At 42.8% G+C, this 61,967-nt stretch overlaps 2 protein-coding genes across 3 annotated transcripts; both read right to left on the bottom strand.

Annotated features, from left to right (window-relative positions):
* Positions 1-2,722: 2,722 nt before the first annotated feature.
* Positions 2,723-26,850, bottom strand: mkxa (mohawk homeobox a). Of its 2 annotated transcripts, XM_003977090.3 has the most exons (7): positions 26,114-26,844; positions 24,989-25,265; positions 23,074-23,233; positions 20,658-20,811; positions 17,530-17,877; positions 5,351-5,381; positions 2,723-5,004 (listed from the first exon to the last, which is right to left on the bottom strand). In XM_003977090.3, exons 2-7 carry the CDS (start codon positions 25,162-25,164, stop codon positions 4,797-4,799), a joined length of 1,077 nt encoding a protein of 358 aa, XP_003977139.1. In that variant the 5' UTR covers positions 25,165-25,265; positions 26,114-26,844; the 3' UTR covers positions 2,723-4,796. The 2 variants fall into 2 exon arrangements, with proteins under 2 accessions (XP_003977139.1, XP_029698549.1); XM_029842689.1 differs by lacking the exon at positions 24,989-25,265 and having other exon boundaries at positions 26,114-26,850.
* A 19,633-nt stretch (positions 26,851-46,483) lies between these two features.
* Positions 46,484-49,650, bottom strand: LOC101071404 (armadillo repeat-containing protein 4-like). The gene is made up of 5 exons (XM_029842690.1): positions 49,523-49,650; positions 48,268-48,405; positions 47,469-47,702; positions 47,245-47,350; positions 46,484-47,125 (listed from the first exon to the last, which is right to left on the bottom strand). Exons 2-4 carry the CDS (start codon positions 48,364-48,366, stop codon positions 47,258-47,260), a joined length of 426 nt encoding a protein of 141 aa, XP_029698550.1. The 5' UTR covers positions 48,367-48,405; positions 49,523-49,650; the 3' UTR covers positions 46,484-47,125; positions 47,245-47,257.
* Positions 49,651-61,967: the final 12,317 nt, after the last annotated feature.

Below are 61,967 nucleotides of genomic sequence, written 5' to 3'. Positions count from 1 at the left end.
AACTGCAGATGGGCCTTCGGGAAAATATGCTAATTAGCAAAAACGATAATGCTGACCGTCCGACCTTTTGTCTCAGGTGTGATTATTTGGGGATCATGGAGTGTCCGTGATTTGAGCAGCAGCCTCCTCCAGCATCCGTGAAAGTTCAAGCTGGTTCAAAACAGCTCCAGCCCGGAAACATCTGCCAGTTCAGACCGAGTTTTTAATCAGACTGCGCTTTCAGGAATCTAACAATTAGGCCCAGTTCATTTTCCCTCATATTTATTTCCAAGGACAGAAGTTAGCTAAAGACAAAGATCTGGCTCTAATAGACGGGGCCGTGGAGCATCCCTCTCAGCGAGGCTACTAATTGCTTCAGCATGCCACAGGAGTTATATTTCTTCATCAAATGGGAAATGATTTTCAGAAGGTCTTGCGTCCTTGGGTTTCATTCCGCGATGTTGCACCCGCTGTCGTCAAACTGGAGTTTCTGGCAGATTAAAAGGGCCATAGTAAGGCCTGAAGTCGCGAGCCCAAATCTCCACTTGTCTCCGGCACAGAGATAAGATCCATTTCTCCTCTTAAAATCTATCAGCAACAGCATAGAACGGAGGCACGGCCCAACCCCCCCCCCCCCCCCCAAAAAAAACAAGAATGAGAAGCTATAGGGAGCATGGAATATCGCTTAAATTTTTAGTGGAAAATGTGGCTCAGCAAAGGTGGGCGTTTGGATGCGCAGTACATCGAGGGACTACAGGTCATCTAATCTGATAGGATTATTTCAGGAAAGCCTCACTAAGGTCCATAGGAAAACTCACTGCTGTTCAAAAATGACAAGATATCTGGAGTGGAGGAGCTGCAATCCTGCACCGGTAGAAAGATGCCAAATAAAGCTCCCAACTCAGAGACACTTTTCTGATCCTGTTCCATCCTGCAGCCCGATGGTGTGTGGAGCTCAGTGGTTTAAATGTGGCATTTAATCATTTTCATGGCTGAAAATTACTAATGGAAACTTTGAACTGGACATTCTCTCCCGTTTAAGCTTCTAATAGCTGCCAAATGTTTAACACACTCACACATAGAAAAAAAGAATTATGTTTAAAATGTTTTGGGGTCTTTTAATTCAACTTTATGGCTCTTTGGTCATCTGTTGCATCACTTTCAGTCCAAATCTGATCACTGATAGTCTAATTTGATTGCTCGTAGTTTACTATCATCAGTATGCCTTGAGGGTCAGGGCCATAAAAAAGAAATAGAACATATTTCTGTCCATCTTTAGCGGTCTGGGCTGGCCAGTCCACACGCTGAGTCCACTCTGGGACCACAGAATGCAGGGCCATGCAACAGTGGCTGTGTCACAGTAGAACTATTAATATTTGGAAAAGAGAAGAGAAATAAAGGATGCACGCAGGAAGTTCAGCCTGCCCCTGGACTCCCTCAGATGCTTTCACACTCACGGTCCACAAAACCACAAGCGTTCAGATTCTACTCGATGTTGGGAAGGATCCACATGCTGTCAGCAGACATAAAAAGGCCATTCTTTTTTTCTGTTACAACTTTTGGGCCTTCTACTACCCTCTCAAACTTCAGGTTTGGATCAGTTATGCAACCAAACAGCCTTCTGAAGGTAGCAAAGCTATAGAGTAAACAGTAAACACCAAGGCCCAAACCGCTAATGGTCGCTGTGTGGTCGACGTACATCGCGGCTGTGTACTTTCTGCCCCTCTCACGGTTTATCGTGATTAGTCTGTTTAGCTGGGAGAAACCACTGCACCCTGCGGGACATAAACAAACATCTCCAGCATTGTTTTCAGGGTTGAGTCTTCATCCCGGTGACATCAACAAAGGGAAACCACAAGTGCCTGGTTCACATCCCAACTTATGTTTGGGATCTCTCGGAGGATTTGCCTTGACACTATTTCGGGATGGAGCTCACTGGGGTTCTAATAACCTTCACAGGTGCAGCAATGCACATTTGTGTGGGAAAACTAAATCCCTGAAGGCTTTGGCCAATTCGCCATCTACTAATGAGGGGTGCATTTGTTTTTAGGAGAGGCAATTATGATTGCAGCTCCGAGGGGAAAAGTTCTGAATTTTCACACGTTGAATTTATTACACGTTGAAATTATCGGATCCTATATGAGTAAACACTTAAATCTGTTTTTTTTTAAAGAACTTTCTGTACCACTCTAATCAATGTAAAATAACCACCCTTTCATACAAAAATTAAACGTTTCTGAGGGGTATTTGAGCAAACTCCAAATGCAAAGGTCCAACTTACTCTGTTGTTTTTGTCATGTATTTTTTACTTTCTAACCATTGTAACTTTGTGTTACTCTTCGAAACTTGGAACCCTTTATTGCTCTTCTCTTTTCTTGCTTTTCTATTCAGATTTCCCCTTATTTTTTTGGTAGAAACAGTTTGAAATTGGCCTTTTTGCCAGCTGTGATTCCTGGCAGGGAAGATTATTTTTGTAACTCAACGGGAGCTTCCTGGATATACAAAGAAATATGAAAACAGCCCTTGTAAAGAATTTAACAGCTTGGGTGTTTATCTGTGAGGAGCCAGTGTAAGAAAGCTAGAAATCGATATGTTTTCTTTAATCAGCCGAGGACAAGTCCAGTCCTACTCTGTTGTGCAGGCGCTGGCATTTACGGGCCGCACCGATATGGTGTTTACAGCTTGCAGTTAAAGTGAGCGTGTGAGCCGGGTTAAACCGGTGAAAGACATCATGCTTCTCATCTCATTTCATTCAGATTTATTCACTGCTTTGACCAAGGAGGCAGCCGTTTCTAGAATTTTTTTTTTTACATGAGAGCAACAAGGAGATATGCATTTGGTCATTGGATTGGAAATCCAGTCTCTATCAAAAACAACAAACAAATCTTATATAACTTAATAAAAAAACAAAACTATGGTTGCCTTTTTTTTTTTTTTACAAAGTCCATACGAATAATTTACTGGCTTTAATACATACCTTTTTAAAAAAAATTTAAATCAGCGTGATTGTTGCTTGCAGGCCCGTGATGTGAAGGACCTGTACAGTACTGAAGTGTCTGACTGGTGAAACCCCTTTGTGTGTATTATTACTGGGATGTTCCGTGGTGAAGAACAACAAAGGCTGTTCTGTTTTCTCTGAAGCTGCATTTCAATCCCAGCGAGCGCCTTATCGTGTGAGACGTGAGGCTCGTCCCCGGCCTGTGATTAGAGCCGGCTCGGCACCCCACCGCAGCCAGGATCAGGTGTATAAAAAACATATGTGGGCACTCGGAGCCCTCCCAGCATGAGCAAAGAGCGTGGGGGGACTGGCTACTGTGATTGAGCTCAAGCCCTTCATTTAGAAAGGCTTTGATTGCAATCCCAAAGTGCAGTTTTGCTTTTTTTTCTCATAATGTACACATTCATGATGCATAAAAACGGTCAAATAGTCACTTTGTGCAGCATTTCTCCCTCTCGAAGTCCTCGGTTTAGGTTGTCCAAACCACAAAAACTGCAAAATTCATCACATCGTGTACATCTTGACATATACACAATATCTTGAAGATACACACATAAAAAAAGCCAGCTGCTTTCACAAGTCCAACTGGATTTCCCATATTCGAACCTCCATGGAACAAAGTCGATAACATACATAAGGAATTTCCACTGGATGACAAGAAGAAAATTTTATAAAACCTAACGGCCGTAATAAGCAAAATAAGCCGCACACATACTGACAGAAAGAGATGCATGAACACTTGCCTGGCTGAACACGAGATAATACTGGAATGTGTTTTTTTTCTTTGATACAAATAAAAGGGGAGAGAGGGAGAGATTTTCACCTTGTAAACAGAAATTAGAATTTAAACAGCTGAGAGGGCCAAAGTTCAAATAGCACGTGCGGCCGTCGCTGGCCTTTCTTCTTTGTTCAGTTCTCGCTATCATGTTCACGGCACAAACACGTGAAAAGGCAACACAGTCGTCAGAAAACACCGATAACGCAGCATGAAAAACATCCCTTTTAGGTCACCGCATTCTTCTGCTGGAAGCACAGATATGGGTGGATGCAGAGATGTGTGCCACTGAGGGATCAACATTAAGGTCCAAGTTGTGCGGCGGCGAAGCCCAGATAAGAGACGTTAATGAAATCCAAGGCCGAGATGTGAGAGCTGGCTGCTTATCGATCCACTCACAAGAGGACAGCTTATCTGTAACATAATGTTGGCCTGTAAGCAACCAGAGGCTGGCTGAGACTAAACATGGTTCCGTTTTCAGTCAAAATGAAGACTCTAGAGGGAACAACAACGATGTCTTCCAGCAACTCCTGCGGGGGAAGGGGAGATGGTTGTTTCTCTTTATGTGTAGGTGCTCCTTCAGTCTCTAAGGCACAGGCACTTATAAGACACTTCATCAATCCTAAAATGAACACTCAATCGTGACTGATGGCGGCCACATATGGATCCCCTGTAGCATCTTTGCATTAACCACAGTCAACAAGCTATTTGTCGTAACAAAGGCACTTTGGCAAAAAGTACAGTTTTGTAGCATTAAAAAAAAAAAGAGGAGTCAGTCGTAAAAATAAGTTAATATTACAAAAGTGTCTTTTTTTCTTTAGGAAATACTGCAGTGAAACTGTTGTCAAACAGTCTTTGACCTAGCACAATAACTCATGGTCAAGGCCTCCAATCACCGAATAGCAGTGGATTTCTCTTTGTAACCTCCTCTTCCTTCTCCTCGCTCGAAACAACAGTCCTCTTTTTTCTCAGTGGTGTGTGTCTGGGGGCTTATCTGATTGTTTGCTGGTATGCATAGAGAGATTGGAGCCCTGACGTCAGGGCCTAATATTTCTGCATCAGAGGCACTTTAACAGTTTTGATCTCTGCTATATGGGAGGACTTCTGAATGATACAGCTGGTGGTTCCCGAGCTGCTGTCCTTGCTCTGCGCCAAGTTGGTCAGAGCCATGGCGGCGTTGATCTCCCGCCAGTACGTCTCATCTCTGCCCTTCATCTTCTCCTTCTGCACAACCCCAATGCCACCGCTGCCCCTGATGGAGATGAGCGTTCAGTGGGGAAGAGCAGAGAGGAGTTACTCAAGCCATCGACCTTACACTCTAAAACGTTATTACTGGATTAGTAAAAATTAAAGTCCATATCATGAATGAGTGGGATGGATATATTGTAAAATATATATAAATACTGACCATAACTAATAGATTATGAAAAAAAGCATGAATGGGGCTTTTATTATACATTATAGGATTATTATAATAATCATGTATGTAAGAAAATAGATTAACACATATTTCCTATGCAGTTATGGTTTGAAATAGTTTATGTAAGAGTTATAATGTTTGCACGGCGGGGAATAATCTATTAAAGGACATGACTCACTTGTATTGACCTGATCCCTGGTCTGTGGTTTCTGAAAATATAAAAAGAAGAAAACAAAAGTGTTAATTCTGCACATCACCGGAGACAATAAGGTATTATGGGGTGTAGCTGAACACGTGAAGGCTCGTATGCATCTAATGCAAAAACGTGTTGCTCTGTTTTCTCTCCTTGCCTGAGAAGTCATCGTACAAAACAAGGCGAGTAACGGGACAAAGTGAAAGATGTTTCTTATGACTCATGAACTCCATTCTATAATATTTTTTTGGGAAACAAAGGGGCCCCGGCCAGCGTAATTGGGTTGTCGGATGAGATCAGATTGAAAATAGCAGAGCGTAAAAAGATGTGAGCAGGGCCGAAAAGGCAGCAAAGTGAGAAAGGGATGGAAATCTGCTCTCTTCCACCCTAAAGAGAGCAACCTCTGCCACGTATGTAGAACATTAGTGAGGAATAGCGAAATCATTAAACAATGAAACTGAACTTCACTTCGGGGCAGCCAGTCTGTTTACTTCAGACCACTTGGGGAGAAAGACCATGTGCGCATGTGTGCCTATGCTTTAATTTGTGTGTTTGCGCCTGTCTCAGATGCAGCTGGAGGTAGTGCGAGTCTTGCCCAGCTGGAAATACGATGACATATGCTTTCGTGAAGCCTTGCTGTGCGTGTTTCCTGCAGCCACCGGGCACCTTCTTTAAGCCTCTTTAAACTGCCATAACAACATGAGCTCAAACCTTTATTTGTCTTCATTAGTAATGTCCTATTAATTCAGGTGACATTTCCAGAAAGTTCAGGGGGCAATGGGCTGTTAAAATCAAGTGCTTCCATTGATTACACCCATTTCAGCCTGTAAATGTCTTTATTTTGATTGATCCCTGCAGCGTTTGGAAATGTTGGAAACAAATCCCCGAGAACCAGAAGAGCTAATTGTAACATCTAAATGGTAAACTTAACTTTTAAGTCCATCTTCAATGCTGAAAATGCTCATAGAAGTTGCCAGAGGCTGGTTTCACTTTATCTGGATGTCATCTATTCTGGCTGTTTAACATTGCCTTTGTGAGACGCAGCAGTGGATTACAAAAACAGATGTTGACGGCATATTTCAGCCATGATATGCATCAAACTACATACAGCACACATAAGTGTTCCATTATGTTGGCAGTCGTGTTTATTACAATGGAATGACATGAATAAATGTGATTTCTGATGTTCAAATTCTCTCCTTAGTCATCACTTTTGTGTTGACAAACATGCTGTTTACAGGCTGTGATTCACCAGCTAAAGAAGGGGACTATTTTCTTACAGCAATGTTATTACTTTGGTTTGTTGGCCATAAAATATGTGTATTTTTAAAGTCTCATTTCTACCAACACAGTGGATCGGTAAGAACTACAGATGCATATTTGAGCTACTTTAAAGACTTTAAAATTTCATAAAAGGTATATTTGACCAAATTGGTCGTTATTTCAACACATTTTCTGCCTATTGTTAAAAAGCAAATGCAATCTAACCCAGAAAGTGCACAGTGTCCACAATTTTTATTTCTGTAAAGTGAAAAGGTTTTTTTTTTTTAGTTTAGATGCTGTTAACTATCACAACTCTGCCAGGGACAACCAGTTTCCTGCTCACCACACGGCCCATTTCCCAGCAAGGCCAGGACCATAACATCAGCAGTGGTTTTAACGAGTTCTTTGTTGCACTGCTGTCGCCGCACCACGGCAGCTGCCGAGCGTGCCCGAGTGCGCCCTGCACGTAATGAATGTCCACGCCCTGCTCCTTTGAAATATCAATCCCACAACTGTTGGATTAAGGTCTCATGAGGACAAAGGAGCTGGCTGTACAAACTATTATGATTCTGTTCTATACACACAAACGGAAACATTCATTTTGAATATACTGTACATTTACTATTAAATAATGACTTTTGTTATCAGAGCTACTAGCATCACTAGAACTATTATTATTAACTATGACTAGTTATTAAACAGAGATGGGGAAATCCAGTCAAGGGCTGGAGTCAAGCCAGGTTTAGTGTCCTGCCCGGCAGGAACTGCTTTCACCGAAGGAAGTGGAACCCCAGGTGGAGGTGTTGTCTACCTGTAGGACAGAAGACCCAGCTTGAGTCCAGGTCCAAGAGGACTGGAATTGCTAATCCCTGCCTCTAGGATAACAGGCCTTTTATCCTGATGTTCTCTACAGTTAACTGTTAGTGTTGTAATAGACATATTGTACAGAGTCGGACAGCATGTAGGTTTGTCTTCTTTTGACAGAAGACTGACCAGGAGCTCCAACATTCCTGCCTGGCCATGACCTTGTGCTGATCTGTTTAGCTCTCAGAGCTTGTCCCTTTCTCTACTGTTGATATTCTCCAGTCCATCATCATCTGTGGTCCCCAATTTTTTTTCCTGTTTTGCTTGCTCCAGGTACTGGAACCGGACCTTCGTCCTGGAGCTCAGCCAGGACAAATGCTATGTTCACATCAATGTTCTAATAGTTTACTCTGGGCAATGTCCTTTTCTGCTTTGTCAAAGCTGACACCGAAAAGCCTTGATATTATCTGCCTTCATTGCCAGTTTTTTGCTTGTATTTTTTGTTGCACTTTTCACTTGTGAAGACATCCTCTGCACTCCATCTACGTCTACTCGAGCGACCACTGCCAGAGCTTGAAAGCAAATTGGTCATGATTTAAAAATATGTGCTGTCCTGTGCAGCAGCACCGTAGTTAGGGGCCAATTATTTACTTTTCCTGTGTTATTTTAAGTAAATAAGTTCGATAGTTGCTGCTTGGTGTGGAGGTTGGACAGGGACAGCTGCAAAAAGACGAAACACGAAAGTAAGAAAAGCCGCTGAGTAAACGAGCAAACTGTGTTATATGAGGTGGACAAGGTGTTGGTGGGAACAGGCTTTTCTTGGGAACCTCGGGCCTGGAGATGTGGAAAGGCACCACTGCAGAAATACAAAAACTGGATTTCCAAAGCTGTGCCTAAAAAATCTAAAGTAAGATTTAAACAAAAAACAATGGCAGTGCCAGGACTCAATAAATCAGCTAAAATTCACCCAGGACCTTTTTTCTTCTTTTGCTCCAGTGCCTTTGCTTCTTTGCTACTGAACACAGTCTAATTTTCTGCTGCCTTTGGGCTTCTCTAATGGTGGGGTTTCACAGACTGCCAAGGGGGAAAGTTAAGAAGGCTGATGGTTTCTGGCGGCATGCTGCAGGTCCAAAAATACTCGCTCACTTAACATCCCGGCGGGGTGATGGAGTGAGGGAGAGCAGAGAGGGGGCAACCAATGATGCAGCAGCAGGGGAAAATGGGAGAACGCAGTTGAGCCAGGTGAAGGGGGCTGCACCTGTCGGGAACGAGCGGAGGGGTGAGGGCTATATCCTCATCATCAACATCTGGCGCTGTTGTTAGCAACATGCAACAATAAACAAGGTAGTGCCTGCTGCACCGAGCCACGGATGGCCCGAATTAGGCCAACAAATAAACACAAGTGCATTTCACTCACATTTACGATGATCCTGGGTTCTCGACCTATAGTTGGTGGTTTAACTCTAAGTGACTGAAGAACAGTCGATTTCAGGTTGTCAAAACCGGGTTAAAATAGCGTTTTTGGGTTTTCTTTGCATTTAAAGCCTAACAAATGTAAAAATACTTAACAGGTTCAAGGAAGGGTCATTTTCAGTGACAATGAAAGATTTGCAACTTCAAACATTGTCATTTCAGATGTTAATGAAACATTTACTGATACCTTCCACTGAGCCCTGTTACCTGTGATTTGCCCCCTCCGGATCGTCTGGTTGGTTTTCCAGCGCAAATGACACTTTTTCAACTCAACTTTACATCCATCTATGAAACTGCGATGATGTATGACATCCTGTCATACGTGAGCACGGGGAAAATAAACAGGCAGGCAAACAGACTCGCACACAACCTTAAGGCCTGCTTCAAGACCTCTGCACAAAAAAATCTGTTCCTAAGAAGAATGGAACAGATGACTGAAACTCTTCCTTGCAGTAGACGAGAAAATGCAGAACATAAAAATTACTGCAGGAATGCCATCTCTTTTACTGTTTTTGACATGATGTTATAAATGTCATGCAATGGTTTAAGTCATCTTTTAATAAACTTTTGCAAAAACTAAATTCCTTGAGTAGAAACTAAAAAAACTTGAGACAATCTGAGTTTTACCAAGAGGAAAACTGTTTATAAGCAACTGAGCTTCGCTCTGTTTCTGCGATGTTTTACTTCTTAATGTTCCACAAATGTCCAAACCACCCTTGCACAAAAGCTAAGTTCCACATCGCCTGGAAATGGCAAATAATTCCAGCTAATTTATAATGAAAAGCTTGTAATAATCTATTCACCCTGCACTTTAGCAACTAATGTGTGGTACACAAAAATAGTAGGTCACTGGCAGAAGGTGAAATGTGAATACTTTGGGTGGAATGTAGATTGTTCCACCGCTGGAGAAACGGTCTGGAAAACACACGCGTAAAAACCCAAACTGTGCTGCTTAAGGAAACAAGCTTAGCTGTTTTCCTCTGGAAGCACCTGATGAGAGCCAGAGCGCCGACTCTGCTGTGCCAAAAACAGACACGTCAGGTCTGCGATCGATGGCTTTTTAGGCCAGACGAGAGAACCAGTGGCTTACAATGACCTTGCCGTGTTTGACTTGTTGCCGAGCCTTCCTCTCATCTTTAAATGATGACTGACCTCTCGTTCCAGATTTATCTGTGCCTCGTTAGTGAAATCAGAGATTAGTCCGGAGCTGTGTGCTACACCATGCAAAGACCCCTCTCCACAATCACTCTTCTGGGTCTCCCTGGGTGGGGAAGAAACAAAAGCCAGCAAAAATCCAAAATTGTCATTTCTACTCAGTCAGCCAAACACATCATCTATTCGACTCGCTGGCATCGCTGCAGTCAGGCCCAGGTAACCTGGAGTCAAGGAACACTGTCTTTTTTCCGAGCGCAGAGAAATAATAACAGCATATCAGAGGGGAGCTGCTGCCAGGTTGTCGCTCTGTTTACAAGCAAATTTAGGGCTCGCCGTAAATGAGCTGAGATGAGATAGAGATGTAAATACGTCGTCACGGTGAGAATGTGCATCTGAAATCAGAAGCCTGGCTTTGGCGCCGTTACCTAAGCAAGTGGTGGAACTGTCACCCACAGGAGGATGTTGTTTTGTAGTTTGTAGAAGACACGCAGTAGGACATTAAAATAAAGAAAGAGGCAACCACAAGTAAACATTAGCCGGATTTTTAAGTGGCCAAAAATATCCTTATTTTGGGAGTGCAAATGCTTTCACTGCACTCACGGCATCATTATGTTGCAATTCCTCACAGCAGTGGTTTGCCTGTGTGTGTGTGTGTGTGTGTGCGCGCACGCATGTGTGTGTGTCACACCTCTGCTCTCTCATTAAATGTGTCTGTGCTGACCTCTGTCCCGTGAGAACATGCAGTGATGGCCTGTTGTTGCAGACAGGGCGCTGTGTTTTTTTTAAATAGACAAGAATTCCTATTTTATGCAGACCACGGCAGCACAGCTCGGTTTCTCAGACTCAACCGTGTCTGCCCCTAAAAGTCGAGCTGATGATTTAAAAATGATCAGGTTGGCGAGGGCCCATTATTCCGCCCTCTCCCAGCTCTATATTAAGGATGTGAATCATATAAACAGTGCCTGTCCTGATGTTTGTCTGTTATCACATGCTGGTCATTCCCAGTGGCCAAAAGCCACCAGATCGCAGCTTCCTGTCTCCACGCGGTTTAATCCACCTTCTCCCGAAGCTGCAAGTTTACAGCTTAAACCTCTCCTCCTCCCCACCTCCCAGTCATTCCCAGTCACAAGGCTGCTCCTGACAGCATTCTTCCTTGACTGCCAACAACAACACAAGGATACCTGGATTTCACCTAAATATATCAATTCTCTTCTACTTCATACTTCCACTCCACTTGATTTTACAGTCAAATACAATAATTCTAATACTCTTCTTGAATAAAACTGTTTCTTGGTATATTATTGGTAGTAAAAAGCATTATTTAATGCATTTGGCAGCCCACATATTATTAGCCCACGCATTAAAAGAAAGTCAATGGTTCAACTTGACCTGGGTTAGATAGCTGTCTAGATATATGCTGTTTGTAGAAATGATTGCTTTTACATATGTTGTAATAACACTGATGAAAGGGGACAGTCGCAGTTGTATATTGACAGTAGGCATCAGGAAATTCACTCATTTCAAAAAGAAGCTTGTAGATATGTCACTGATGATCTCCATGAGATATAAATAACTTGAGCTTTCATGCTGAATATATTATGTCCACATTAAGCACCAAAATAGCCGAACCACGTTCCATGCTAATGTACGCTTTGTTTTATCTCATTGTTCAGTTTGCAAATTTATGGTGTTGAAACATGAAATCTGAGAAGAAATAATAGCACCGTATTTTCACGACTATACGGCGCACCTAAAACACTGAGATTTTCTCAAAAATCGACGGTGTGCCTTATAATATGGTGCGCCTTGTGTGTAGACTGAGTTCCAAAATCTGCTGTGCGCCTTTGGTGGGTGCACTACGGTAAACGCTCCGCCAATAGATTAGCGGCACACCTACGCGTAAGGATCCCCTAAAATGGCGCCAGTCAAGCGAGACGCGTATGAATGAGGCTTACTTTAAACTGCAGGCGATCGAATATGCGGCTGAAAATGGCAATCGAGCAATCTTAGTGTTTTCGCTTTATGAGGAGGCGGCATCTCTCCATACGCGCAAGGACAACTGTTGCGCAGCGGCTGCCCACGGATTACCAGGAGAGGGTGGCCATCTTACGCACCTACTGCCGCGACAAGATAACCGTGCCCAGCCACATCACCAACATGGATGAGATCCCTCTGACTTTTAACATCCCTTTGACCCACAAAGTGGAGAAAAACGGACCGGCACGGTGGCGATACGCACAACGGGGCACAGGAAGTCGTCGTTCACCGTGGTCCTCGGCTGCCACGGAAACGGACAGGGCGCTGGATGACGGAAGGCGAACACTCCTTCACAAAGACTATGAGGCAGCGGCGGGCAAGTTATGCCACCATATGCGGGTGGATTGTAGACACATGGGCTATGATACCGTCTTCATGTATTGTAAGAGCTTTCACAAAATCAACGCTGAACCGGAACCGGTCGGTGAGTCTGATTCAGATGATTAAGAAGAGGAATTCGGGATGTTGGACATTGGAATAGTGCAGCTGTTTAATTCAGATACAGAAGATTAAAACTTTGATGGTTTTGTGGCGGAAGAATGAATATTTTGTTAATAACTGTGTCGAAACTCACTGTTTTACTTCCGTTGTTATTTTTTACTGTATGTTTCAGCATGCGCCTAATAATACGGTGCGCCTTATGTATGTTTTAAATACAGAAATAGCACCCATAACTGAGACTGCGCCTTTTAATACAGTGCGCCTTATGGTCGTGAAAATACGGTAACTCGTCTTTCCACACAATGACTCTGTTTCTGAAGATAATCCACAGACCTCCGCCGTGGCTGCTGTGGCTCTCTGGGCCGCCTCAAAAATTCGCTGTTGAAATTTTTATTTATTTATTTTTTCTTTGCCGCATGAACACTGACACGTGCAGAAACGGCTGGAGGCTGTTTATGACCCAGGTCCAATCCTCCAATGATGGGACTGAATAGGTGTGATTACCGCCAGCACATGTCCGCACCGGGGCAGAAACGCTGTGCGTGTGAACTACCCATGTTGTCCTTTGCCACAAAGACCGATTTCTGATTCTTCGTATTTGCTGCCGTAAGAATGGGTTGAGCATCAAAACTGAATGTTTAGGTCATTCTGTGATTCTCAAGTGGTATCTAAGTGGATGCTCCATTTTCCATATTCCAGCTCCAGTGCGCATGTAAACAGGTCCAGACTGCGTGTGCGTCCTGTCCCAGTGTTACAGGATCTGTTACTCATCCTCTTCAGCCCAGTTTGGTATTCTCATGTAATTCTGACTGCTAACGGTTGCTAATTAAGGGGAGACCTCGAACACTGTCCTCGCTCTGCTGGGTTTTCCCTCTCTGCTCCCTCTACATGAGGAAAGAGCATCTCAACCGTTCCGTTTCATTCAGTCGGCGCCACCATGCAGTCTCATGTCTCCCGATAGGCCGCTGGTGCAGAAGCTCCGCTTCAGATCTGAATCATCCCTTCAACAATCTGAACCCAGTCAGCCTTGGCTGCAGCTCCAGCTCTGGAACAACATCTCCTCTCTCTGCCCTTTTTTTCTCGCTTTCCTACGAGACTGCGGAAAGATCAACCCAGAGCCAGCTGATCCACATTTCTGGGTTCCTGCTATGGCAAAATCCTCATCCGTCATCTATTCAAGAGCAACTCCTCATCGTGGAGCACCGAGTGTCATTGTCTCTTCATTATCATCTCACTCTGTGGTTCACGGTGATTTACACTAAAGTCTGCGAACGTGGCTTCATAATTCAGATGGAACAGCTGCCTTCACTTCTCAACACAAGGATAGACAACATTGGATCAAAGTTGGCATCAGTGAGGTTCACTTTAGTTGAGGGTTTAAGTGTTACAAGTTACTTTTGCCTAAATTTGAGCCTAAATCCAGCTAGATATTGAGCTTTAAAGCTTCTGTTCTGATAATAAGAAGGGGAAAAAAAGTGGAGTGACGGATCAGCTCTACCTCCACCTCTGGAGTCGAAATCCAAACATTCCTTTTTCTAAACATCAGGGTTGCTTTTCTTCCATTCACCTTCATGATTCCAGAGCTCTTTAAGTGCCACTGAAGTCTCCAGGATTCAATAACTGTCTGGCACTTGCTGTGACCTCATTTGAAAAGGCTCTGAGGACCTCCGATTTCAAACGCTGCTGTTTTTATTGAACACGTTTCTAAGAAAGGTTTCTGCTGAGCAGCACCTGATTTTGAAATAAATCACTTTATATTTTCACTGGCTGACGCGAGAAGCAATAATTGTCAATAACAAATGTAAATGAATTAGAGCTGCATCCTAGCTAATTTAGCCATGATTCAAGTTCCCATCAGCTCTTGCCTATCCCCTTAACCCCCCCATCTAGCACCATCATCAGGTTAAATATTTAGTCTATCAAATCCAATTGCTTGTGAACAGATGCCTTAAAATCTAATTACTCTTATACCTTGGGTTCCATCTTAATTACCACGGTGCAGCTATTTTCCGGGATTTAGCCATTCACTACGGTGAGCTCACGAAGCCATTACGGAAGGGAAAATGCATCTCAACAGAAACTTGCCACTAAAAATAAGCCAGCATTGATTTCTAACTTATATTTGAGGTCATGAAAAAAAAAATTCATCTAGGCAGCATTAAACTGGGATCTGCTGAGGTTTCTTCTCCCTACAAGACAGATTTCCCTGTGATTGATTAGTTGGATGCCTGTCAGTTTTGAAACAAAATAATCGACACTTCTGTCTTAACATTATAACCTCGTCCATGCTATGTAAGCACTAAAAACATTTTCAGTATTATATAAGTATTTTTCCTCACCAAGCAAACTATTTTCACTGGTTTTATTATATGCTGGGCCAGTACAGCCTGCAGTAACAGGACCTAAGAAGAGCCAGACTTGTGTAAAATATTGCAGTGAGAACTCTCCGTGTATGTCGAGAAAAACTAAGCCCACAATGATCTATGTGATATCAGTCGGGACAAAATCTAGCAGAGTGCAAATAGGGAAACATGGAGCCAGATTCCTGCCACTTAATGTCCCATTAAAGGGCAATTTGGCATGAAACCCCTGGCATGTTTGATGGAATTCTGCCGCTCCTTGTGTTCAACAAAAATCTCCAAAGGCTTTAGACTGCAGGCATGTGCACATGTGGATGTGTGTATGTGTTCTTTCAGACCAGCAAGTGTAGTTTTCCACTGGGGTAAATCTGCACTCTCCATCTCATGCCACGTCTGACTGCCCTCTGTAGACACAGATAACACCGCGGGCTCAGCCGCAGCCAACTGGCCCATTAATAAACATCTAACCAATCAGAAGACGGTTACCAGGCACGCCACTTCCACTTTAGCCAATGAAAAGCACTTCAGAGGCAGGAATCCAGCAAAAGAATGTGCCGGGAGACAGTGTTCTGCACAGAACTTTTCCCCTCATATGGCCTAAAAGGTTGGACAGTTTTACCTAAATCAAGGGAAACATTCACGGAGCTGATTTAGTTCAGTCCTTATCCCTCCAATGTGAGATTTATGCGAGAGCTGCTTCCAGGGCAAACACTTTTCTTATAGGAGGATGAAAAAAAAAGAAAACCCACAGGAAATGATACAAGCTGAACTAATTTCTCTCTACCTCTGTAAAATCAGGTGCAGAATTAAAATTTAATTTTCTCGACTTTCCCGCGTTTATCTTGTTCAGCTGGGTGATCTGATAGGAGGGGCCTGGCAGGTGGGTTATTCCCTGAGTCAACAGCACCTCAAGAACTTTCCGTGGGCAGATTGAAAAGGTTCTCTTGCATGTAACAGAGTTACAATTCTGTAACCATGCCAGAGTCAGAGGAATCCAAGAGGTCGTCCACGCCAAGGAATTATATAAACCATGGTGATAAAATAGTTACTCTATTAAAAACAGCCGGCTAGCCAGGTGAAATAAGCCTTTTTGAGGGATTTCACTTATTCGAGTATTTGTCTTTCTCTCTCCGGAGCTTTGATGTAAGAAAACAAGCTTCAGGTCAGAGAATTCAAAGTTGTTTTGATTAGGATGACCATCACAGACCCGTTTTTTTTTTTTTTAGGAAACCCTCAAACGCAGATAATAGGAAACATATTTGTCTAGATGAGGAGCTTTGCGTCCATTCACAAATTCACCTTATTTTCTTTCTTTCTTTGTGTTTTTGCCACTTTTAAAAAAAGATAGAAAAGCTGTGTTTCTTTCTGTAGTTGACTTAGAATCGAATGTAAACCTACCAAAGAGGTTCAGATAATTTAAACATTTTTCTTAAAAAACCCTGAAATATGAATATCTGCCTGTCAGCTTCAACCTGTCAGTGGATTTTCTTGAGAGAAGAAAAAAACGCAGTGAGTTTGTGTTTAAATGTGACAACTGTCAAAAATATAGAGATGTGTAGAAACTGTTCTTAATGTAACTGTTAACACACCTGGTTCTTTTATAAACATGAAAGGAAAACGAACCATTGCTCATTATGGTTCCGGTTTAGTAGTTTAACATGCATAACATATTCTATATATTATACTTGAGTGAACATATGCTACTGTAGGTGTTCTATATTTATAAGATTTAATTCTTAGGTGTCAAGCCGCTTTCGCATCGAGACATTTGGGCAAAACGTTCCATAAAAAAAATTGTCCGCTTTATTTTTTCTTTAACTCTGATGTGTGTTTTTGATTTAGTTAAAAATGAATAACAGAGCAAAAGAAAGAAGGGAGCCCTCGGTGACCCCGAGCAGCGTGAATACAAGTGATTTATGATGTAAGAGATGAATCTTCATTGGTGGTATTCAGCCAGTGCCGAAATAGGAAGTGTGTGTTTTTACATATCACTCACACATACAGACAATCCGTCAGCCCTCTGGACATACAGACCGCCCTCCTTCCTCTTTTCTCTCAACAGGATCTGATGGATGCTTCAAAACAATAGTTGGACAGTGAGCATGTTCCACATGCTCCACATGTTCTACATGGAGCAGTTGTGTCTGGCCTAATAAAGCCGGGTCAGAGCAGCTTGTGGGTCATTCCTTCAGCCAGTCTTCAAGTGACTGTGTGCATATTTAAGCATATTTCAGCATTTTGAATAGAGAAAGTCTGGGCTATTATTCTGCTGACACTTTTGAAACTTTTGTTTTATGGTCACACCTTTATCTAAAAGTTACACAGCTGTGTCTGAAGAGCTTTTGGAGTTTTTTTCTTATAAGTAACGCCTGGTTCAAATTTCTGTGCACCCTGAGGGCTCGGTCTGACCTATGGGTCAAAATCAATACCAAAATTACATTAGGGCAGCAGTGTATGAAATAGAAAGAGTGAAAGAGAGAGTGACAGACAGGGAGAGAAAGAGCAGAGAAGATGATTAAATATAATGGACCATCTGCAGGAATTTAAACAAAGTGTGCAGATGGAGAGACTGAAAAAAACAGAACCAAAGAGTCTGGACGAGAAACCGTTTAAAAAAATGTGGCCCCTTACCAGCACGATAAACAAAGTTGGCCTCTGCCTCAGAGGAAGACGGCGAGAGCAGCTCGTCATCGTACTCGTTGGAGCTGAAGGAGCCCGAATGGTTCCTCTTGCGGGCCTCCATGACAGCGTTGGCCACCATGACGTGGCGCAGGGAGTCGTTCAGGTAGCGGTGCAAAAGGCTGCTCTTGTATTTGGGCGGAGACACGTAGTCCTCGCCCAGCGCCGTGGCCTCAGCGGCCGAGCGTAGACCCGCTTCCATGGCAACCATCGCAGAGCCCTCTTTCTTGATCACACTCTGGTACATGGGCTTGTTGAGCTCTCCTGAGCTGCTCTGAGCCATCTGAGGATTGTCTCCATCTACACGGCAAGAAAAAGACCCCAAAACATTAGGACGCAAGACAAAAAGAGACCGTCACGTGCTAATAAATATAAATCGTAGCTTTGAAAATGAGCAATGCCAATTGAGTGGTTGCTTTTGTTGCTTTTGTCAACATTTTTTACACAGTCACACCAATATCGGCTTTAATATCTTTTTTTTTTTTTTTAAATTCTGGTATAACGTACTTTTTTGTGTTATGATATAAAAGTGTGAAAAGACCCTATAATTTGAATTCAAATTGCTCAGTTTAGCTGGACACAATGACATACTTGTGCCGTTGTAATGGCGTTTGCACAATACTCAAATACAAAATTTCGAATGCTAATTTTGCTAATGTAGTCCGTGCCTTAATGGCACTTGCATATTTCCTTCAGCAAATTCTTTTCAGTTATTTGCATGCTCCTGGCCTGACTCAGAGTCTGGTTATTTGAGGTAATCCTGAATCACAGCAGTGCAGGGAGATTTTGACCTGGCGCTCCTGCCCTCCCATTGGCACCACCTCAAGAGCAGAAAGCCCAGTTGAGACTTAAGACGCATTACCAAACCATAACGGATGCTAGGCTATTTCCTTCCCATTAAGAGTGGCTGCCCCTTCGACTCGCCTGCAAAAATAAATAACTTCCCTGGTGCGCGGCGGCTGAAAAGAGTGACTTAAAGCGCAGGTTGCTACCTGATGAAAAGTGTGCAGCAGAAAGATAAAACACCGCACTGAAAAACCAGACATCCCCTGGCAGATCAGGCAAATCAAAAGTTCACTCTGCTTACAGTCCCTGCCAAGACTGTAATTTTGGAGGTTGGACGTTTGATTTAGTCTGGCCCAAATTAAAATTCAATCAGAAACACATGGATGAAGCGTATGTGTCTACTTCCCCTCTACGGTCAGAGTTTAGTGAGTGCACAAGCATCTCCTGCACAACCACACAGGCGATTCTAATTGCAGCCCTTTCGTTCTGGGTCTGTGTTGAAAACGACCACTGCTGACATCTAGCTCCTCCCCCACAGGTTGTTCGCCACTGAGGGGCTGCGTGATGTGATCATACCTTCACATTTAAGGTGTGACTAGTATTTTGTTTTCAAAACTGTACTCTAATTTTTCTTTTAATTAAATTCTCCTCACTGTGTTTTTGAGCTCTATTTGACTTTCTGTCCAAAGTCTCTTGTCTCTGCCCTTCTGTCCTCCTTTATATCCAAAATGGGACCAGATGTGTGATTTAGACTATCGGCCTGTTTCTGATTCTATTCGTCTGGTAGCAAATTCCTGTCTTGAATGTTTATTTTGACAGGTCATGCGCAGATGGATGCCTCGACCCTGCTGCCATCTGTGGCCACGAGGTCGCACAAATATATTGTAACATAAAGCTATATTGATTTTTTTTGCTGAAGCGGGAGCAGAGTGTCAGCAAGTTCAGATGTCAGAAATAACCTCTGAAACAAAAGTGCAGGCTTAAAAATATAATGGAGGGCCTTTTAGCACGTGGGTCAGATGTGGAAGCAGGCTGCGGGTAGCTTCGCAACCATAATGTGTGAGGGGGAAGAGTCAGGAAGATACACAAAGCCTCCGGCAGTACAGTGGCCTGTGGAGGACACAATGCAAACACCATACATACATTCCTCTTTCAGCCACACGCACACTTAATTAGAGGCCGCTGACACCACAGCACTCATCCTACCTTTCACTGCACCAGTTTGTATGTTTTGGGTCTAGTTTTTAGTCTTGTGTCCATGCTTTTAGCACTGTGGGTGAGGGGTAAAAAGGCAGTTGCTGTAAATATGCAGCAGAGAAAGAGCTGCTGGGCACCAAATGCAGGCTGAGACAGAGGGTAGCTCTGTGAAGTGCCTTAATGACAGCGTGTCATTGCCCTCCATCCACAGTGTCTCCTTCCTGGATCACACACTCACCATTTCTATACATCCAGAACATGGCTCTGCATAGCATCAGCCTGCATTATGCCTGCCACAGAGAGAGAGGCCTCCAGACTCGCCTCATGTCATAATGCCAGATTAGCATTTCAGAGCCACAAGAAGGATGATGTAAGGAGATTTTCCCCAGTCAGTGTGTACAAAGATCAGCAGGGTCACACGGGAATGTTTAACCAGTTTCACACCGAGCGTTTTGATGTGATATCTTTGAAGTGATTATCTGTCGGAGTGATGGATAGAGCTGCGCCCGTGCATATGGAAACATTTTCCACCTAAAACACATCAATATGTCTCTTTTAAATGGGCCCACGTGTAACGTTCACACTCTTTTTATTTCTTTTTTCAGCCTAAATATCCACTGAAACTTTGCAATCAGCTTATAAAAACATACTGGCAAAATAAGAAAAGCGCCAAAGAATGACAATAAACATTTTGTTTTGGCCAAAATGTTTATTGTCATTAAAAGCAGTTAGAAGGATATTACCTGAAATGTGTAAGCAGTTATTTCCTGCCAGATTTAAAAGAACCCAAGCCTCAGCATGCTGTACTTTTATTACACTTCAGATCTGAAAATAGTTTCTGCAGGACCTTTGACCGTGCAATTCCCTTGATGAGTATCCTTATTAAACTCTTCTTGGCCCGACCGCTTCTTTCAAACTGTATGTTTCCATCATTTAATGCTGTAATGCAACCTTTTTAGGTTAGAGGTTTAATAGTCTGTGGAGGTCTGGGGTCAGTTTCAGTAATCCAGCTGTGATCTTGGCAGTTTTTGAGTCCACTGTGCATAGTCCTCTCAGAAACCTGAATAGGGAGAACCGCGCCATGGCTCGAGCCTCACCTTCTGAGCAGCTGTCGTCGCTGCTGATGCTCAGCCTTTCTGCATTGCCCTGGACATATTTGTTGTATAGTTTGATCCTCAGAGCCCAGCTCAGGTCCGGCTGCCTCACCGTATTCTTCAGCCGCCTCCTCGCGTTCGCAAACCAGTTCGAAACCTGGACGGAGAAGGGAAGCGGAGGAATGAAGCAGCAAATAAAGTCATTCTCACCTCAAACTCTAAGCTGAGAGCTGAAGATGAATTCGGAGTCAGGTTGCAGAGCAGCTCCCTGAAACCAGGCATTAAGAAGCATCCCAGACACTCCAGAGAGACATCCCAGCATGCATCTTGTCTGTGTCAACATGAAAACCATTCGATGCCAGCGCAGCCAGCGAAGTTAATGTTTCATTAAGTAATGTTCCGACCGAGATGAACGCCCCTGCGCACCCTGCCTCCAATAATATACTTTTTCCAAAGTGCTCTTCAAGATGCAATAAAAGAAGACACTTGAGGCAGTGTTCTACCTTTCACAGAGAAGGGAGACTATTAGATGTTATACTAGAATAACTTTTCATGCTCAATAGACTTCAAGCAGCTTGAGGAGACACTGAAGCAGGGGCCTTATGCTAGACTACTTACTTTTTCTGACCCCTTCTCTCAGGATCATGTTTCTCATTAATAAAGTCCATCCCACACTCTTTTGTCTCTGGCAAAGGCGAGGCGTGGGACGGAAGTAACCAGGGTGGGGGACGAGACGAAAAATGGCACGTCTGCTCAGACAGCCCGATCGGAGCCACGATCCATCTGAGCGGGGTGCAGAGGAAACACCAGGCAGGTGACAGAAGAGACGGCGATGGCGTTCTGACAGAACGAGTGCGGAAAAAGTGTGTGTTTTATTGCGATATGGAGGCTGCAGATGTGAAAACACCTGCTGACAGGTGGGTTTCCCTTCATATATTCTGGACTCTCACCGGCAGTTTGGACTATACATCATCTGGTGTCTGTGGTTTTCAAGTTAAGATCAGAGAGAAACTGCATCTAACTGTTCTTTATCAAATGGCTGAAGAATTTTAAATAAAAACAATTTATTCCTTAAGTTAATACGTAAATACATATAAAATTTCATGAAAATCCATCGCGTCTGAGTCACTTCCAAGACTGATAAAAGATCCAGATCCAAAAGTTAATGAACTCATTCTTCATTCTTAAGCCACATGGCAAATTTCATCTAAATCAGAATCAGTTATGTTGATGACAAACACACAGACAGGTGAGCACAAAACCTCACACATGTGCTAATAATAAAAATCAGCCCTTTTTTCCCCTTCATTTGTTTTTTGAGCAGCATTAAAAAACTAAAAGAAACAGAAACACACAGATAACAGAAGTTTTACTGACATAAAGGTTTACACGATCAAACAACTGTAAAATTAGGATTAAAGTTAAAGCTTCATCCCATTTCACTTGGAACTAAAATAAATTCATGAACTTTATGGAATGTGCTTCTTTTTGGAAATTGTGTTTGCTTGTCATTGCCCTTGTTCACCATTCAAGAATTCACCTGACCTCTGAAGCTGCTGCTGGTATAAGTGTTAGTTTTAGTGTGTGTGCGCATGCGTGCACTCATTCCTCCACACTGCCCACCCTCACCAAAACAAACACCTCCATCAGGCTCCCAAAATGAAAACCAGATTAAACATTGTAGCCGGCGGCCCAACAAAGCCACCGCAGACTTTGTGAGGCTGTATCAATGACTTTGTCAGCCAGATGATACTGTACATACACAGCTGCCAGTGCCAGACACACAACACGCTCTAAATCTACTACTGTGTTTCCCACTCAGAGGTCAGTCTGTCAGCGTGCCCACTGTGTCCTTGGATTATCAGCAGAGCATGGACGAGGACCTCTGTGCATATAGCTAGGATATAGAACAGTGGTTCCCAACGTGTGGGCAGGCTCTGTGAATGGCTTAGATTATAAACAGGAGATTGAAAAAGCAAAACAAAAAATAGGGAAGAAAATTCCTGCTCTGCAGAGTGTGGTTTCTTTTTCTGGGTTTTCTATTTTCGTGTAAAACTCTGAACAGATTTTCAGTTCATGTATGTATCATTTTTGGGGGGAGAATATAGACAAAAAAAGCACACTTTTAAAATGTTATAAGTTAAAAGCGGACATGCTGAGTGCAGCATTAAAGAGAGATTTAAAATAATGGTAACCAGCGCTGCGCAAAAGCTTTAAAATAAACAGCTGAGGATATAAAAACATGTCAGTCAGTCTCTTGATTCAAACGCACATTGAAATTGAACTTTTCAAACCTAATGAGATGACTGCAACGACAATGGGGAAATTTCGCTTTCTCCTTCAGTGCATGCCGGCGTTGCGCAGCGTATTTTCAGACTTTTCTACCTTTGATTTGATTGCTGCCGCATATTGCACTGACCTGGACCAGCGTCATTTGAGAGCCAAGAGCGAGCAGAATTTTCTCCGTTTTGGTGGGGTAGGGGTTGTCTCGGTGCTTATAGAGCCACTGCTTCAGCGGCCGCGCCATGTCCTGCAGAGCCTGACGCTTGTGTCTCACTTTCCCCCCGCTGGGACGACCCCTATCGAGAGGAAAAACATCATCAGAAAAACTACTCAGCGAGGAAACAAAGGGACAACTTTTACTTTTATGCATAGGCTGTTTCAATTTTTCCCTGCGGCAACCGAATCTGCAGCCCACGCGTGCAAATGACATCATTATTTTTGGCTGGCGTGGCGACGAGTTTGATTGGAAAATCAACACATTGAATTAGATTTTAGTCATAAAAGTGAACCAGAATTTTGTTGTTTGTGGACGTCAACCAGTTTAGCGCAGCTGCAGGGTTCCATGTGTTGCCTGTTGGTAGTGAGACATGAAGAGAACACTTTCTACAGCGTGCCATTTTCTCACTCTGCACGCTGCAATTAAACGCCGTGAGGCAAGATGGAGAGACGGAGAGAGACAGTGAGAGAGTGCCAAGACACTGCAACAAGGCAAACAAACACTTTTTGCTCGGGAAAACCCTTGTGCCAGATTAACATTTCACAGCTCGGAGAAGTAGAGCAAGAACAATGAGTTACAGTCACAGCCAAGCCACCGCACAAGGGACTGGCACAAACCTAAAACTATGGTTTTGCTTTACAGCGAAGGACTATGATATAACTATAAAAACATCACACTCTGGGTGGGGATTTAAATTACATCCAAAGTTCCAAATCAGCAAGATTGTTAAAGAAAATGGCTCTATGTTGAGAATAAAATAGCAAAAACATTCTCAAAATCGTTTTAAAGTCGTCACCAAGTTCTTAAGGTTGCTTCCCGTGCACGGTGCAGCGCTCAGCCTCACCTTAGCTGCAGGTTTCATGAACCTGTAGATGTCACTATGGTGCTGCAACTCTGCTCCTTCTCTTTATCTCGAGAAAAAGGGCCCGCTGACGGCAGATGTAACATATTTTAGTCTGACCTCAAGTCTGCCTGAGGTTCATGTTCTACAAATATTTTCCTTGTAATGTAGATCAGCACGAACATCCGAAAAAGACATTTTACTCGGTGCTCGGAACTCTGCTTTTAAACACCTCCGAGTTTAATAATCTAATGTTCTTCATTAGTGCTAATGCTTCCCCTGATGTGACGCCTTATAATCCATCGACTCATAATATTTTTTTTCAAGGTTGCTTCTGTTTTAAAGGCCGTTGGCCGCCCTCATATGCAGTCAATAAATAGGAAAGCTGATATAGGAAAAAAAAAAACTAATTACAGCAGCTTTTCTTACACCTGATCCTTGTCGCAAAAACGGGGGGATGGTGTCTATATAGTACCAAGTAGATTTAATATATGGATTAAAAAGTGTTTTCCTGAGTGACTGGACCACACACTGAGTTGAAGGGCACATTTATTTATTGGAAGCAGATGGAGACCTCTGCGAGACACCTACTAAACACCCTGACCCACTTATTATTTCAGAATTCGCCGTTAACGTCAACACCTAAATGGTGAAGAAGGGGGAAAAGACCAAATGATCAAATATCAGATCGCAGCTAAAGCCACAGGAGCCACATCCAAAAGTACGAGCAGAGTGCGGACTTGTCAAGGGTGAATTCAAGAAACATACTTTTCTGTGCGTAATTTACGCACAGCAGCACGGTCTGCTTGATGCATCGGAATAATGACTGGTTGTGTGGGATGCTGATGCGCTCATTGGCATCATCATTCATCCTTTATTAATGATGCGCGCAGATTCTGGACTTTAACACAGAAGCCCTGCTGAGCGAACCTCCGAAACTAAACCAATAATCGAGTTACTTCTGCACAATAATTAATGGGAAGCTGCACGTACCCACTCCTCCTGTGTCTCATAGCCTGGTTCTCTCTGATGGTCTGTTTGCCGGAGAGCAGGTCCGGATGTTGTCCGTCGATGACATCCAAATAATTTCTGCTGCTCATCTCCACCTCATTCGCCTTCTCCTCGAATAAGACCTGGCCGCTCAGCTCGTTAAACACAATGGTGTTCATTGTTGAGCGGATATAGTCCTTCGACTTTAATTCTCTGTGGTGCAAAAGTCACAAAAACACTAACGGCTCCTTGGATTCGTCACAATGTTCAGGTCTGTCTCCTGTGGAGCAAATGTGGATGTTTAAAAAATAACGAAAAAAAGAAGAATCAGGATAAATGTAGACAGCCGCGGTTTTGTTAGGAACTAACTTTTAATCCAAAAAAGCCAGAAACAGGAGCGTTAATAAAGCACTGGAGTTTCCCAGTGCAGAAAGAAACAAGGCTGACAAAAGCCGCACTTGTTGACTGAGTTACGATTTAACACCTTCACTGTGGAGCGTGTGGAGAGTTTATCCCTCCACCCACACAAATGCTCCGCATTAAACAACGTGCAGACTCTCGACCTTAAACGGACCGTGCGTAACGTGCGCCACTGTGATGCGTCATTACACCATAAGGTCTCTTTATGTAAACATCAGCATCATATAAAAGGAGCTGCAGAATGTATCAACCCTGGGAAACTTGCTTCCCCCTTTTTACCATTTCACGGAAAAAACAGCCAAACGAACGTGAGAATTATTGTATCTAATCACGTATCCATTATTTTATCTAAAGAATATGACAACAGGGTCCGGGCACCGGTGTCTGGACAGAAGAGAAAATCAGTTTTGTGACTCTAGCCCTTCACTCTTTCTAAATGCCGCTCATCTTAACCTTCAATTTTTTTGTGCAGGTTGGAAAGGCGCCCCGTTGTGCCCTTCGGCGCAGCGGCAAACAGTGCGTGTGTCGACGCGCGCTAACACAAACACCAGAATGAACCTGTAAGTTGGCGGTGAGTACAGAATCCTGTCCGGAAAACAGCAAACAGCAAACAAATGAACGCGCGTCAGTTAGAAAAGTGGACCATTCAAAGTGAAACACGTTCCGGTACCGAACTCTCCGCAGAGTCAGGGTTTCTCGCTCAGTTACCTGTGTCCGGCTCCTCTTGCGTCTCTCAGCTCACTGTAACAACAATTCCGTGTACTGCCGCCCATTCCCTGCGAGCATGTTCTGGAGCGGAGTTCCTGAGCTCATGTCGCACGCACGGCCGTCTCCCGGTCTTTATTCATCGGCCTGCTCGGCGCTGCCCGGGACTCTGAATACTTCACCCTGATCATGTTTCCTCGTACACGGCCTGAGCCTGCGAACATACTGTAAATGATTTACGCCAGTTCTGGGGCCGAGGCCAGCGCCAGAGAGAGGGAGGCGAGACAGACGCTGCGAAAAAGAAGCTGTCAAAATCAGAGGGTGCAGAGCAGCCTCATTGTGACTGAGCTGAAAACGTTTAATTAATTTAAAAAATATATATTCCAGATACTGTAGTATTGTTTAAACTGCGTGTTCGCGGAGTTTACCAACGAAATTAGAATAGCAATTCTAAAACCGTCTGTCCCACCCAGTCTAGTTACTGTCTAAGACTCAGTATGATTATAATTCTCTCTGTCCCACTACAGCCCGTCCATTTAGCCTCTCTGTCCCACTATAACGAGTCAATTTATCCTCTATGTCCCACTATAACTGGTGCAATTTATCCTCCCCATCCCATTAAAACGAGTATCATTCATCCTCTGTCCAAGAATAATGAGTCGAATTATCATCTGCAATTATAACAGTGTGGCAGACACATAGGGGTGTATCTCACACCCAGGTGATGCATGGGGTGATGGGCGTGGTTAGCCCTTGATTAGATGCACTGTTCGAAGTGCCATTCGATATTGTCTGGTGGATGCGGAATAAAGATGTTAAAACCGTCTGCTCAGTCTGAGTCTTTCCTCGTCCTGCCACAACAGTACCATCGTCTCCCACTATAACCAGTCCATTTATCCCTTCTGTCCCATTTAAATCAGTCCATCTATCTCTATTCCATGCTAACCAGTCTGTCTACCCTCTCTGTCCCAGTTCAACCAGTCCATCTGTCTCTCTGTCCCATTATGGCCTGTCTGTCTACCCTCTGTTTCATTATAACTAGTCCATCTATCCTCTCAATCCAAATATCAATCAATCAATCTCTATTTATATAGCATCTGTTACAATCAAAATTGTTTCTAGGCGCTTTACAGAATCCCAGGGCCTGACCCCCAACAAGCAACAGTGGCAAGGAAAAACTCCCCTTTAACAGGAAGAAACCTTGAGCAGGACCAGGCTCGTGTAGGGGGACCCTCCTGCTGATGGCCGGCTGGGTAGAGAGAGGAGAAGGGGGAGGACAGGTAGAGGAGGGAATAGGCAGAGATCATAGAGATACATTAATAGCACAAGCTGCTGGTATAAGAGTAGAGTGGGTCAGCAGGGTCGGAGGTCAGCAGGCCAGCATACAGCTATAAAGGTGGCGAGACCTGTTGATGGATGGGGGGGGAAGCAGAGAAACAGCTCAGTATGACCACCACACGTTCATCCATGTTGCCTCTGAATGGAGCCATTAACCACATAATTAACCCCCCAACACATACACACACAGTCTGCTGCTGAACACTTGGGAGTCTGCTGTCACCGCTGGTACACCCTAGAGGTGTCCCATCATCATGAGTCCGAGAGTCGTAGCTGCTCAGCTGTGCACTCCTCCGAGAAGAGGGGGTGAGAGAATAAAGGATAAGGATAAAAAACTTTATTGGTCCCACATTGGGGAAATTACACGTTACAGCGGTAGCCCGTGGTGTACAATACAGAAAAGTACTAAAAGAAAAAAAGATAAAAAGACTCTTATATTATGTACATTACTATGTACATTATACAGTATATACAGAAGTTAAAAATTATGTACAGAGAAGCGCACCATTACTGTTTATTTGTGCTTATTTGCATTTACCAAGGGACATTTAATCTGGCTAACAACTTGTGCAAACATGCCGTGAATGGTTCCCTCACGTATAGGGCCGGGGAGAGTTTGTTTGTTCAGATTATACACAATATGTACATTTTCCCTCTGACATGAGGTGACTGCTGTTACATTGTGTAACGTGGTTATTTGTTATCTAATCTCGCAGGTCATTGAGACCTTCTCTGAGGGAAATATTGGGGTGGGGGGGCTCTACATTGGGGTTCTTTGCAGGTGTTTCATTTCAACCCTGGAGGAATCGGCTGGACTTTCTCTGGTCCTCTAATCTCGGAGTCTGACTGTCCAGCTGTTTCAGATCAGTATTTATCACAATAGGGTTCAGACCCACGAGGTGTGCACATTCAGGGATCGGCATCAGATTGCTCCAAAGCATTCTGGGAAGAGTGGAAGGGCACATTTGACTTTTACCCCGGTGACCAGGGTTTGTGTAACCAGCCATTTCCTGAACACAAACACACTCTCACATTCAAACTTAAATACTCAAACCTCCACAGCCAACGAAAGGTAAACGTCAGGGTTAAACGGGGACGTAGAGCCTCTGCTGCACATCCGAGTATCAGGAGATGACCTACACGTTTTCTACTCTGCTAGAGAAGCTTTTTATGTTGATTAAGTGAATTAGGTAGAGGGATTCATAACTTATACCTTTAACATTTTTCAGTTATAGAAAAAAAATCAGTAATAGATCAATCTAGGCTTTAAAACAGAGCCATTGCTTTATTGGCTGTGCATCAAAAAATGAAGATTTAAAAAATAAAGGAATTAAATTAAAAGATTTGACTACATTAATTCCTTCGTCACCTTCTACATTGATATCTGTATTTCTGCTGCTCACAAAATATTTTGAAAGTTAGCTGTTGCTGTGATTCAGGAACACATACCTCTGTCTTAGCAGCTAATCAGGACACGTTTTCACTGTTGCTCATTTTTATAGCGCTCATGTCTGTGAAGGTCAAAATGATGACCTTTGAGGAGACCCCAAGTTCTACGCATCGATGCCGAACAGCTTCAGATACTGGGATGTTCTTGTTGGGTATGAGTCCATAAGTGGTTACAACATGGGTGACTCGATGTCAGCACATCGTTAGAGTTTAAAAAAATTTCAACCCCTGTTTCTGGACTGATAATCTGCCCCCTCAGTTAAAGTTTCATTTCACCATGTAAACCAAGTTGGAATTATAGCCCAGTAGTCTACTTGTAAAGCCACAGACATATTTCTTTAATAGTTTGCCAGCTACAGTGGAAAAAGTGACTGAGGAGAAAATTTGCAGTTTGTTTAAAATTACCCAATTACTGTTTTCAGCTGACTTTTAAACATTTGGGACATTAATCAGTGTGTTGCTGTCGTGCGCTGTCTGTCCAGGTCTATTAAAAGTAATCTCAAGTAAAACCAAGTGCCACTGAAAGTGACTAGGGCTGCTCTTTGAAATCACAGTGGGAAGTAATTGTGACTTGAGCCGTCACACGTGCTTCAAACCCTTGATTTTGCACATGGATTTCCAAGAATACACAAAGTCCAATATCTGATGAACATGTTGGATGGGTGCCACATTCACATTTCAGGAAAGGCCCTTTACATGCTAACATCTATAGATTTACGCTTTATTTATCTGAACATTTGTAAAGGGGTCGTGTTTAAAAATAAGACATAGAGTAATTTTGGCTGATCTCTGCTTGGCAAACCTCCAGGTAATTTACACTCACAGACAGGTTTGAGATCTGGAGCACTTGGAAGCGCTTGTGTGAACTGGCAGGAGTGAGTTGCAAAGCAATATTTATGTGCAGTTTTTGTTATTTAGGAAAAATCCCTTGATCGCTAGGACAAGGACTTAATGCTGTTTTTTTCCTCCCACATTTTTTTAGATGCCAATTTCTGCAATTACACAAAATTCATTGCAGAAACACAAGCTTGGACTGCCCGTTGTAGTTTTCTACTCCGTGTTTGTGTCTCCATGCGTACAATCAGATTTAGATTTAAATAGGATGTTCCATAATGCCTTGCTGATGATTTGTTGATTTGGTGCTATTCCCCCAGTTGCATGTCTTCCCCTTGGGTCCAGGGCTGCCGGAGCTTGATGAAAAGGCTGTGATGAAAAGTCTGGGATAAAATCATTTTTGGTGCGGCGCCATACGGAGCTCTCAGGTTGGTTCATGATTCAGAGGGGGAAAACCTGGCCCGGCTTATGGTTCACAGCTGTGCGGTCGCGATCGTGTGCCAACTCATCACTGTAGAGTGTGTGAGGGGCTCACTCCACATTATCCTTCAGTACAAACAAATGTAAGTGTCTGCTGGCTGTCAGAGTCTACCCGTCTTCAGTTTGCTGAAACCAACATCTCATGTCATGTTATAGACATCATGCAGTGAGGCTTAAATTGAAGATGCAGTTTTAAGCAAATGAGTGAGGTTTTAATAAAACTTGAGACATCCCTTGCTAGTTTCATCAAGTCACAGCATTGGGGGGGTCGTAGATTTCACAATTTCCTCCCTTTCAAGGTCAGGTAGAGGACCTGACCCATCGTCACTCCTGATGACAGAACAAAGATATCAGATCTGAGAGAAAATCTGTTTCATTTAAAGACCTGGATATCCAGTTCTGCAACTTGATGAGTAAGAATGACTAATTGGGAGTCCTGCACAGAGCCTCGTGCACTCTGTAATCTGTGAGAAATAATGAAATAAAAAGTAGGCATTTCAAATGTTCCAAATGCTTGAAATCGAGCCATATAAAATGACGATTGGCCCAAATAATTTCTTTACTTTTCCACCCCAGTATCTCTGTGCACGTGTCATCCGTATTGTTACATATGTACACACCGTGATGCCTGTGGAAATTTGTGAAACAATTGTGAGACAAATACTCATTTGTGAAGCTCACGAGTTGATTCTTGCCCCCCCACCAAACTGACTAAGAGGAAGTGATTGGAGGAAACAGTGAACAAACAGAACAGTTTTAAATGTTGTGGTCTGAGCCTTGGTGGCCTGTAAATGCTTTTCTGAGGCACATCTGGCTACAGCGGAGGCTGAAAATGAACCAAATGAAAAAAAAAAATCTGTTTTAAAATATTTAGATTTGCATCTTTCCATGATTGAAGCGACACCACTCGGAGTATATATACTCAGAGTGTCCTCGCTTCACATCCTGTGTTATTCCTCCCTGCCGGCTGAGCTCCCTGGTCTGCTCGGTCTAAACGACAATATTCGTTTTGACTTTGATTTATGAAATTGCACTTAACAAAATAACCGAATATTTGCGCAAATGCAATTACAAAGTGTCCCATTCTCAGTGCCGGTTTGACAGCATCTTAAAGGATACCCAGCGTTTCCGACAATATCTTAACAAATCCCATCCAACAATTTTTACAACTTTCCAAAACAGACAGTGCAATAATCAGAAACTGGCCTGCTGTGCAGATATGGAAAAGCAGCGAGCGTTTGAACAAGCTGTCTTTTTATATTTATCTCATAGGCACTAACATCATTTTATGGATGTATTACAAAAGTGTCTGAAAGACTCCAAGAGTTTCAATTGAATTATTTTTGGTTCTCAAACATACAATAACAATTTGAACAGACTATTATTCATCCTGTGGTGAATAAATGTACTGGTATTCATTATTCTTTCAAGCTGTTCTTTCAGCTCTGTGGACACAAGCTCAGGGTTTCTGATGCTACCACTAAGGCTAACTGGGAGGATTAGATGTTACTTTATAACAGCAAACAGACACAGAAGAAATCTAATTTGTTTATTTATTAATACTCAAGCTGATAAATGTAAATTAAATTGGTGGACGGATTCCTGCCCAGAAGATCCTCTTTCAGGAATGAAATGGATGCGTGTGACACACAACATGAGCATATGTAATAATATATGTATATATTTTAAAGCTAATTCCCACATGAAGAAGAGAAGCTGTGTTCTCCTGGACATTCAGCAAGGCTGCCTGTTTGGATGGAACTCTGAGAGCTCCTTGTGTACGAGCATGTTTTTAATGGCAGCAATGCAAGCAAACCACACCGTCGCTGCCATGCTGCAGTTTGTCAATTCAGATCAAAAATAGCAATCTGACACTGAAGGAGAGGGGAGTCACCTTGAATATGCTACTATTCATTAGTGTCTCTTTAGGAAATTATGTTTCTAAAGAGGAGATGTAAGTGCTACTGTGCTCCTTTGTGGTTGAATTTTCTCTTGAAAAATCTTCCATTATTTCCAGTAATTTCTACATTTATGTCTTACTTCTGGTGCATTTTTCCTTTACAGATTGCAATCAATACAGACAAAAAATGAAGTTACCTTTAACAATTACAAACTTTAGAAGCACCTTAGACACAAAGAGTGTGTTACAAATGCTCCCTAAGTCATGGATGAGTCAGAAGATCAGAAGAAAAGATTTTTTTAAAAATCTGTCAATAAATGTGTGTGCGTGATCCAGAGACAGATCTTATTTTAGTGCAATATTCCATTGTTTATAAAGCTGATCATAATATGCAGCACTTTCTCATCCTACTACAAAAATAAGGATATACTGTTTACAGCATAGGTGTCAAATTTGGCCTGCAATGTAATTATATTTGGCCCGCGAAGCCATACCAATTGACTATTAGAGCTGGCCCGCCGGTATTATCGCTTAAAGTGCATGTGCTAATACTACAAATACCAGAATGCTCTGCTGGTGTTTTGGTGTGAAAATCCACACTCTACATCAGCTGGTGGTGGTGGTAATGCACCAATTTGTGGCTTGCCAACCACCAAGAAAGAGGAAGTAGTCATAGCGACCTTATATGCTAATACTAATTCTGGCACTACCCCTCTGAAAAATGATTAAAGGAAAGGCAGAAAATAGGACCTTTCTGAACAGGTAGGAGGCAGAATATCTGTTTAGATATGTAGACGGACCTGTCTGTCTTGTATGTAGAGCCAATGTTCTTTACAAGGAGGACAACAGCAGATGACACTATGCAACACCAAGACAAGAACCTGGAAATGACTCAAAGGTGCCAGAAAGTAGAAGAGATGAAAAGGCATCACATTTACATTACATTAACTTACAATGGCAAAAGACTGCTGTTGAAATTTAAAAGAGAAGAACTGAATACCCATGATGTGTTTTTTTTTATTTGAATTTTGATTTTGCATGTGTGCAATAATACATTATATATTGTATTGTGTTAAGCTTTGCTTGTTCCATGTTCATGTTGGGTCCTTATCAAAAGGTTCCCTGTTATAGCTGGAGGAAGATTTTTTTCAATAAATATCAATGTTGGCCCATGACTTTGTCCCAGTTTTGAATTTTGGCCCACTGGGTATTTGAGTTTGACACCTCTGGTTTACAGTATTCGTTGTTGTCCACACAGAATGTAAAAATTCCACTCCGGTAAAAGGGAAATTTCCACAACAAATTTCATGTGTGGGTGCATCCATCACACTGACCCGCAGTTTAGGAAACCTCCGCTGGAGTCTGGAGCAGGTCAAGATTGGAATAATGGGGAGACAAAGCAGTTGCAGGGGTGTGGCTCACGCAGGGACCACATTTTTCCTCTAAACAGGAAGAACAAGAGCAGGGATATCCCTCCGCTATTTTCAGCACTGCTGTGAAGCCATGAGAAGCATTGGATCTTGACTATTGACCAGAATGAAGGGAGTTGGAGGTAATTGCTGCCTCTGCAGTGGTGTGGAGGCATAACCTCTAATTTCCCATGAATAATGTCCTGGTCTAAGATGGCGTGCCAAAGAAAGTGGCAGTTTCTTTTCTCAGAGGGTTTGTGGCTGGACTAATACACTCTACTGTGGTTTGATGTCCAATGAACCTGAGAGCCAGGTCTAAACAGCCTCACAACAACTGTTGCACGAGAGCAAACAAATACAGAGCACACCACTAAATACAAATATAACCATGTAAACCGTATACAACTAAAGTATATGGGTGCCATATGATCACCTTCACTTTGATGACGGGTATAGTTAGGAAGTGGACATAATGCTTTGAGGAGTTCTTCATTCCAAATGGCATGTTTTCTAACAAGAATGCGGAGCCCGTAGACTCTGGGGAGTCCCTCAAAATATAAATTAGGACCTGGAACATGTGAAAGGATCACATGCCCCATCCAATTTTTAGAGGAAGTTCCTATGGAATGGATGATCAGGCCTTCCATAAGAAAGTTCAAAACAAAGTTTGAAGAAAGTGATGGTGGTGACGGAGCCAGTGAGCCACTTACCAGAGGTGATAATTGTCTTCCTGGTTCTTCTGTCCAGATCGTCCAGCATGTTCAATAGTGGATGCAATCCCAAAGAAATTGGGCATCGGGAATGCAGAAGTCATCTGCTTTGCGAAAGAGCATAACGTGGCTTCAATTGACGTTGTTGAATTCATCATCAAAGGTGGTGATAATGGGCTGTGAAGAAGTTGGGTATGATAGTCAGTGACTGTCCATGAATGGAGGAGAGCAGATGGCTGTGTTGGCATCAGTGAGAATGATAATAATATGCAGTGGAGTTGTCTAAAAGACTAGTGGAGCTCTTTAAAGAAAGGGATTATATTTGCAATGGTGGTGGGCCACCATCTCTGTGTTGGTAAAAAAAAGTGGATGATCAGTAGTTTGTCACCTATTGGGTTCCAGCTGATGAGTGACTGCTATATGTGTTTGGCCAATCTGCGGAGTCCCAAAACAGCATCAGAGGCCCAAAAGATGCAGAAGTGGCCTCCTGCTGTAAATACACACTGGCAAAGACTGATCTGTGAGCCGGCACATCACCTGATCTCTGTTACTCTGGAGCCTTCCTAAACAACTAGGCCACCAAGGGTGACTCTACCAGGAGCAAACCTCCAAACAGTAACAAGCTAGGAAGCCAGAATATTAGAAGAGAAATGTTTGAGGAAATACAATAAAATCTTTGCAGTCATTAATCATTGTGCCTTTTTGTGCTCTGACTTTGTGGTGGAAGTTGCTACTTCATGGTAACAACTTCACTCCTCTCTGCTCCATCTGTACTGCTGCAGTATCCAAACAGAGTTTAGCCGTTAAAGATTTGCGAGGAGTTCACATCCACACATTTCCAATGAGACAGATGACAGTAATGCACACTCTCTGGTCAAAATATACATACAAGGACAAGACCAGTGGGATCAAAGAGACTGAAAAATGAGTGAAGACGCAGCAGTAAAGTAACAAAAGTAACTCTGCTGTGCTCTATGCAATTTTTGAAGAGATGACGCCACATTGAGACGGTAAATGTAGATGCCCTCACAGAAGCCAAAAATGCTCTAAACAGATGGGCGTAATTTAAAAAACCCTAATATCACTTCTGTTCCTGTGGTTGACATAAAACCCAAGATTGTGTTCTGAACTCTTCCACGCAGTTGTCCTGCACTCAGGAGGAGGTTCATTTAATGACTATATTCTTGTGCGGTTTACACAGAACATGTGCCGAATATACAATAACTTATTCTGTTCAACTGTCTCAGACCGTGTTTTCCAAATTTGGATTTGTTGCAGATATTCTTGCAAGGACAGAAGCATTTGGACCGTATGAGGAGGTTGAGCAACTCTAGCAGATGTGGTCCTATTTAGATATTGTGGTCTCGCGTGGATTACTAAAGGAATGTAACTGCAGAGAGTGCAGCTCTGAAGTGTTTCACGCCACAAACATCGGATCTGGTATTTGTCCTAAAATCAAACATGTAAAAAGCATTTCATTTTTCACAGCCAGAGAGCGAGACGAGGGTTTGCTCCTGATGAGCTGACCGATGTAAACACGTAGCCCAGGACAATCATGAGAACAATAAATACAGTCATCAATCAAGCTAAATGATTTTATTGAAAACATTTCTCATTTGAATGCTTGTGGTTAAAATATTTCTAATCATGCTCATCCATTTAATCTGAAATTATGCTGAGACAGTTGAAACTGTCAACTAGCACACATATGTGAGGAATTTTCTAAATAGTTAATTTCATTCAACGGGCAATTCTTTTATGCCAGTGAGAGCTGACTGAGCTTATCTTCACACTGGGTTTAGGGGATCCTTCACAATGAAATAATAAAAAGGAGGGGGTGGGGAATCACCTTTCAAACTCCAGAGGTAAACAGAGCTAAATCATACAACTGAAATAAAAGGTGATAACGTCTTGAAGTGAAAGAAGTGTTACGGCCAGACATTCAAATTTTACAGCCACGTTTTTGGCCTCACGGTCCTGCTAGATTTGAGCTGTGCATGCGATGACATTTGTTGATGTTGAGACCAAAACCCTTGTTACTCTTGTTATGTGCAGCTGTTATGAGTTCTTACTGATTGTGTGCAAATGTGAATTTTATTAGTTAGCAGATTAAACATTAGAATGGTAAAAAGGTCGAAAACATTGACCTTTAAAGAATGTTAGTGAGCAAAATAAAGTTTGACAAATGAGACCTTGTCACTCAGTGGATTTATTGAGCAGGTCAGAACTCAGGATCCAAAATGGTTGAATTTGTCCTTTCAGGATGACAACAATAAGTAATCTGGACTTCACATTAGCTTTATCCTGTAGCCTGATGTGCCCACAGCCAGCAGCAGCCTGGAGCTTCTTATCGTCACAGCCCATAATTTTGATGAGAAGGAACCAGAAAAGATGGAGGTTCCAAATGGCAGCAGAGCAAACATGGCCATGCGTCCCTCAGTCTGTGCTGCATAATGTTGTTGACATCTTGCAGTCCTTAAATAAAGGTCTGAAACAAAACTCATGTTGGACAAACTCTACATTAACAGTTATGTTAATAACTTTATCTCCTGAGATCCCCACAAGAGCACTTGTATTGTGAATTATACAATTCTCTTCTTTTTGTGTTTTTTTACATTTGCAGAGTTTGGGGATGGTGAGATATTTCATCTGCAGTCAACCGTGGAGCTAAATCAAAGTAAAAGAAGATGTAAGCATGAAGAAAGTGGTCCAGTGCAATGGATAAGTCTAACGGTAGAACAATTCGCTCTGAGGTTTCCCAAAGCTACATTTGCAGATATCTTGCATGGTCTTGTTTACATCCACAATAAAGAAACCGCAACTTTACCTCTCTCAACTGAGCACTTAAGGACTTTATGTTACTACGTAAAATGAATCTTTCATAAATACAATGATACATTACTTTTGCCCCCCATGCATATTAAGACCTTGCTCTCCATTTAACGAAAAGGGTTTATGCAGTATGCTGCAGCAAGCTAGTTATTGGTGTTTAAACCCAAGAGTAGTAGACAAAAAACCTTCTACAGTATAATCTGTCACTGTTAGGGGGACTGATCCAAGCAAGCATGCAGCTTATTATTATTGTATTAAGGCAGCAGAATGATTCCAAAATCTTCTCCTTGGTGTCTGCATTTTTGACTTCCTGCAGTGCCACGGAGTTGACTCCAGTGCCTGTAGTGATTTGCCGTGCATGACGAGACTAGGGAGCTTGCAGAACTATCACTGCAGCCCCCACTTCTATCAACTCAGTGACCTGTCTTGTTGTCTGTCTGTAGAATCATGGCGCAATCTCTAAATCGGAAAATCCCTGTATTTCCTCGCAGTGCTTCTCTAGATTTCGCTGACCATGTGCATTATGACTGTAATTAATGTGTAGTAGGAGTTCATGTTAGTATCAAAAGGGTGATTGCATAACTGGAGGACAGTTGTCAGCATATGCAGAAGAACCAAGACCCTCCATCACCATAGATGTCTGATGCTCTGAAATGCTACAGCTGCTTGGTTCTCTATAATCATGCTGAACATGGACAAGTAGACTGAAAAAACATTAGTTTACTATGCCAAAAAGGCAACATTTCAGCTCCATTCTTCATCATAATCATCCTTATTTTGTTGGAATCTGCTCACAGCAGTTAAAGCTGTCAGGCCCTCTCAAAGCAGCAGTGTCTAGTCGAATATGCAAAGCATTTCTCCAAGGATTTCTATGATTTTTAAATAGCATTGAAAACACCTCCAAAGGCAAACCCAACATCCAGAGGCTCCAGAAAACATGCAGCCTGCTGAACAAGTGTCTTTTATTAAAAGAGGATGCCTGAGAAGTGCCAGAACCAGCGTTCCTGCCGCCCTCATAGCATGTTATTCAGACCCCGCCAAATAAGGTCTCCTGAAGCATAGCTAGGCTAAGATAAGCGTGCCTCAGACTGCTGTCTTCTTTCCTAATGCACGCGTTCTCTCCCAGCTGGGATCTAAAGGAATATAACAGACCACTTGTTCAACCCAGCCAGACTGTGACGTGAACGCTTGCTCCGTGTTTGAAAACTCCAGCGAGTGCTGACTTTTAATAAGCGAGCCAGGGAACAGGTTGTGCACATGACTGAAGGGACTGCATGCGCACACACAACTTATCGCAGGCAGAGGTGTTATGGTGTTAAGTGCACTCTGTTGGAGCTTGTCTGCCCATTGGGATACAGGTTTAAATCCCAGTATGCCATGTTCTGATATTTATTATGGCTCCTTTAATCCCAGCCTTGCCATGTTTTCGACACTACCATCGAGGCAAAAAGCACAACCATGCGTTATGTTTAGCTAGAGTTGTGGGGATGTTGGTGAGGGAAGTTAAGGTAAACAACATTCCCTGCTGCCTCCAGTGACCAGCGCTCAGTTGCTTTGGCTGCATTCAGGAATGCACTTTTCAACCCAGTCATATCAGTGGATAACATTTTGGTGTAAATCTCATCACAAAGAACCGAGATTTTCATGTAAAACTTTGCGTGCAGCATCATTGCGTCACCACATCTACATGCTGATGTCACTTTACCCACAAACCCAAAGGAAACAGAACGTCTGTTCGTTCTTCATTCCCTCCTTCACATATAGTGTAATTTTTACCCCTTCATTGAGCCTCCGTGCAGAGTCTCCCTCTTCAAATAAGATCCAGTAGAAAAAAACAAATAAATAGAAAATGTGGTCATGGCTATAAAAGTGCAAACAATTTTCTTCTTTTTATATAAAAACCCAAAATACCTCTGGCAAAAGACTGATCTGGAAAACATACACTCTGAAATACCTTCACTTGAAAATTGCCAATAATTACCATCTGTATTTTGCAATTTTTGACAATTTATTTTTCACAAAGCTTTTCTTATGAAGGAGCCTGTTTAATAGAAATAGCTGGCTGAAGCTGTCTATAAGGATTTATGGTTTCTGTAAACAATCCACAATGCTTTTTGGCACAATGTAAAGCAAATAAGAAGAGCCTATTGGCTTTTACATGACGGAAAATGGAGCACATACAAATACAACCGTGATATACAATTTTTGGCTTCCAGCAGGATCATTTTGGCTGGTAGATTCCAAGCAGATTATATTGACAAAGAGTTTTGGCATTAACAGGTCATAAATTGAATGTCCTACACTAAATGATTTACTTACATTTATTCATCCATTTTTTGTTAAATTCTTATTCCTAATCAGTTTTATGAGGGCAGTCATGAGAGGCTCAGAGGTATAAACACAGCCTGAATATGCAAATTCACACCTAGAGACAATTTAGGATCGCCAGTCAACCTAATGTGCATATGCAATAAAAAAGTTAATCTTAATAAAAAAAGAAGCAATTCAGACTTTTACACAGCCTTGTAAATGCCCTCCACGATCTCTCTTGAGGTATCACTGTTTAAAGAATCCAGTATTAATCTGAATGGGAATCCTTTCCTCGGGGTCAGGCAGGTAGGTATTAGTCTCCCATCACGACTGACTGAAATAAAGCCACAACGAACAATAAAGCTGTCTGTGCTGTACTTCCATGTTTTAGATTAAGAGCAAACACAGTGCCAGTGGTGCTACAAGGCTATTTGTAATTAAGCTCTTTAAAAGTCTAAAAATACCGTGGAATCGTGTTGCAACTCGGAGCTGGTACATTAATAATGGAAAAACATACAGCTTAAAAGGGTGTCTTGGATTTGCACACCCACACACACACACACCCACACCCACACACAACTTTTGAAAATTGGGTAAACCGCTTTTGGAACCATCGGTGTTCAGCCCAGTGACCAAATGTTGATGGTGTTAAACCACATCTGCTATAATGCAGCTCAGGCTGAATTACACCGTTTAATGAAGACTGTGAAAACCTGTGGCTGCAATGGTGTAATTACTTCATAATTTATATTACAACCGTTATTTAGGGAGCATGCGATTTTTAACATTAAACTCTTTCTTACAATTCAAATCTTAACTATAAATATATATTTTTTGTGTGACATTTTTGCTGTAATATTTGCACAATCAATTATAACAGTACATCCATTACAGTATAAAAATGTTACATTCCTTTATGAAACAGCTGACACAGAAACAGAACAAGTTTAACCATAAGATGAAATAAGAGTCTCTTTTTTTGGAGCATCAGCTGCACTGAGAAAGCTGCCAAATACAGCTGTAAAGAGTATGTCTGTGTTTTGTGTGTGTGTTAAAAAACATTGATCTTTTTAAGCATGTGGAGCTCTGACCCCACTCTTTGGCCTGAACCATATCACTGCTGCATTCTACCCCGATGTCCAGGAACAGCCCTTAGCAACAGTTACCCCCGGCTACAGCCCATTGACTTGCGCTGTAATGGTATCTAGGGTCTACCGGAGAAATGGTCCAGCACACACACTGAGCTGTTTGCTTTTCTGAATTCCCATGATGGTTAGAAAGTGGAGTCATGTTTCCGCTGTTGAATAAAACCCACTTTGTTTCTGCTCCATCGGTCAAAGGCTCTGAAAATAGTCACAGCCTTTCAAACTTTATTACACTGTGCTTTCACACATTGCTAAAACAAGAGCTGGGAGGCAAGAACACATTTTTCCTCAAAGTAATTATTCCAGATTTAGTCTCAAAAGCACTAGATAAACTGCTTTCCACCTAATTAACTGCTTTGTAAATTATGTACCAAAACATAGCAGAGCAAGAAGTTTCAACCACAGCATCAAACCTGCACAGAGCAGGACTCTCTTTCACCGTGCATGGTGATGCATTTGTTGACATGTGTGGACAGCGGTTACAGGGCCGTGACTGTCCTCCTATGAACTGCTTTGTCTTTTGTCTTAAGGTAGACAACAAGGAGGGGGCGCACAGCCCGAGCATCACCAAAGGATGCCTTGTGTGAAACACATCATGACAATAAGGCCTTTTAATCAGTTTGACAGGGAATTTCCCACTTGGGTTATCAGTGAGTCAGGTTGTCTCACATGGTTTTTGGAAATGATCTTTTTAAAAAAATGTTTTGTGCAGGAGATTAATGTCATTCAGAGAAAATTAGCACAAGGGGGGAAAAAAGAACGTCAAGGAGAGCGGAAAAACTGCAAGGTCAAACAGGATTTACAGGGATTTGCTGAAATTTTGCTAAATCCATCTCTTGAGGGACTATTTAATGAACTATGAATATCTAAATGCTCTTCTTATTAGCTACATATACATTATGGTTCATTGAGTGGGGAGAGGCATAATAAAATCTATTGTAAACGGTTGTTGTGTTACAGAAAAACCTTGGTGATCTCCAATACTGGAGGCATATTTACTGTGTTAGTCAACTTGGCTAGCAGTAGGATGGCCAGATTCTCCACAAAGGCGGCACAAATGCTTGCAGGCACCTCTGTTTGTTGATTCCAGAAAATTAACAATCAGTTCTAAGCCACTGACGAGGGAGCGCACCACTTCTCTTGCATCCTGTAGGCCAAGAAAATCTGAGTGAGTGTTAGTGGTGCTCTGTCAAATGGAGGAGGAGGAGAATGAGATCAAAGGCAGTGACGGAGGGCAGGCAGGGGCAGACAAAACAAGGGAAACTAAATCAGCACGTTTTCATCAGCCCAGGCAGCAATCACAGTGTGTGTAAGAGTGTAAACAATCCAGCAGAAATATCTCTGACTATATAAAACAGATGAGTTTAAAAATAACATCAGCCTCTCCAAGAGAACTTTATTGTGGATATGGAAAGCCACCACAAAAGCTGATATCTTTGTTAAGCTCCCTGACTCGCACCCTAAATTTGCCCGGGTACTGACACATTGTAGACTCAAGGTTCCATAGTTTGGGTACAAGTCCCAGCTGGTACCACAGGACTCTCATCCACTTATGGGGCAATGCTTACCAAACCAACAGGCTGGGGAGTTCTGAAAGAACCACAGCGGAAGAACTGGCAGAGACACTGGCTTCAGCATGGCCTGGTACTTCAGGCCACAGTTTAAAATCACAACTTAGCATATTGCTAGTCATGGAACAGTTCCTCAAGGTGGCCAAGTCTGTAATGTTCAGAGCTTTGAAAATAGAACAGAAATTTCCCCAAAAGCATACAATTATGGATGACTAGATGCAAATCACAAAGCACGCTTAATTTAAATCCTTTTCGACATCAGTCTACAGGCCCAGAGCTGGTGGACTGCACAGAAGAGCAACCCTAGAAATCATTATCTGCACTGTACAGTTAATCTTTATTCCGTAAATACAGGATTTCATAAAGTTAATTACTGTTTTAGTGTACAGTGGAGAGAGCTGGATGTATTGCCGTGCTCTCCTCTGTGCACAGGCAGCAGAGATCAGGCTATGGTGTTGTGTATCAGACCTGGGAGGCTGTGCCAGAGGATGAGACTTGTGGAGGGTAGGGTAGGCAGAATGGGGGTGCTGGACATAGGAGACACAGGAAGCCCTTCCTCAGGAATACTGATGATGGCTGGCCAGGAGTCCCTGTGACAGAGGAAGCTCTCTAGAGTCACCAGCTGCGATGGACTAACCAGAATCACTTTAAAGGCCTGGATGGGCCCCACATCTGCAAACCACACCATTATGAGGCTGCACACGGAAAGGCTTTCCATGCTATCCTTTCTTTTCCGTCGTCTTACCCAGTTGAAATGAAATAGAAAACACATTATCTGCTGTGTGTGATCTTGAAGTGAGGAAAACAATCTCCTCAGTTAGAGGAGCATGTCCAGACCCTTTCTCTAAAGCAACTAGACTTGGCTCCCATATAAAGGAAAAATGACCCAAACATCACACGTCTAAATGATACACTTCATTACATGTTCCTGTTCCACTTTCTTGATTGAAGAACAAAGATAATTGACCTTCTGAAATACATTTCAAATGGTAGACTTGTGGGCATAGAACACAACGCGTCTGTTTCTGCGGAAGGGGAGCAGTATCATATGGAGCATCAGGCAGATGCACTCACTGTATACCAAGGCTCCCTCATAAAGCCACTATGGATCTGCTAACTCAAACCACATGGGCTCTTTTTCAAATCCCAATAATGACTGCACCAGAGCAAATGTATCAGATTCTTCAACTCAGTGGTTTCAACCATTTTCTTCATGTCATTGCACCTTCCCAGAGAAAAACAAAAAAGCATGTTCCTGAATTTCCTTAAAAATTGTCACGCTGACGACCAGACAAACGTTGTCAAACTTTCTTAGGACTCAGCAGCAGATCCAGTCTCCTTGTCCCTCCATATGGTTGCCATATATATTTTCTCTACACTCCTGAAAGAAAGAAAGAAAGAAAGATCTGCTGGAGTACAGTAACACTGTTTGAACTTAACAAGATTGAAGCACTGACAGGCTGTTTACCTTAATCACATAGGTGATCTAGTAGAACAACATTACATATGGAGTTGGAAATGAGGGTCTCAGTGGATCAAAGAGCTGCTGATTTCAAACTGAAATTAGAGTTGACCAACAACACAGCTGTGTAACACTACGCTGTAATCATGACGTAAACAAGCTCACACTATTTTAAAGGAATACTACAAGTTTCCTCCGATGCTCTGTCACACAAATGCAAATATTAAAAAGTTAAAAAAAACTTCCATGTCAGCGGAATACTAAAACTAATTTCAATGTGTGTGTTGGGCTCGACAAATAGCAAGGTGGAGTACCTTTGTTCAGTTTGTATTTGCAGTTTTATTCACCAAATCAAACTTGAACCTTACTATATGTAGCATTCCCTTATTTCGTGAAGGTGCTGCTGGAGAACCAAAAAATGTGTCACAGGATATTACACAGTATTTATCTGTGCCTGCTTTTCATGTCCCCCATCCCTGTGTGCCAAGGAGGCTGCTCTGCTTCATATTAGTCTGAGGTGCATGTAAGCCTTCACAGTTGTGCCCCTGCGAACCTCTAAGCAGAAGTAGGTTGCAGAGAGAGTTTAGGAGACAAGCATGTTCTATTAAACCAGCTTCTGTTTTGGTGGTTGGACCCTTTTCTTATGGAAGCACATGCAGATTTAGACTTTATATTAAGTGCGTTTTGCAGAGACACAAAAACGTGCTTCACATTACTGGACCTTTGCATGTTCAATGCATGGACAAAGAGCCAATGCAGCGCTGGACTGAACATTTGGACAAGGGTTCTTCAGCAGAGACCACACCAAGTGAACACCATTGTGCTGATCGATGAATCTGTTAGGAAGAGACAAAAGTAGCGAGTGAAGGAAATGTAGACAGTCATAAACCGGTGGGGGAAAATGAGGGCCTGATAGATATTGCATTCTCCATCATGTATCAGTTGAGTTCAGCATTTGCTTTTCACCACAGCCTTTAGTCTTATTCCTCCCCAAACATGAAAACTACTCACACTAATGCTCACTTAAATTGCTCTCATGGAAAAGCCCAGAGATACCAAATTCAGAGGTTAATTTGCATACACCTGTGGACTGTGTATAGTGCCTCATACATGGGTTCTATAAATATAATAACTGAATAAGTTATATAATTAATAAGTTCACACTTGGGCTTGTATTTCACACTCAAGCCAAAAGAAACCAGACTGACTTTCCAAATCAAACAGAGCCAAATACAGGTTATTCTATATGTCACACATACGCTTTGAACATTGCTCACAAATGAAATGTGCTTCATGTCATAAATATGGATGGCCAAAACTCCAGCAGTGTCTGAGAACCTTAAGAACTGCACCAGAGTGAAGGAGGTGTCTGGTAGAAATAAGGTCTAACACATTCCCCAAGTGTGCGTCCTCCAACAAGGCTGACGTAGAAGTCCGTCTGTTGGGGTCCAGGGTTCTGGGTTGTGTTTGGTTTTTCCTGCAGGGGGCGTGGATGAGTCATTATTGGCAACAGCTGGCGCTGCAGGCAGGCGCACCTGTCGGCAATTTCCATCAGGCCACCTATTTAAGGAGGGCTGGCCTACCAGTGTTGGAGTGTTTGGTGTGGTCCCCTGCTTGTTTGAGGTCTCCATGCCATCCTGCTGGACTAGTGAACGTGCAGTACCCAACTCCTGTGTTGACTCCATGCTGGAGCTCTTGGTGTGCCCTGGAAGACCAGATGAGTGCTTCCCTGCAGTCCCAGAGGACTGCCAGTTTGATTTTGTGAAATAAAACCTATTTTTGGACTTTAATCACTGCGTTCTTGCCTGCTTTCGGGTCCTGTAAAAACCCAACCTTAACACTGTCATAATTACTTAAATGACCTCTAATCAGTATGTCCATGACTGGCAACAAGTCAATACTCTTCGGGGACATCCTATGTGTCATCTCTATTTTGTCTGCATATAAATCAGTTTTGAGGGATCAGAGTATTGAAAATGCAAACTGTAAACCCAACTGTTGCATCATACTCAAAATCAGCAGTCACAGAAGTTCACACCGTTTGTGGCAGGAATTTGTCTTGCTTGACCCTGTACTTCCCAAAAGGAAAACCTCCACACTCTCCCTGCCATTATTGCTGTAGAACCAGAGCAAAGAACAATTTTCATTTCACTATGCTTCTCAGCCAGTGATTATGAAATGAGTGCTCACCACTGGTGCCCTGCTTCCATTATCAGCCTTTCCTGTTTGACATTAATGGATTGGTCAAGACTTACGCTTCAGCTTGTCAATTTAATCATTCAAATGAGCTACTTAATGATACCATGACACAAAGAGAGACAGCTAGAATCAAGTACTCTAAATATTGTGCAATTTAAGACGTCATAATTTCTATTATTACTGTCAGTTATCTATCTGGGTAGCAATGGCAGCATGTGTATTAAGCTCAAACTTTACTGAAGTTCCAGTGTATTTAGCTTCTTGTTATTCTTCTCCAACACATTGTTAAGTTTAAGGAACAGATTATGAATAAATCACCTAATACTGACATGTCAGGCAATATAACATTTCTTCTTAATTTACCGGTAATTACAATTGTGCCGTTAATAAAACAGTCCGACTGATATGTTGGAAGTTTGCTTTGCTAAATGTTAGTCTTTAAATACAGGATGTTATTCTGTCAGTTATGACAAAGTGAAGGAGGCTCCTCACAAGTGCTACTGTTGCTTCTTTTAAGAGGTCAACGACAGTTTGAACCACACGCAGGTTTCCAAAACAGAAGACAAATATCTTCACTCATTCTCTGCAGAGAGAGAAAAAGCCTGATATCACTTATCAGTAAAATGATTAAAAGGACTGCCTCTCATCTCTGGAAAGACTTCTAAAAATGCATTTTAATCTTATTAAATGTTACTGATGTATCACAGCTCTGTATGTGAATTATATTCTTTCTAAACTATGCAAGTTATGTTTAATATAATTTGAGGCTTTACAAGAGGAAAAATCCTCATACAGTTCCCCGAATCACTTCAATTTAGACTCCCCTCCTCTCAGAAAAAAAACAGTGATGAGATATGTGGCAATAGAATGGAAAACTTGACCTGAATAAATGGACAACAGTCCCCCTGCCATAAAAGTAAGACACGATGGAACAAGAATGAGCAGAACTTCTCAGCAGAGATGCTGCAGAACTGCAGTCCTAACACCTTTTAGAAAAGTCACGGCCACAACACCAAATTACTATCATCGTCTTATACACAGAGGCTGATTAGTGTGCTGTTCTGAAATATAATGAATCATGTATCAATGTCGTGCACATCTGATTCTTAATCACACACATTTATACATCTCGTAACGAATGGCTGCAGTATGTTTTCATTATTTCTGGTGTGTTGTGTTTGTGCAGTAATGAGAGGTAATAAGGTGAGACCTCAACTACAAGCGTACTTATCCACATTCTTTGGACTGATGGAACATTTCCAGATGGCTCTAGAGGCAGCTGCCAGGAGCTCCTTGTTGACTGACTTGCTCAGTGAAACCAGTGGCTGTAGACCACTGTGCTTCAGCACTAGCTCCTGCGTTCTCTCATCAGCACGCTACAAAACAAATATTGCCAAGGTTAAAAGCCCAAAATGCTTGTTATGACTTTGAAAGTGCTAAATTTGAGCCAGTAATCAATCTGATTATGAATCACTGTAATGTGGCAAATGGGTACCTTGAAGATTGCATCAGTACATTTGGAGTTCATCATGGTTCTTGCTGAGATTTTTCACCAAATCTCCCATTATCCCCTCAGTCTGAATAGTAATCCTGCAACTTTTCTGCAGGGACACAACATTTACTGCAGTAAGCACCCTTTATTCCAGAGAAATTCCATATTCCATGAACAGCTATTTGTCATGCTCACCTACTCTGAACAGGTTTTACACATCTACTAACCACTGTGGCAAACTCCTGCAGGTTCCCCACTACAGGAATAAGCATGTTCTCATTGTAAGACTTGAGCAAGCGTGCCAGCAGAGGGATGCCTCCGGCCTTACTGATGGCCACCTTGATCTTGGTACTCTTGCTACAGCTCCACAGAGCCAGTGCTGCACATCGAGTGACCTCCACACTCTTTTCTACATCTGCATTTAAGTTGATTGTGTTCAGGTCACAGTCCAGTAGTTTCACCTAAAATTAAAAGATGTGAGAAATGTGTTAGTGAACAGATAAAAACCCATCTGTAAACACACAAATGACCTGTAAATATTTAAGCATGAACCCTCTGAAGAAGCATGATTTAAAAGAAATTTATCTTGTAAAAATCATGGATTATTTTTGGTTTTATCTCCGTTTCTGGCCATCATTCAAGCCTCTACTCCACAGCTCCAGGCCAATGAGGTAGAGCAGGCAAAGCTGTTCTTCCCACTGCCCAGTTCAAAGGTAGTCTCATAACATCGCGTGAAATTAATCTGTCTTCCACAAGAGAACATCCGATTTAGAGGCCGAGAAAAATATACAAGGAACAGGGGCTAATCACAGATCTCTGTCAACAAACATGAACACATTTCAGAGGATATAGGAGACATTCAATCTGTTTTACTTCAACTCCCAGTCTGCCATTTTCAAAATGTACCTGAAAGATGATTGATCGATGACTAGCAGGCCTTTATGTACATGGATGATCAAGTGTGTGTCACAACATACAGCCCATCAGCTGTAATGAAATGATTTGAAATGAGTGTTTTATACTCACCAACTTTGGGACACCACCCAGCTGTAGGATGTTTCTCCTCACTCGTTGGACCCTGGCCACATTAGCAATGGTTTCAGCAGCAAAGGTCTTGATGTCCATCACTAATGAGTATAGAATTCTCACAAGGCTCCTAAGACCCTGCATGTCCGCAATGGAATGATAGAAATCAATGACTTTTTATATAAATAAGACAATTTTTGCTAATAGGATTTCACCTGTAATGAGTTCAGAAGACAGAAATGCAAATCCAGAGTAAAGCTTTAATGCAACAGGGTTAAAAAGTAGCACACACTGGCAGACATGAGCTGCTCTGATTTTGCCTGTTAGCCTTCTGGGTGCAGCTTTGGCACAGTTACATATGTGACATCTCTCTTTAGTATCCAGCAAGTTTAGAAGGACTTCAAGGCCCTTAAGGTCCCAGATGGCCAGCTGGTAGGTCTCCTACATCATATTTAGGTTCAGCATGGCACATAGAGTGAGCACAGTGGCTGTCTGATTACCTGCCTGCTAAAACAAGACCGTGGATGAATAAATGGAACCAAAGACGAAGAGAGGAAAATTAATTACTGACAATATGTTTTGTTGATTTCCAATTCCCAACTACCCTGTGTTATTTCCACCATTAGCAGTTTTCCTCCTGGGCTTGTTCTGTTTAAACTACTGTGTTTAGAGTTGGGCTGGTAAGACTAATGGAAATAAACAGTTTATTAACATTTAGTCTGAACAATATTGCAAGTCTAAGACCAATATATAATTGCAATAAGATATAAACAAATTCCATTAGAAATTAAAGAAAAACAGAACAATGGATTATTATTATTACTTTTGGATAACCCTTAATTTTAGTTTATAAAACAACAAATCATTGCAAACAGATCAGAATACAATCACATATTAATGGTGGCACTCTATTTGTCAATGTCATGTATTTTGACCTATAATTTTATAGCCAATATTTGGCTCCAGCTTACTTGGAAAGGAAATTGCTACATCTCAGTGAATCCTTCATCAATAAATAAAAGGTTAAATTGAAAAATCTATGTCCAGGCAACACAATAGATCCAAATTTGAATTCAATTCACCTTTATTTTTAAACATCTGTTTCGTCTGGATTCACACATAGGCAAAACTGTGTGTCATCAGCATAGCAGTGAAACGTACACTGAATATTTGTGAAAAATACACCCTGCTGCCAAACAATATTTCCTAAGGGAAGCAAGTACAAGGTGAACATTACCTTGTACAAATACAATACCTTGTTGAACTCCTTGACTAATGACAAAGGTCCAGCTGAGAAACAAATCCATTGTCTGAAGCTCAGAGAAGACCACTGGTGACAATAACAAGTGCTGCTTCTGGGCTGTTTTAACCTGACTGAAAGTCTTTAAACAGACTGTGTTTCTACAGGTGGTCCAGTAACTGTGTAACCTGTCACAGCTGCGGGCAATCATGCCCGTGAGCCGCCTCACCCCGCACACCTGTTGTGCATCAGGACTCTAATGAGCACTCTTCTTAAACCCCGGAGGCACACTTGCTCTCTGCCAGATTGGTATTCGTTCCCAATGACTTTCCAGTGTATTCCTGTTTGCCTGCCTGCCTGCCTGGTTCTGACCTTGCCTGTTCCTGACCATTCTGTTTAGCCTGCTCCCCTGTAAACTCTGTCTGCCTTCTGCCTGATCTCGACCTTGCCTGTCCCCGACTATTCTGTTCTGCTCGCTCCCCGGAGAATCCTGTCTGTTGTCTGTGTCTGACAATAAAGCGGTGTTCAGCCAGACTCGTGTGTCGCATTTGGGTTCTTATCTGGTTCCTGACAGTAACCACCCCATTTATGATTTTTTTTTTTTTTTAGAGAACAGGAAGGTTAGATTATAGAGCAGGGGCATCTAAATCAATTGCATGGGAGGGTGTGCAAAACTCAAGGCACACTTTAGGTGGCGGGCCAAACAAGATAAAGACCTATTGAACACACAAAAACTAAATGTTTTTTTAACATAACTATAAATAAAGAGACAGGCATATTGTTCCAGAATAAATAAAGTTTAACTTTTAATAATAGACGATTTTGCTCTCCATAAAAGTATCTCCTGTCTTTCACTCAGCTGTGTTCTTAAATTAGTGGACACCTTACAAACCCGATCGGAACCTTATTTCTCTGGCTTACATTGGCCAACATCTGCTTTTGTCTGGACACAAGACTTTGCACACCTTCATCATGCAGCTCTTCAGAACTCTCCCTCGGAAAATAGCCGGGCTGATTTGGCTCTCTCCTCTGCCTCAATAAAACTTGCTTTCATCATAACTTCACTTTGTGAATTTGCTCTGGTGAAAAATCAGATTCTCCTTTAACAATTGGACTTTCTGTTTATTTTGTTCTGCATTTAGATCTTTCAGGTTCTCCTGATATTTTGTCATGTAGTGCCATCTTAGATTAAATTCCTTAACTACGGCTACATTAGCCACAGGTTTACCGCCCATGTCTGAACATACAGTATATTCAGCCTCCCATCAGTTTTGAAAGGTTGTTTTCAAAAGCAACATTTCTCTTCGTCACTGTGAGGGGCAAGCTTCAAAATAACTACAATGTAGTGGTATACAGCAACAGAAGCTGGACATGACACGGAGCTGTTCCCAGGTAGACTAGTATTTAGCGAGGCAGCTTCAGTACTGCATTATGGGATCTTTAGTTTGTGTGTTATCAGCACTTCATATCGCCGGGCCATTAATAACAATAATACCACAGCTATATAAAATGATCTCACAAACCAGATATAATTGTACACTGGGCTGGAAGTGGCCCGCAGGCCTTGAGTTTGACACATATGTTAGAGGATATAAGCTGCCCCAAGTGGAAGAGTTTATGAGTCTTGAGGTCATGAGTGAGGAAACATTGGAGCAGGACATCGACAGACGGATCAGTGTAGCATCAGCAATGATGCAGACTTTTCATTGATCTGTTGTGGGAAAAAATGAGCTAAGTTGAAAGCCAAAGCTCTTGATTTATCAGTAGATCTTTGTTCTGACCCTGACCTATGGTAATGAGTTGGGTAGTGACCAAAGGAACAAGATCATGGATCCAAGTGTCCAAAATGAGTTTTCCTCTTAGGATGTCTGGGCTCTCTGTTGGAGTTAAGGTAAGAAGCTTGAGTCAAGGGTCTGGATCTGCAAATTATACCCTGGATCAATTTGTTATCTTCTTTCTCAGGGAGCAACTGTATCAAGGGGGTATCCAGTTAGGCTGCTGCACCTACAGCATGAGAGACAACTCAGCCTGGCTGAGATGATAACTACTGCCCTCTCTACAAGTACAGGGCGGTCCAGGGGTAAACACAGGGATCAATTCCTTAAACTGAGCTGGGGTATTATCTGCCTGACATCTGCTGTAATAGAACTGCTTTCTGTCCTAGGAAAAACCCAGAATTATAAATTTGAACATGGATCTGACAGGAGCAGGTTGTGAGGGAACACTAACATGTGTTCAACTTTAATAGCAGAAGTCAGAAACAGATTGAGAGTGTGATTGAAACTGTGAGTCTGTTGATTTATCTAAACCAGGGGTAGGAATCCACTCCCATAGTCAGGCCAGGTTTTCTATCCTATTAAATGGAAATCTGCTTCACCAAGGAAACCGGGTGAAAATTTGCATCTATCTCATCAGACAGAAAACCCGGCTTGACTGAAGCACGGGTAGGACTGGGTTGCCTAACCGAATCTAATTCAACTGACCGTATCGATGTCATTTTTAGTGTCCTGAACAAGTCAAACAAAAAGAGAACTCAGACAGAAACCTCCTACCGATCTACAAAGAATGTAAACCAGCAGGATTGATTAATAATAGATTGGTGCCACTCTCTCTTCCACCTGTGCCATGAGCATTATGACAAGATGATTTGGAGAAACATATTCATTTAAGCTTCCGTACTTCTCCTCCTGCAGCCAGGCCTCAATAAAAGAAATAAATCAAAGCGATGGCCTATTCATTTGTTAACATCTTGACAGAAGAGATCTAATATTTAATCACCCACATCTGCTTGTCCTGTTATTTTTAACAGGATTCACACATGCAATCTGAAGTTATAAAATGATACATAATTTATTAGAAAATCTGAAAATAAAGTAGTACGGTACTAAGGAAACAGAACGATGAACTGGAACTTGCACTTGGATTATTTTCCATATATTAACTATGATAAAGAGAGTGGCACGTGTGTCAGAAGCAGGACTGGAATTCACCTAACTTTAGTGTCCAAATCCTTTTCGCATTCTCCTCACTACATAAATTCACATAAAGTCCTGGATAGATGTTGACAGCATTATGGCACCTAAAATACTAGTTTTAGGGTTTGTGCATGGAGATAGTTAAGGTACTGTGCAAGCAGGCAGATATTTTTTACAATACCATATTTAGTCTGTAACACAAGCAATTCCATAACAAATGTTGAAATGCAATGGTTTTGATCACAACCACTGGAAAAAGCAGATCGGTCAGTAGATAAAACCGACATTTGTGGCATTAAGATGTGAGAGCTCTGCTGTTATACTAGCTATGATGCATGGCTAGGCTATAAAAAGTCAACAATCAAGCAGTTTTCATTTTATTTTTGGGGGGTCTAAATGTCTTACAGAGAGAATTTAATGGTTTCAAAGTAATTAAAAAAAAAACTATGCTGTATATCCTATTCTCAGCCAATCACAAGAATGCTGGGACAGTAAACTCTTTCATGCAGCTGTCGGAGGCTCATGCACATCAACCTATACAAAGCTCTCATGGCGTTTGATGGTTTCACACTAGGTCTTGTTCTGGCACCACAGGATCAGAGTAACAGGCCTTGTTCGCATCACACAGCTAACTTCAGTGTGAAAGGTTTCCTCATTAGCAACCAGTTCCTACTGTTTCCTTAATGCGTCCACACTTCAAAGCATTCAGCAGAAAAGGCTTGTAATTGTGAAAACAACAAATAATGCTTGAAATGATAACCAAGAATGGAGAACAGGTCAAAGGCTTCTCGATTTGTTCTTGGAGTATCGCTGAGCATTCTTTAAAAGACAACATCTGCCGGTGGTTTGAGGAGACTTATTGTTGTCCCATTGAGTGTGTTCCAAGTGGAACCAAGTGTGTTCTACTAACTGTAACTTATGAAGGACTTACTGCTTTGGCTATTCATTTATAAAAACCAAGTCCTAACCCAACCTAATTTCCTTAGATAGTTTAAACCCAAATTCAAATGTCAGATATGTATCAAAGCTGCAGATACAGCTGTGTAAGAAGAAAATCAGATATATGAACAGAGATATGCCAGTCATCTTTTGGTCAGTTTTAAGAAATTCGGACAAAACATTTCAAGGGCTTAAGAAAAGCTGTGCATTTTCTTTTAAATGTATAAAGTCAACTGTCTCTTCTAGAGATCACAGAAGTCAAATCTTAGAGGTTTTCAAATAAATGGAGAAGCTTTGTTTCACTATCAGATGGGATGTGCTTCAGTATCTGATGACAAACGTACTAAAAAAAACCTTAAAATACAGCCACAAGAACCATTTAAAGATGCTTCACACATCTTATCTCTTCCTTTGCTGCAGGTGCCTCTAAATAGCTGCTACATTCACGCGGCTGAATGGAGGTCTTATTCTAGTCTATTTCCTCTGCTGCAGCAGACTAGCTTATGTGGACGGGCAAAGATTGGCCTGCCCATGCCACTCCATGCCTGTAAATCACACCACGCAGCATGTGACAGCAGCTATGAGGTTACCCCAGCAACCAATCATATCCTGTTGACCTAACCTCCTGTTCATGGTAGGGATGGAGCTCTGCAGTCAGGGGTCTACCAATAATGGCATATTTAGGCATAAAAAATAAATTAAATGAAAAGAAGAATGGCTCTTTTTAAAACATTTTGATGGATTTTTTTTTTATTGTATGGATTATATACAAACCTTTCCAAGACTTTAAAAAAATAGATCATAATGCTAAAATAAAAGTATTTTAATTCTGATTTTTATATATATATATAATTCCATTATATTTTGATATTGATCTTGGATTTTATTGCTGTCCTGAAATCCTAAATATTATTGTAGGGTTCTGGGAGGTTGGTTGCGGTTTTCTTCCTGCAGGGGGCGTGATGGAGCTTCTCCCCTGCCGCAGCTGGAGCTGCAGGCAGACGCACCTGTGGCCTATCAACAATCTAGTCCCCTATTTAAAGCCTGTACTCCTGTTTGCCAGTGTTGGAATGTTTTGTCCCTTACGCGAAACCCTGACTCTTTGTGATTTTGCCTTTTGTGATTTTGCCTTTTGTGATTGGACTATCGTGGTGAGTTTCCCCCGTGGACTGTTTGCTGGATTTTCCGAGGTCTCGATGCCTCTTGTGGATCGTTCGTTTGCCTGTTGCCTCCAATAAAAGTTTTTCGGACACCACCCTCCACTGTGTGCTGCCCACCTTCGGGTCCTGGTACAACTGCTCCTAACATTACATTCCAACCAGGATGGACCTGGGGGATCAGGACACAGTGCGCTGTACATTGGAGGCTCAGGGAAGGTTGCTGGGCCATCATGACCAGCTTCTTACAGACATCTGGACCTCGCTTCAGACCCTAAATGCCAGTGTGACGAACCTGCTTGGGAACCCCATGTCCCCATCCCGGAGCGGTATTCTGGTGAGGCGGGTTCCTGCGCCAGCTTTTTGCTCCAGTGCTCCCTAGTTTTTGATCTCCAGCCTCTCACCTACCCCAGCGACAGGGCAAAGAGCACCTTTGTCATAAATCTTCTCTCCAGGAGAGCGGCACTATGGGCCACAGCTGTTCTGGAGAACCAGATGCCCGTTTCCTCCAGTTTTCCAGCCTTCATGGCAGAATTAAAACGGGTGTTCGACCACCCTGTCCAAAGCAGTGAGGCGGCCTCCCAGATCCTCTCCCTGCGCCAGGGTGCCAGTTCAGTCGCAGACTACTCCACTCCGTTTCCACATCCTCGCTGCCAGGAGTGGGTGGAATGACACGGCGCTTCGTGGAGTCTTCACGCAGGGGCTCTCCGACGACCTGAAGGATGAGTTAGCCGCGAGGGAGGAGCCCGGGAACTTGGAGGCGCTCATCGGCCTGTCTACTTGCTTGGACAATCGACTCCGGGAGAGGTGTCAGCAGAGGACAAGCGAGCGGGCGGTGAGAAACTAGGGGGGCGTTTTCAGGAAGAGGGAAGCCCCCGTGGACTCATCAGCTGCTGTTTCTGTTCCAGTCCCTGAGGTCCCTTCCAGCGAACCGATGCAGTTGGGCCGAACTCATCTACCCCTGTCAGAACGTCAACACCGGTGCACGGCAGGTCTGTGCCTTAATGTGGCCACATGAGCCATTTCCTCGCTGACTGCGTGGTGCGGCCAAAAGATTAAGCTCGTCAACACCGGCAGGAGTGTACGCGAGCGGATCCTCCGGCCCACCTAACTCTATCGGGCACGCTCTTTTGGGGGTCAGGAGTCTGTTTCTGTGGCCTTCCTGGTGGACTCGGGTGCTGATGACAACTTTATCAGTCTGGATCTGGCTAGCTTGACACAATCTACTGGTCGGCCGGGAGGCTGGTGAACTGGAGTGTTGCCTGCCACACCAGCTGTCTTCGTGCTGCGGTCACCCCCTCTTCAGTGGTCCCGTTCCCCGCCCAGGAGACCCCTGACTTGTCCCGGGTTCTGAAGGAATATCATTGCCTGGGCGAGGTCTTAAGCAAGCAGCGTGCACTTTCCCTTCCGCCCGATCGTCCATATGACTGCTCCTTCCCGGAGCCGCCTTACCGTCAAGCTACCTGTACAACCTCCCTCGGGCGGAGCGTGAGGCGATGGAGAGCTATATTGGGGAGTCCCCTGCATCCGGACTGATTCGGCCCTCCTCCTCTCCAGTTGGGGCCGGGTTTTTCTTCATCCAAAAGGATGGCACGTTGCGCCCCTGTATCGATTATCGGGCGTTGAATGAAATCACTGTTAGAAACAAGTATCCACTGCCCCTCCTCGACGTAGCGTTTGCCCCTCTCCACCGGGCCCAGATCTTTTCCAAGCTGGTCTTCGCAATGCGTACCATTTGGTGCAGATTCGTGAAGGAGACGAGTGGAAAACAGCTTTCAACACCCCGTTTCCTTCCTGGGGTTCGTGGTGGCGTGGGGACCCGGTGAAGGCAGTGATGGAGTGGCTAACTCCCTCCTCCCTTAGACAACTACAACAGTTCCTGGGCTTTGCCAACTTCTACCGTCGATTCATCCGTGACTATAGCAAGGTGGCTGCCCTGCTCACCATACTCACCTCCACATTACAAAGCTTCCAATGGTCTCCTGAGGCCGAAGCTGCCTTCAACAAGCTGAAAGGCCTGTTCTCGTCGTCACCCGTCCTTGCTCACCCCGACCCCAGTTGGCATTTCATGGTAGAGGTGGACGCCTCTGACGTGGGAGTTGGTGCCGTCCTGTCACAAAGGAGCGGGGAGGACCAGAAACTCCATCCGTGCGCCTTCTTCAGCCATCGGCTCTCCCGCGGAGCGGAATTACGACGTGGGAAACAAGGAGCTTCTGGCCGTGGTCCTGGCGCTACAGGAGTGGAGACACTGGCTGGAGGGCGCTGCTCAACCTTTTGTCATTTGGACAGACCATAAGAACCTCCCATATCTCCGAAACGCCAAGAGGTTCACTGATAGGCCACAGGTGCGTTCCGCCCTGGCTCGCGGAACCAGAAGCCTGACGCCCTGTCCCGCCAGTGGCCTCCAACCCAGTGAGGACAGACCCAGACCCCATATTACCCCTCTCCTGCATCCTTGGGGCCGCATCCTGGAAGGTGGAGGAGAGAGTCCGCGCGGCCCTGCAATCAGCTCTGGACCCAGGTGGAGGCCCACCAAACAAAGCTGTTCGTCCCGGAGGCAGTACGTTCGGAGGTCCTGCACTGGGCCCATGCCTCGAGACTGACCTGCCACCCGGGAGTCTGCCGTTCGTTAGAGTTCCTTCAGTAGCGTTTCTGGTGGCCCTCCATGACCCGCGACACCAAGGAATATATTGCGGCCTGCCCTGTGTGTGCTAGGGGGAAGGCATCCCACCAACCACCGGCAGGGCTCCTCCAGCCCCTGGGAATTCCTCGGCAGCCGTGGTCACACATCGCGGTGCATTTCATTACTGCTCTTCCCCCTTCCGAAGGTCGTCCTCACTGTGGTCGACCGTTTCTCCAAGGCTGTCCATTTAGTTTCTCTACCCAAATTCCCATCAGCAGCAGAGACCGGAGACCTATTGGTGCGACACATTTTCCGGTTCCACAGGATTCCCAAGGACATAGTGTCCGACCGTGACCCACAGTTCTGTTCACAAGTATCAAGGGCTTTCTGTTCTGCGCTAGGAGCTTCGATCAGCCTTACATCGGGTTACCACCCACAAGCCAACGGACAGGCTGAGAGGACTAACCAGAGCTTGGAGGACGCCCTGAGATGTGTGGTGGCTCAGAACCTGGCCACCTGGAGCACTTACCTGCCGTGGGTGGAGTACGCCCACAATGCGCACTCTCGCCGCACGCAGCAACAAGCAAATTGGCACCCGACTGCCGCTCCTGTCTATCGGCCAGGTCAGAAGGTTTGGCTGTCCACCAGGGACCTCCCGCTCCAAGTCGAGTCGCGGAAGCTAGCTCCTCGCTTCGTGGGACCCTTCAAGGTAGAACAGACGGTTAACCCCGCAGCTGTCCGTTTGAAGCTTCCCCCAGCGTTTAAGATACACCCCACCTTCCATGTCTCCAAGGTAAAGCCAGTCGCGGAGGCAGATCTGGTTCCACCGTCCGTGCCACCCCCCCCCCCCGCATTGTGGATGGGGGGCCAGCCTATACAGTTTGGAGCATCCTGGACGTTCACCGACGGGTCGGGGTTTCCAGTACCTGGTCGATTGGGAGGGTTTTGGTCTTGGGTACCCCACCGGTTCATCCTAGACAACAGCCTCCTCCAAGACATCTACCATGCTCATCCAGACAAGCCTAGAAGGGCGCCCGGAGGTGCCCGTTGAGAAGGGGGGGGGGGGGTGTAATGTTGTGTTCTGGGAGGTTGGTTATGGTTTTCTTCATGCAGGGGGTGTGCTGGAGCTTCTCCCCTGCTGGAGCTGCAGGCAGACACACCTGTGGCCTATCAGTAATCTAGTCCCCTATTTAAAGCCTGTACTCCTGTTTGCCAGTGTTGTAATGTTTTGTCCCTTACGCAAAACCCCGACTCTTTGTGATTTTGCCTTTTGTGATTTTGCTTACTGTGATTGGACTATCATGGTGAGTTTCCCCCGTAGACTGTTTGCTGGATTCTTCCGAGGTCTCGATGCCTCTTGTGGATCGTTCGTTTGCCTGTTGCCTCAATAAAAGTTTTTCGGACACCACCTTCCACTGTGTGCTGCCTGCTTTCGGGTTGTGGTACAACTGCTCCTTCTAAGTGGTCCAATAAACTGAATTAATTAACACATATTGTTATGCAGTAACATTTAGTATTATTAAATTTATCTTACATTTTTAATGTTGATGACGATTTATGATTGTCATACATGGATTGCAGAAGTAAAAGATCAATTTTAATGAGAGGATTTGTGATGAGATGAGGGATGACAGTAGTACCGTTACTGTCCAGCAGAGGGGGAACAACTCTAATGAGCGCTAACAAAAAACACAAACAAAAACGTTTGTGTCAATCAGCCAGAGCAGCTTGATGCTGTTCCACTGTTTGCACTGAGGTAAACTCAGAGTAATAGAAACAGAATGGATTCCTGTGCAGAGGTTATACTAATTGGTTACACTACTGGCACTATACAAAATCCCTCCAGTTAATTGTCTTTTTACTTGTGGTTATTTGGGAGAAAAGAGGAGGAATATCCATTTGCTCAGACATGGACAAATGTTGCTAAAAGCAAACTGTGAAAATGTTTACATGACACAGAATTCAAAAGTCTGACTGTTAACTGGAACCATATTATATGTCAGACCAAATATTTACATCTGTGAGAATAAGAAAATTATGAAATATTTACAAAGACACAGACCAAACTAACAGGTGGTCTTTGGTGATATTTTGTGTTTCATTATTAAAAAATGGAATAATGGAATTTTAGGGTAAGAACTTAATGAATTTATCTGATATAGTCTTCCTATATGATATTACAGCATACTGAAGCATACACATTACAAACGTATAAAAAGATTGAAGATATATGCAACAATAACTAATTCAAATAGATATTATTAACAACAAACTGCTTTCTATATTCTAAGGAAGAGCAATCAATCTAAGATAAAACAGATATACTTGGGTTATGGTTGTTAGTGTGTTGTAATGATTTTATGGAATAATTCAACACCAATCCCGATAAAAAAGTTGTGTGGTTTTAGATAGATAAAAAGTGTTGACATGTTAGTTACTGTTTCCTCATCCTTTTGAAACAGGATATAACTTAAACTTTTTCATCATTCAAGAATTTAAAAATCCTATATAAACAGAAGGCAAATCCCTTCATATTATATAGTTTCTTTTTCCAGTATCAAATCAGTTGCAGTTTTTTTTTTAGCTACAATCTCACAACTGCACCTCACATTTATACTAAACTGAAATAAAATTGATACTATTATGATAAAATCAATTAGCTTTCAGAAACTGCTCAAATTCAGTTTTGGGACCATTTTGCCAAAGTGATGAATGCTAGAGGCAGACAACAGTGTTTGTTTATTTATTTTAAAAAGCGAGGTTGATAACGACTGATACTGCAAATGGTTATCAGACTAGTGACAATAAGACAAAACCCGGAAAAGACAAAGCAGCAGGCTGCCTTTGGGCCCGTTCTGCTAAAATTCAAAAAGAAGAGGGCAGGTTTTCAGTACTTTTTTTCCCCCATAAAAACAGTCTGGTATAATTTAATCTGTCTGATGCAGTCCAGATAAATAGATAATAGAGACCACCTCGCTGAGGTAGATGAATCCCATAATTCAAGTGGTCAGAGGTATTGCCAGCAAGTCTAGGCCATTGGCATTTACACTATATCCTCTTTTCTTTTCCTTCCATATTCTGACACATTAATATTCACCATATGGCCTGTCAACCCATCATAGACGTGCTTCATTTTTACACTTCTGTGGTGTGGGCAAACAGTACGTACATCTGCTGTTGTCAGACAGCTCTTTCCCCTGTGCTTTGGCCCGCACGTGTAACCAAAACAGGCTTGTGTCAAAAACCAGGAATCTACATGATGAGCCAACAAATTCGATGAGAACCTTCCGACAAAATTTAAAAAAAGAATCCCAATGTTCACTATTGTTGATCTGAAAAGCTCCTTTTTCCACAGAGGGTCAACTTAACATGACTGTAAAAAGACTGTGAAGGAGATGTTGAATGTCAAACTCTACATCTGAAGTAGAACAGCCATCTTTAAAATCAGAATTCTTGGATGTTACTGGTCTACCTTCAAGTACTGAACCAGTTTTATAATCTGGCTGTATTCAGGGGACAGTTCAGTAATGCTCCCGGGATGCCGTTCCACCTCCTCATCTTCACTTTTAGATGGACTGAAAATCGCCACAACTGCTGTGGAATGACTAGAAATAAAACAACATATCAGCAGTAATTGTTAAGACTGTAGGTGGTATTCTGTAGGGGAGGATGTGGATTACATTTGCATGTATTTTCAAACACGTATAGTTTATACAAAAGCATCAGCGGAAGAGAGAACTCTCAAAGGAGGGCAGTAATGTGAATCAACACTAAATAGAGTGGTTTATTGACTACACCGTGTGGTGTTTGGCCTGTATGGTGATTCATCTCAGTCTATACATCAATGAATACAAACACAAAAGCATTTCAGATGCTACACTTGCATTTAAGGGCAACAGTCACATTATTACATTACCATTTTCCAGAATTTGTTGGTTGCCTGTTTCAGTATTTCACTAGCAGACATCTAGCTTCATCTACATTCCTCTGCTTTTCTCTAATGATGTGAAATAAGAGTCATTATGCCTGCTTGTGCTTTGAAAAGGCTTATATTTGTCTAACGTAATCATTATTTAACAACTTTAGGCGGAGATTCAGGAGACATTTTTCCTTTAAAGACACTGCGATACTTTTATCGTGAGCCAGTTGCCTGAAACGAGTAGCTATCAGAAGGTACAGCTGTAAAAGTTCAGCCTTGTTATTTGGCCATATGCGAAAAATCATTTTGTGATTTTCATTTCCTAACATTTTTGTCTGTAATTTAGCAAAGTGTATCTTCTCAGTAAATCTAGTTATTACCTCAGATGAATGTATAATCTGGAATATGTGGACACCCTAAAATGCAGAAATGATACATAAGTATATAATGTGTGATGGTGGGCAGACATATTAAGTATATGTGGCCAAACACAGTTTTGTCTTTTCTTAAAGAATTCCCCAGCATTAAACACCAGACTGCCAATATTTCATAAGAGGAATTAGCACGTACCCATGTGAGAACACAAGTCCCGGATTCTTCCACCTCGGACATGGTTTGTATTTCTTACCACTGCCTGCCTTGTCCGGCGCACGCTGTTGTCTCGCCTTCTCATGCACATTCTTTTCCTGTTGCTCGTAAGGCCTCAGGGGTTGGCCTTGTTCCTCCACATCAACTGATTCCACATGCTGCATCTCCTTTGTTGACAGAGGTTCTTGAACTGCCGAAATCTTGTCAGTAAGTGGAAAAAGATCCCTTTCAATTCAAGTGGAAAGATACACAATAAATT

Source organism: Takifugu rubripes, chromosome 10 (genome assembly GCF_901000725.2).
Source record: "Takifugu rubripes chromosome 10, fTakRub1.2, whole genome shotgun sequence".
Taxonomy (NCBI): Eukaryota; Metazoa; Chordata; class Actinopteri; order Tetraodontiformes; family Tetraodontidae; genus Takifugu; species Takifugu rubripes.
This window is presented reverse-complemented; position numbering and strand designations above follow the sequence as displayed.

Coding starts and splice junctions, on each gene's coding strand:
- mkxa (XM_003977090.3), bottom strand. CDS start 25,164: ATGAACACCATTGTGTTTAACGAGCTGAGCGGCCAGGTCTTATTCGAG. Junction 20,812..23,073: donor CTCAAATGACGCTGGTCCAG/GTCAGTGCAATA, acceptor TTCTCCGTCCAG/GTTTCGAACTGGTTTGCGAA. Junction 17,878..20,657: donor CGACGACAGCTGCTCAGAAG/GTGAGGCTCGAG, acceptor CTTGCCGTGTAG/ATGGAGACAATCCTCAGATG.
- LOC101071404 (XM_029842690.1), bottom strand. CDS start 48,366: ATGGACATCAAGACCTTTGCTGCTGAAACCATTGCTAATGTGGCCAGG. Junction 47,703..48,267: donor TGGGTGGTGTCCCAAAGTTG/GTGAGTATAAAA, acceptor TTTTAATTTTAG/GTGAAACTACTGGACTGTGA. Junction 47,351..47,468: donor TGCAGGAGTTTGCCACAGTG/GTTAGTAGATGT, acceptor GTGTCCCTGCAG/AAAAGTTGCAGGATTACTAT.